Below are 59,026 nucleotides of genomic sequence, written 5' to 3' on the forward strand. Positions count from 1 at the left end.
TTTTCATAACAGAAACTGTGATGACGACATTTCAGTTATATACAATGTGCATAACAAAAAGACATTCAATGAGAAATGTTACTCATTCTGTTGGTCTAACCTGATTATATATGCAAGAAATACTTGATTATATTTAATAGAAGCACTTTGTAAACACTGTTAAAAAATTGCTACATTAAGCTTATAAATATTAATAATTTCCAATAGTTATTGTTCACTCTAATGCAGAAAGTTCAGTGTGTGCTTCAGGACAAAAATGAATGTTTAATACAAGAAGTTGCAATACAAATGGCATATTAAGGTAGCCACTATTTTTATCTGTAAACAGTGAAAAAATAATTGAAAAGAAAGACAAAGAGTGCATTGTGTATGTGGAAGATTTAGGAATCATTAACCGAATTCCTACAAAGAAATCTGCATATAATACGAGAACATGATTTTTGGTACCCTAAGTTTGTTGATAGCTTTTTAAGTAACACTCAACAGAGATAAGCCGATCAGGCTTTTATTGGCCAATATCAATTTCCAATTTTCTTTGAGGCCTGACCTGCTGATTCCATTTGTTGTTTTTCCCCAACAATTATAACACATGAAAGCAAAAAAAAAAAAAAAAAAACTTGCTCCTGATTCTTTCATAGAGGTAGTAGTTTTAGACTGAAGATGGCAGAAGTTCTAAATTTTTTGGTATGTGTTGCACATGAAAAATAAAATCAGTTTTTTCAGTATCTGACCTGCCGACCAACAATCAGAGACAATCTAGGAAAATTCGGCTGGTTTCGACCAATTTATTGCTGCATCACTAATATTGATAAATCACATTTAAGGTGGCTTTGGTTCTGTGTGGATAAACAAGATAAAGCAGTGTTTCTTATTTCCGATACAACCTGTAATGGGGTCCACTGACACAAAGAGCATAAAAGGTGACTTACATTAACTCACTAGACTGCCCACCTTTATATTAGCATAGAAGCTAATCTAACAATGTCTGTCTTGACCTGGTTGTCTTGTATCTACAGCATAGACCACAAGTAGGAACAAATAGAGGTTGCCCCTCAAACTTCACTAGATGGGTCCTCAGACTGAAGTAGCTCTGATTGTATTTATCATTGCAAAGTGCGCCACAGCAATATAATTAAGAGATAATATTTATGTTTAACTTACAATAACAGTATGGGTGCACAATGAAATGAGAATTCCGCTGGCATTTTAATTTTAGTAGGTGAAATCTGCCATTTTCAGCAAAATATATATATATATATATTACTGCAGTGCTTTCTAGTGGTTTTTGAGGGAATGACACAAGACATGACACAAATTCCTTGTTTGTATGTACGAACTTGGCAATAAAGCTGATTCTGATTCTGAGATAGACGTAAACAAATACACTACATTGCCAAACGTATTGGTAACGTACAATGTTACAATCACTTCCATGGCTGCAGGTGTATAAAGTCTAGTGTGCAGAAACTTGACTGTCCTGCACGGAGTCCTGACCTCAACCATCTTGAACATCTTTGGGATGGATTACAGCAGAGGCTGCATTTCTGATTTTCTCATCTAACTATGAACACACTCCTAAACCTTGTGGAGGCTGTTTATAGAATAGTTAAAGTTGCTACTGCTGGGAAAGGGGGTCCATCAACAAAATGGACCTTAAAGATTAGGAATGGTTCATGTACATGTAGTAGGTGGCAAATACTTTGGCAATATAGTGTATGTTAGTTAAAGGAACTCTTAATAAGCTTCTTGATGACCTTTTTGTGAAAAAAACCAATACTGCAGTGTCTTTCATAAAATGCTAAACAACCTTTTAATCAGGTGGAGTGAGATGACATTATTGACAGTTTTGTCTAAATTTTAAAGTCCTTTTTATTTTTTATTTCCTATTTTATTTTATAAGAAAGAGGAGAAGGAGGGTGACAGTACAGACAAATGATGTTTAAATAGATAATGGATCAGAGGATGGATGGACAGATGGATAGGCAGACAGACGATGAATGGGAGCATCATGCTGTGGGGTTGACAGATTGAGGATAGACAGATGGATGGATAAAACCTTTAAGGGTGGAATAGGAAATAAAAGCTCAAAATGCATTTTTTTTCATTCTCTTTTTTCTTGTTCCATGCTTATTCTAACCTGAAACATCCCTCCATATTTTTTCAGATTTTCCAGCCTGTGTAGGATCCTGGTATTACCAATCACAATAAATACAAGTTGACTATGAACATGCTTAAAAAGTCCTATTAAAACAAAGTTGTGTCTTTATTCAGAGCCTTATGAAGCAAATGATGCAGAACATGTTTGTGCTTGTTTAAAACTTTACCCTCACTTCATGTTCTCACTTCATATTTAATTTCCCTTTGGAATTAATAAAGTATTTTTGAATTTGAATTGAACTGAATGTTCAGCATATCTGCCTATAGTCTGATGGCTTTAAAGAAAGGTTGACTTTAAAGGACATATATAACCATGATTTACAGCCAGGAAATGTATGAATTATTAAAGTATATAACAATAAATTACAACCAGCGTTTCCAAATATTTTTTAAAGGACATACATACATTTAAAAAGTAATTTTCTTATTCAAAGATCTCCTGGAGTTTGCCTACTGGGCAAACAGGTCGGCAGATGATGCAGTCAGCTTGGGACTACACTTTATCCTGCAACACCTCGACCACCCAGGGATCTTCCCCAGGATGCTGTTTGTGGACTTCAGCTCAGCCTTCAACACTACCAACCCAGACATCCTCCACCAGAGCCACCCAGCTCAATGCCCCAGCCTCCACCTGTCAGTGGATCACCAGCTTCCTGAAGGACCAGCAGCAGCAAGTGAGGCTGGGGAGCATCTTCTCCCACACAGCAAATGCTGTACTTCCGGAGGCAGCTCAAGAAGTACAACCTTCCACAGGAGCTGCTGGTCATCTTCTACACTGCCATCATTCAAATTGTCCTGTCTTCGTCCATCTTAGTGTGGTTTGACTCATCCACAAAACAGGACAGGTCCAGACTGCAACAAACAATCAGGTCTGCAGAGAGAATCATCAGAGCTGAACTTCCCTCTATTCAGGACTTATACAGGTCTAAGTTCAGGAAAAAGGGCAGATAAAATCTCTGCAGACCCCACACACCCAGCACACAAGGTGTTTAGACTGTTACCTTCAGGTCAGCACTACAGACCTCTGTCTGCTAAAACCAGTCGCCACAGAGATAGTTTCTTCCCCCAGGCTTTTTCACTGATGAACACCTGACAGTCCAGTGCAACACCATGCATAGTTGGACTGATCTTACATTATATTCTTTTGTAAAGTCAATTGTGTATATATGTACATTTAAAAAGATATTCTTTATTTCCACTATTATATATACCAAATAAAATCCTCACTGAGAGCCTGTGTGTACAAACCTGGCAATAAAGTTGATTCTGAAGTGCAGGAAGCCACAATTATATACAGATGACATTGTGTTTGTAAGGGCGATGTCTGGAAATCTCTCATGGCATCATCACAGATTGTTTTCCTGACAAATAGACCTTTTAACATAAATATGTTGACTGGATTGGTTGCTTATTGACAACACAGAAAGTAGATGTATTGTGGAGAAAAGTGAGACTTGCACAATGACCGCATGGGTCCCTGATTTAAAATATTCTGGTGACAAAGTTGTTTGGAGAGCGCTGACACCTATTTGCATCAGAATAACAATGCTGGTCAAAATGGTAGCAGAAATGGTAATATCTAACCTGACTGCAATCATAATTTTACTGTTTTGATTTACAGTTTTTGTAACAAGCAGTGTTTGCCTACCGGTAAAACACAGACAGACAGGCTTCACCGCAGAGTTATTTTATATCCCAGGTTGGTAAGTCTCCAAGCTTCTGCACACAGACAACATTTCTCTTGAGTTCCTCATCCTCAAAGGATAAATCATAATATAAATCATCACTAAGGAACTCAAATATGAGTTTATCAATTTTGTCTTTGCTACCCATTGTGGCATGCATGATGCCACAGTCCAGACGTCCAAACGTTATTTCATTACTCTTCTGCTACTTTGAGCTCTGTCCTTTTGTTTTGTGCTCACTTTTTATCTTTCAGCATTTGTTTTACATATTTCTTGAATTATGACATGGCAATGAAGATTATTACTGTAAGCTAAAGCCTGTACAACAATAAAAAAGAAAAGTCCTAAAATTGATTATATATGCCCTTTAAATAGCGTTGATACAATTGGCCAAACTTGGTTCGACCGTAATCTGTACTATATTTGGTGAAAATTGTTAAACATTTATTTAAAACTCAGCGTGTCAGAAAACTTGTAGCTGAAATTAATCCTGGGTCACTATAAGGCAAACACGATTTTTGAAACTTTGACAAAAATGAAAAATACCCCTTTTGGTTGCTAGGAAGGTTAGAATACAGAAACTGAGAAAATAATCAGTGAAACTGCTAATAGTCAAACCATCTTTGAACACATGAAGTAAAATAAAAACGATAATTATGTGCATACGGAACATAAAAAATATTAAGGGACTTCCCTAACATGTCCCCTGACAAAAACCAAGAAAAAGCACCAGATAAACAGCTTATTTGACAAAATATTATTTGAAAGCACAATCTTCTATATGATAAAAGCATGTAAAAGTGTGAATATCATTTAAATACAAGTACAATTTCAGTAAATTGCTTTGTTTTACAGCAGTAAGGCTTAAAACAGTAATATATTAATCTAACCATGTAGATCACTTTCAAACATCAGTTACATGCAGTAACATGTATAAAATCATAACATATATTGCTACAGCACATTTTAGCCTGGTTATGGTATGCAGCTCCATGTGCCAATTCAAACCATGTATGCTTGTAGTTTCAAGTGTATTTAAAACATACTGCTGTGAAGTACTAGAAAGCACCTGGAACATATCTGTTGGACTGGAGGAGAGCTATAAACTCTTGTTTCCTTTTTATCTGTCCCATCAGTTTGATGCTCATGGCGAGCAAAATAATCTGAGAAAAGAAGCAGATGTAAGAAAAAATGGATTAGATCCAAGCAATTACTTGTTAAACCCTACAGACCATGGTAGACGTTTGATGGTATATATAAATGTGCTAAAGCAAAGGCTTACCCAAAACACTCCACTCCCAAACTGTATAGCCATCACCAAGGAAAAGGCCAACTTCAGCTCAGAGAGATAAATCGGTAGGCAAGGCTATGGGATGAAACAGCACAACGACATAAAGGCTCAAAGCAGCAGAAGTAAACAAGATATTGATCTGGGTGTTGTTAATGTTGTTTTCCACTGTGTCCAATTACACCTACTGAAGTTCACTTGCTGGCTTTATTAGCTACACCTGATCGAGTGTTTGTCACAGTCCACTCAAAAATCAGTTTAGAGTGGAGGATTTTTGGGTAAAGCACATATTTTTTGGTAGCAGAGGTCAGAAGGAAATTGCCGGTTTGTTCCACTTTTTAATCAACTGTAGCTTGAGTGTTAAGGCAAACATATGTAGAAGAGGAAAACAGGAAACTATGTGTCATTATTACCAGCCATTCTTTCATAGGTTTGGTGTGGAGTTTTTTGCATAGGAGCTTAGTCCACTCATTTTGGCTATAGAAACCAATTAAAACATATGTCAGCACCCTTCTCTTAATGGGAGGGGTGATCGCCTGTGGTATTGTAAAAGTTTATTATGAGTAAAAGCACTCTTGCGTGCCTAAAAAAAAAATCTCTCTGGTCTAATGTGGGATAAATTCAGGCACAATTTGGCAATATCAGAAGCATAGATACACCCTGTCCTCTATCAACATATTAAGCTTGTTGTAGTGCTGACATATGTATCATTCTGTAGCCACAGTATTCACAATGGTGAAATAAATGGTTTCTGTCTCTGGTTCGGTTGAAGTTTGCCTTGATTCCTGTGTTTATTTTTGATTTCAGGTCAATTATTCTGTTATCTAGAAAAGCATTTCATTAACTTCCTGTTTTATTTTATTGAGGTTTCCCCATCAGTTAAAACTACTTCCTATTTTGTGGTCTTAACACTTGGTTCCAGTATCTAATCAACATACCTGTAGTGAATTTATAATCATCATCCCCAGTACTTAAATTCAGCTCCACAATTCATTTGTAATTTTGCCAGATTTTGCTCATCCCTGTGTCATGCTTGCATTAATCTTGAACTTGCAGCCCCATTTGTTATGTTAAAACATTAGATTTTTCTTACTCCTTTCAAAGAACAGACATTGCTTTGCTATAAGGATTTAAATGTTAGCATTGCTGAGACAATACCACACACTTACAGACCGATAAAGCTGTCTATTACACAGTGTTGGTGTTTTACCTCTCGATAAACATATTGGTTCTTCGGAGCCCCGAGAGTGGCACTGCCCCGTAGTCGAACCTGGTTGAAAGTGAAAGGATGAAACTTAAAATATTTTTTCAAATCTTCCTTTCATTGTTTTAATCATCATTCATGAATTGTACATCAACAACTCTGCATTTCTAATCTGCAGCCGTATTGTTTACATCTTAAGCTGTATCATAGTGTATCTTTCTGGTTCCTTGTTTTTTTTTTTTTAACACTGTACAGTTCCTGCTGATGGATGGCTGGAGATACAGTCAGAATATATCTGGATCAACAACTGGTCATCCAAAAGCCTATACTTAAAAAATATTTGGTTTTTAGAGCAGTACTATTAAATAAATCTGAAATTTTCCATAATGGTACGTAGTAAACTCTCTTTGACAAAAAGCTGTAGTATTGAGTACTGAATTTATTTTTTCTAACCTGAATCTGTCTGTCTTCATTTTTAATATTAGAACACTACATCATACATATGGTCAATTTCTATTGACTATAACCTGTTTTTATGCATGACATTCACACTAGGCGTTTTTACCAAATTAAGGCTGCATTTTGATTAAAGTTGAATATGATGAGTTGAATATGATGACCAAAATATATATATATATATAAAAAAAAGCTTGATTATGTTGCTGACAATAAAAGATGTGGGGAATACTCACACATTTTCCTGGATAGTGACAGTTACAGGAGGCGGGGATGGATGCACCCCAGTCCTTGTACCCTTCAATGAGACCGCAGCATTCCAGCTAGAAGTGACACAAACAGGATTAGATTGGAACATAAAACTATGATACCTAATTCACAATTTAAGAGAACTAAAAACTCACTTTCTGAGGTCTCCAAATTAGCAAAGATATAAGCTTGTGAATTTAGGAATATATTGCGGTTAAATGAGAATGTTGGTGAGTGGCTTTTCTGCAGTGGTGCAGTAGGTTCTTGTGACCACTTGGTGGTGTTATCAAAACTATGAGAAGCTTGGCTACCCTAACTTGTTTTGATAATGTTGCCATTTCTTCCCATTAGAAGGAAAGATGTTTCTGTTCTTTCCTTTTATACATTTTTATTTTATTTTTGCAACTTCAATGATGCACATTTTATTTAAAATAACCCTCTTTTAAACAGGAGACAATGGTTACTGTTGAAACGTTCCTAGATCCCGTGATTGCCTGAAACATTAAGTAAAATGTACAAAAATGCTTCAGGCTGATTTATTTTATAATTGTTTAAGGGAGGGTTATAATTGTGCCATTAGTTATCTTGTTAAAAACAGTTATTTTCTTTCCTCATTGACAAATTGTACTCATAAAAGATAGAGCTTTTTATTGTTCCATGTGCTTTACCGCGGGCATCAAGCTAGTCTTCATTTTATTAATTTAGATCCAAGGTTGACTGATATAAAAAAAAAAAAAAAAAAATGTATTATTGAATTATATAGGCTTAGGTTTACTTCCTCTTGGATATTATGTAGCAACGTCCTGTTGGCTTTGTTTGTCCCAGTGAGCGGCATCATAGACAGCAGCTTGGACTCTTCCCGGACGATACGTTTCTAAAGACAGACAAAGTGCTCTGAAGAAAATGTCTTTACATATGCAAACAGGTGGGATTTAAACCGCATACCTCATAAACGTCTTGGTAACTTAGAGCCGTTCTGATAATTATGGTTTGACTCGCCGCTGCCATCCCGGCCGCATACTGCACACAGACACACAAACAGTGAAGTAAAATCCTTATTCCTAACATACAGAAACACACAGAGAGGTTTAAAGTTTGGTTTTACCAGAATCAAGCACCATCTCTTTCCTTTGTAGGCTCCAAACACACCGAGCACAGACAGCAGCAGGCAGCCAACTTCAATCACGTACATCATTGCTACAGAAATACTGGGCACCATCTTAAGGGAAGATCACAGTGTTACTTGGTGCTTTGCAAAAGTATTCCTACTGCACAAACGCAATCACATTTAGTCACACGGCAACCACAAACGTCAGTGTATGTAAAGAAAAATGATGCATGGTTTTTGAATGTTTGCAAATAATTATTGCCTTGCTAGAAACTGGACCTCAAAGTCAGTTCAAGGTTTGTCTTTAGCCCCATCTATCTTCCTAAGAACTCTGACCAGCTTTCCTGTTCCTGCTAAAGAAAAGCCAGCCCACAGGATGATGCTTCAATCACCATGTTTTATGGTGGGGATAGAGTGTTCAGGGTCATGGGTTATTTTAAATAAGGTTTTGCATGTTGACTAAAAAGTGACCAGAACACATTTGTTTCACATTTGCTTTTGGCAAACTCCAAATGGGACTTTCTATGGTTTTCTTTTAGCAATTGCTTTCTTTTTGCCACACGTTTTACTGTTTTACATTTTTATCTCTCTACTTCCCTGTTATGTCCTACTTTGGGTTAGTCTATTAGATGAAACATTCCTGAAGGTGGTGATATCAATGCCTAATATGTGATTTTCACAGGTGCAGTACTATATAAAACAATAACAAACAAATCAAAGGTCACTTCAGAACCTAACTTTTGAAAAGAACTCAAGGTCTTGCTCACAAATAGCTGCACGAACACATTATTCCAGGGCAGACAAAATTAAAATCTTGTTGCCATGTTGCATTCAGGTGATATCTGTGCAAAGGGTTTATTAATAATTCCTCAGCTGACTTCTTAGAAACATGTTTTCAATTCCCAAAAAAATCACCCTGTTTAAAAACTACATTCATCCAATAAATTTTTTTTTTTGAAAAACATCAAAATTCAATCTTACCTTGCCAGTTTGTATAAGATCCCTATGCCAAATCACAGTCATTCTCAACATGAAGAAACACAAAGCCTAGAGAAAAATAAAAATAAATAAAAAGAATTGGAATTTTAGGTATTCTTTTAGTTTTTAGCTCAGACACTTGAAATTACATATTATATCTTATAATGTAAAACATCAAAGGCTATGCATTTCTTAACCCACTCCTGTCACATCTTAAAGGAGCAGTGACTTATTCAAGAAGAAAAGAAAAGCATTAATAACCTATAATCTATCAACAAATATTGACCAGCTTACATTTAACTCATGTGACAAGCATCATCCTTTGCAAATGTGTCACTAATAGATATTACAGGAGTATTTATGGTAGAAAAAAAAATGTTAATTGATACATTTTAAGAAGACACCAAAAAGGCCTGTTCGGTTAAAGTCCATTCAGACCCGCTGGAATGTACCTACCATATGTACAGCGTTAGCGAATATAAACGGCCTTTTCAGGCTCGTTTTATCCGCCACCACGACCACTGAGCTCTTCTGCATGCTCGCAGCTGACTCTTCCAGGCTTTAAAACGGTAAGGAGAAAACAAACCAAGAGAGCGGAGCTTGCGGTGGAGGCTGTAAGGGCATCTGTCGTCTGCATCCGCACAGGACGTCACGGTGATGTGCTGGATGCTGGCTCCGTGCTGCCTTCAGGTTACGTCCGGAAATGTAGGAAATAAGTAGCTTCAGAGTAATGAACAACCTGGTTATTATAAAAGAGCATTAACAGGGCCGTAACTAGAATTATAGAAATATTAGGCAACTGAAATCCACTCTTAAATGCTTTAAAGCTTTAGAATTGATTTAATCCTATAAAAACATAATTTATCTAATCTTTAGTTGGAATAGTTTATATTTCTGGAGGCAAATCCTCAAAAACATTTAGGGCTAATCTGGACGTTTTTCAACAAAATCATATACTTAATCTGACTTTGATGAATTGCACAATTCTCCTTTGATACCTTTATCAGTTATGGTTGTGTCTTTTACTTTAAAATCTGCAACGCCATCAGGGTTTTTACATTCAAGCCAAGAAACCAAGCTTCCACTGGTATATGAGTCATAATCCACGATCCCTTTGTATTCTGTAAGTATGGTCCAGTATTTTCTTTCTTTTCCTAGAAATCTCAAAGAAATGCTGCAATTAACAAGAGTTTGCATAGTATATCTAATATCTCAGATCTATGCAAGATCCAATGGGTGCTTTCAAATAACTGCAACCATGTCATTCTCTATACCAATCTTGTTACATTTTAAGCATTTTGTGTTGAAATGCATGTTTTTGTCACGGTGTGACATTTTGGACTTTGTTTTATGGTTTCTTGTGATGGTTTATTTTGTCTAGATGTTTCTATTATGTTTATTAGTTTGTTTTGCTCCCTCTACCGCCTCCTGGTGTTTTGTTGTTTTCCTCCCTCATTAAGTTTCCTTATGGTTGTTTCCTTATTACTTTGTATGGTTCTATTATTATGATTAGTCTCAGTATTATGGTTCTTTGTTCTCCTGGATTCTTTAGCTCCTCTTTTAGTATCTCTGTGTTTATTTATGTTTTTTTTTTTTTTTTTTTCACCTTGCACTCTTCTTGTTTTTCTAGTCTGTTTTTTGTTCCTCCTCGTCTTTGTTCCCTTTCTGTGTTTTTATTCTGTTCTGTCTAGCTTAGTTCTTTATGTTTAGTTTCTAGTGTTCCAGTTCTGCTTCCTGTTAGGTCAGCTTGAGTTACTGTTTACTTTTATTATAGTCAGGGTTTCTTTATGGTCTCCTTTTGCTTAGGCCTTATGTTCTTGTTATTCTTCTGTTCCTTCCAGTTCATCTGTTTCCTTTACCTCTTGGTTATTTTGGATTTCTCATGTTTTGGTTATGTTATCTTAGTCTATTGTTCTGCTTAGGTCTATGTTTCTCTTTATTGTTTATTGTTTCCACATGTCCCTTCTGCCTCCTTGCCACACATGTTGCCTGTTTCTTGATTACCCGCCTTTGTTCTCGTTCTGTATATCAGTTAGTTTGGTTCTTGTGTTCAAGGCTGGTTTGTTGCGTCACCTTCCCTGCGCCAAGTTCCTTTCGTTTCTTGTGCTCTGTTAGACCTGGACTCCTAAACTCTCTGTTTTCATCCTGCCTGCCTACCTGTGAGTTTAGCCTTTGTTTTGATTTAAATAAATCATCGTTCTGCCTCGCCATGCCGACTCCTCGCCTGCATCTGCACTTTGGTCCACAACAAAAATCTCAACATATGACACTTTGGGGATTGCTAGTTAAGAACAGATAAGTTAGTTCAATCTATTTAAATAGCACCAATTCACAGAAAATGTTATTAAATGGCACGTTGCCTGACAAACAGGTCCAACTCATGTCTGATTATACATTCCAATTAATATCATATATTAATTCAGATTTAACTTAGATTTATAGTCCAATTAAATCCGAAAGATATCACAATAATTATATGTATGGCAGTTAGTAAAAAGTTGTTCAGGAAGCCCAATAGATTGAAATAATAGCAATCCCTCTTCTATCCCGAGTAAGCATGTGGGAACAGTGGAGAGGTACCACTCCTTTTTAACAGGAAGTGGCCTACAGCAGAACAAGGCTATCCGCAACTACTGACTGGGGTTGAAAGGGCAAGAACAAGCAACAGAAAAAACTCAGTGGCACTGAGTCAGGGTTACTTTACATGATAAAGCAAAAGAAAGAGACACGAAGGTATTAGTAGCAATAGCTCCGTCAAAGGCTCCATCCAGGAAAAAACAACAGTTAAACACAGACCCACTCAGCTAAAAATACTTTCTACTGAACAAAAAAACATTACACAAGAGAGCACCGTTATAACGGCAAATTTTGCATAAATGCTGAGTTGTAAGAGTAAACAAAAAATTGAGAAAAAGTGGTCAGGGAGTATTACAGAGATGACTCGTGATAACCTCAGACACGTATAACTATGAGCTTAATCAAAGAGGAAAGTTTTCAGCCTAGTCTTGAAATTACAGGCAAAAACTGGAAGCTGGTTGCACAGGAAAAGAGCCTCATCCCTGAAATATCTGCTCCTATACTCAAACTCTTCCCAGGGAGAGATAGTTAATGAGAGTATGGTGCCCATTACTATTACTGGAAATTAAACAAGTAATCGTATTGACTGCATAAAATGCTGGGTAGTGTAATTAAAAACATTTACAATCATTGTAGAAGTTGGTTAGAAAAGCTTTTCTTTGTACTTTGTGCTGTGCAAAGGTTCCACTTCCTTTTTATTTGTAACATGGTTTTGAGAAACTGTTCTAAAATCTTTTAAAGGATCTGTCACAGTTTTTCTTCATTTTAATCCTGCTGATCCGGTTTGTTGAGCTACACAATCTATGAAACAGACAAGATCAAAAATGATGTCTACAATCAACTGATAAACCTGAGTCATGTCCACTTACTTTTATACTTACTCACACACTGGGCTTCTGTAGAAGAGCCTTAGCATCTTATTAAAAAAAGCTAAAGAAACAAGCTTGCTTCTTTTTAACTTTGAGGGCAATAAGCAAAATGATTTGATAATGAGTTAGAGTTTTACTAATTTTAACAAGCAAATTTAAAATGTAACTGATTTTCTCATGTCTGTTAACTCTTAAACCTAAATAATTTCTACTCTTCTAATATTGATTTAACATCTAACCTAATAGAATATGTGCACATTTCTATTGATTAAAAGTGAGAAGTGATATTCAATTTTACCTCTGCCCATTTTTCTCTTCTACATCAATGCAATAGTTAGGATTAACTTTGACAAAACAAGAACAAAACAAACAAAACTATATTACTTGAAATCAGCACTTAAAAATGGAGAATAAGAGGAATAACCTGTCTAATCATTTGTGTTATCCTCTGAGCGTTATAGAATTACAATTGTAATAACAAAATAACATTTTTAAAATGAGAACCATATCTATTCAGTTGAACACATTGGCTCACAAGTTAGCTGTGAAGCAAGTTGTAGTAAAAGCTAGTACTCTACATTAATGCCACAATCTTTTAAGGATGAGGAGGTTAAGAAAGTTCGCTGCCAACTGACTGCATTTCCCATAGTGCAACATTAGCTATGAGGCTGGGCTACGCACAAAGAACAGGTGGGGCAAGTTTCTATTGTTACAAAGGGTGATGTGAAGAGGGCAGGACTCAGGTGAGGAAGAACAGGAAAAACGGATGGGAGAGACCTGGTGGAAGAAACCATGAGTGAATGTGTGTTTATGTGTGTAAGAAAAAGCAGGAAGTACCTGGGACTGCTATAAGAGACACATCTTCTATCACCTACTAACAGGAAGACTGTTTTTTTGTCATTACTGGAGCTTGTTCACAAGGACATAAAGGATGGGATGGATTTTCATGTTGTTTTTTGCCGTGGGCAGTAAAGTGGGTCAACACCTGAGTAGGAGCTGAAAGGAGAAGCTGAACTGAGACAGTTTTGTCCCTCTGAAAGAGCACAAGAGAGGAAGGAAATACTAAACTTTCTGGGAATACAAGAGAGAAAGAATACAGAACTGGAAAGAAAATACTGTCTTTTTGGAAAACTAATAGAAACAGTTGAATTCTGGTGCTTTTACTAAATTCAGCACAAAATCTAATCTGGTGATTAATATTCTGCTTAACTGTTGTTGCTTGGAACAATTTCAAGTTGTTTTGTATTATTATTTTGGGCTCATTTTTATGCCTTGATTCAACCACAAAGATAATCCATCACCTTTCAGCTTCAGTGATCAAACATTCCAAGTGATCTACAGTGCAGATAAAGGAGAGAGCATTTCCTCTATTCACACGGAAAAAGACACAAACATACTCCACTGTACTTCCACCATGCAGGCACCGACACCTGAGCACGATGACACTTTTGATTTCCTTTTTAAGATCATCCTTATTGGGGACACCAACGTGGGGAAGACCTGCGTGCTCCAGAATTTCAAGTCAGGGGTTTTCTCTGAGAAACAGCAGAATACTATTGGGGTGGATTTTACAGTGAGGACTGTGGATATTGAAGGAAAGAAAGTAAAGGTACGTTTTCCACATAGTGTTTCTTTTAGACATGAGGCAGACATTAAATTAAGAATTATAAATCTGAAAATTATATAGGCAGGAGACTAAACAGTTGTGAAGTATTACATTTGTTAGATATATGTGAGCTATAATGGAAAGTATAGATTTTATTTCAGTGGCATTTTGTTACTTTGTTAAAAAATTCAATTGAAAGTCATGTAACTACTTCCATATTCATTGCTTTTGGGCCCCAACATGTGAGAGCCCCTCTTTTAAAGGGAGTATCCTCAGTGACAGTACAGTAAGTGGCAGTGGCAGTTTGACTTGGCCCAGAACAGGTCTGTTGGGCTGCTGGTATGGAGAACCTGCCAATCAGGTTCCTCCCTTTGCGCTTCTGTGATGGTAAAAATAGATCTCGGACTGTACAGTTATTGCACTAGAAAAGGAAGTTGTTACTTTTTGAGACTTCCATTGCTTCTGCATGCACTGGCCTTGCAAACACCAAATCATACTGTTGAAGTTTTTTTAAAAGTTTGTTAATGTTAATCAGAATTTGTTTGTGATAGACCTGAGCAAAGTAACAGAGAATTGTGAGGTGGAAGAAAAATGATACACAGTTTTCAGATCTCACAACCTTTCCTATCAATGCTGATGAAAGACATCCACACAGCACAATGCTGCCACCAGTGTTTCCCTATGGCAATATTGTGTTCAGGATGATGTGGCCAGCATCTTGTATGAGGGCCAGAAACTTAAATTTTGGTCTCATATGAGGAGAGCAACTTTCTTTTCATGTTCTCTGTGTCACCACCATAGCTGGCAGCGAACATTGTACAGGATTCTGTTCAGAATTTCAAAGTAAAAGAGGCTAAATACAAATCCACACCCCTCATTTTAGAGATTTATGTGTAAAAAGATTGGAAAACCATGCATCATGTTGCTTCCACGTCCCATTATGCCCTATTTTGTGTGGCCTATCACATACAATTAATTAAAAAACATAACGTGTAAAGAGAATGAATACTTTCGCAAGGCACTGTATTAATATTAGCAAAGCAGCTGTAGACGAGACATTCTGTGATGAAAATCTTTGGCATTTTGATCTTATCAGTTCTGAGAAGACATTTCACGAACATGCTTTAAAAAACATTTTCTTTTAACAGTTGACAGCTATATTTTGTCTACCAATTATGTGCCAAAGCATTTGGAATATGGTAGATCACAGCAAATTTTGTTTTTGCTTCTACAAATTCCAACACCTTAAGGCTGTCATGTCTGTTTCTTGAATGAGGCTACATCTATGAACCTGTTTTTGCAGCAGGCAAAAACGGTTTTAGCAGTTGCACAACAGAAATGAGTTAATGAGTTTTTATTTCACTGCTAAAATACTTCTTAGTCCTGTCTCTACTTTCAGAAGACAACTGGAAACGACATCCACACATAAAATACAATTTAATCAACTTACATCCAAATTAGTCATTACGTGAGAAAATGTCTAAAGTTTATGTTCAGTCAAATTTTGTTTTCCATTTCTTGATAAAATATGAAAGAAAACTTGCTTTAAATTAATTATTTGCTTGTCCCATTAACTAGCTTAATTTTGTGATGTAGTCAAAGGGATGGACGTTTGAGTCTTGGCTGGTTGCTACAACGCTAAAGGTCTCTTAGATCCTTGGGGAGTACTCTAGAGATATAAGGACTTGGGATTCCCCACGGGGAACCAGAGGTTTTCTGCTGTCAGCCATGTCTGTGTCTGTTGCTAAAGCCCTATGCAATTTATATAATCTCTACATAAAATCATCCACTTAAATGTCCAGTTCTAAGGGATAAATTTAACATCAGTGCTCAAACTCAAAGCAACAACCCCAGTATTGTCATTTATGCCTCTAATGTCCAAATATTTTCTCAGTATGAGAACATTACTCTCATTATATATTCTAAGGAATGAAGCACAAGCTTTCAGTTGAAGTTTATAGAAGTTTTATACATAGAGCATAATCAATAAATCTCACGATTTTCACCAGTTCCTAAATCAGGCAACTCTAACCCCAGATTACCAAAAACATGTAACATATTGTACTGGAACTCTATTTATGTAACACTAACTGTAGAAGTACTGAATTAAAAGACGATCCCATGAATCTGTATCATGTAAATCTATTTTTAGTGGCAATAAACGGAAGTAATCTGTATGGTTTATATGGTTTTCAGTGTTTCAACAACATATCTTTAGTTTTTAGTGTTTTGGAGCACTTGTAAATGGGCAGTCCTTTTAAGCTCCTACCACAGCATGTGCCTCACCCCATATCAGGCCGCCCAGGCTTGTGGCTTGACTTGGGTCCGGGTTGGGTTTGGGTTTATTTGTGTTTTACACCGTACAACCGTAGCACTTTCATAAGAATCAACACCTACTTATTTTTGGTTACGCTTAAGTTACTTTAATAAGAGAGAGGCAAAATCAAAAATTAAATCATTACGTCTCCCTTTCTTTGTTATCATCCATCGATCAGTACTACTTGTTGAACAAACTCACAAAAGTAATAATGTTCTTAACTGGTTGCCATGACAAAAAAAAAACCAAAAAAACATAAGAAACACTTTACCAGTAGCAACATTTTGCTGAAAAGAAAGCATTGCCTTTTGTCTAAACATCACAAAAATTGTTTAAAAAGTTTAAATTGAAAAGACGTGTACATGAGGACATCTATTGATCTCTACATGATAAAATTGATTAAATGTTTTTAGGGTGAAATGGGTTAATCAAGACTGTCTTTCAATCTTTTGGTTTCAGCTAAATTTTGAGAGGACATCTCGGCTAAAAAAGTCTGAATAATGAATAAAATTTCAGGAATACGTTTTGGGCCAAAGAAAGAAAACACCACAAAACAATCTCTACGGACAGCTACAGCCTGGAATGTTGAAGCAATGATTTACGCAAATTTCTAAATGGTAATTTTCTAACTTCCCGCAGCAGCAAGCTGTGTTAATGCTATCCTATCTATATATACAAACAAAAAAGCAAACATTCAGGTTCAGGTGTATTTTCTGCTACCTGTTCCCCTTCTTTGGGATTAAGTTTCTGTCCTTATGTCCTCACAGCAGCAATGGCGCCCCCAACATCATGCATTGAGGGAATTGTGAAAATTGTTTGTTTAAAGTCATTGTTGAATTCTTTCCTACTTGACATTCTGTTAATGCAAAGCACCAGAGGAATTACTTATCAAACATTTTCTTTTGTAGAAGTGGTTCCATGTATCATGTATTTACTCTTGTATTCAGACCTTGTAGGAATCATAGGATTTTCTTTCTTTTTTTTTTTTATTTTCGATTACATAAAACATTTTAAAGAGTGTGAACTTAAATTTGGACACGTTTCTGTGTGGTACAGATGCAGGTGTGGGACACAGCAGGTCAGGAGAGGTTTCGCACCATCACGCAGAGCTACTATCGCAGTGCTCATGGTGCCATGATCGCCTATGACATCACACGAGGCTGCACCTTTGACTCGGTGGAGCATTGGATCAAGGAGGTAGAGTTGTATGGAGCTGCCAATGTACTCTTGGTGCTAATAGGTGAGTTAGATTTGGACTTCTGTAATGCATAAAGACAATATGTATGCATAGAGCACTCCATAAGTATGGCAAATCCATTAAATAAATAGTTTTATTGCAGAAGCATAAATTCATATTTAGAAAGTATTAGTTTTTAACTATTTCAACCATGCAACAGTTACTATAAAATAAATGTAACTACACTGCTCAAAAAAATAAAGGGAACACTCAAATAACACATCCTAGATCTGAATGAATCAAATATTCTCATTGAATATTTTGTTCTATTCAAAGTTGAATATGCTGACAACAAAATCACACAAAAATCATCAATGGAAATCAAATTTATTAACCAATGGAGGCCTGGATTTGGAGTCACACACAAAATTAAAGTGGAAAAACACACTACAGGCTGATCCAACTTTGATGTAATGTCCTTAAAACAAGTCAAAATGAGGCTCAGTATTGTGTGTGGCCTCCATGTGTCTGTATGACCTCCCTACAACGCCTGGGCATGCTCCTGATGAGACAGCGGATAGTCTCCTGAGGGATCTCCTCCCAGACCTGGACTAAAGCATCCGCCAACTTCTGGACAGTCTGTGGTGCAACGTGACGATGGTGGATGGAGCGAGACATGATGTCCCAGATGTGTTCAATTGGATTCAGGTCTGGGGAACGGGCGGGCCAGTCCATAGCTTCAATGTCTTCATCTTGCAGGAACTGCTGACACCCTCCAGCCACATGAGGTCTAGCATTGTCCTGCATTAGGAGGAACCCAGGGCCAACCGCACCAGCATATGGTCTCACAAGGGGTCTGAGGATCTCATCTTGGTACCTCATGGCAGTCAGGCTACCTCTGGTGAGCACATGGAGGGCCGTGCAACCCTCCAAAGAAATGCCACCCCACACCATTACTGACCCACTGCCAAACCGATCATGCTGAAGGATGTTGCAGGCAGCAGATCGCTCTCCACGGCGTCTCCAGACTCTGTCATGTCTGTCATGTGTGCTCAGTGTGAAACTGCTTTTATCTGTGAAGAGCACAGGGCGCCAGTGGCGAATTTGCCAATCCTAGTGTTCTCTGGCTAATGCCAACCATCCTGTACGGTGTTGGGCTGTGAGCACAACCCCCATTTGTGGACATTGGGCCCTCATACCATCCTCATGGAGTCGGTTTCTAACCATTTGTACAGACACATTCACATTTGTGGCCTGTTGGAGGTCATCTTGCAGGGCTCTGACAGTGCTCCTCCTGTTCCTCCTTGCACAAAGGTGGAGGTAGCGATCCTGCTGCTGGGTTGTTGCCCTCCTACGGCCTCCTCCACGTCTCCTGGTGTACTGGCCTGTCTCCTAGTAGCGCCTCCAGGCTCTGGACACTACGCTGACAGACACAGCAAACCTTCTTGCCACAGCTCGCATTGATGTGCCATCCTGGATGAGCTGCACTACCTGAGCCACTTGTGTGGGTTGTAGAGTCCGTCTCATGCTATCACGAGTGTGAAAGCACCACCAACATTCAAAAGTGACCAAAACATCAGCCAGAAAGCTTAGGTACTGAGAAGTGGTCTGTGGTCCCCACCTGCAGAACCACTCCTTTATTGAGTGTCTTGCTAATCGCCAAAGATTTCCCCCTGTTGTCTATTTCATTTGAACAATAGCTGTGAAATTAATTGTCAATCAGTGTTGCTTCCTAAGTGGACAGTTTGATTTCACAGGAGTTTGATTTACTTGGAGTTATATTGTGTTGTTTAAGTGTTCCCTTTATTTTTTTGAGCAGTGTATTTATACTTTACCTTTTTAGGAACTTTTCAGCAATTAATTAAGATCTATGACGTTTTGTTTACTTGGGTAAAAATACACCATGACACCAATGCCCATCTTTCTTTCTCTGTTTTCTCTAAAAACAGAGGCAAGAGAACTTGGTTGTAAAGGGAAGCCAATAAGAAAAGACAGGCGCTCGTTGTCTAACCTTATCGATATCTAAAAGTAAAATGTTAACTGCAACAGTCACAAACAAGTCTGGATTTCCTTTAAGATCTAAATTTTGTCCTAAGTGGAGTAGATCATTCCAGTCTTGGAAAAACAAATAAAACCAACAAACGTGTTACTCCTGCGGATGTGTTTGTGTCTTTTACATATTAATTTTCCCTGCTGACTGAAATAAGTGTAAATTGTAAACTTTATGAATACTTCAAAAACCTGTATGTATGCCTCTTCTTCAAGTTTTGCATACACACTTGTCAAGCTTATGTCAACAGGATTCTGTGTGCTGCAATAGCACATCCTAATGACTTCATGACTGTATCCACTTAGGCAATAAATGTGACCTGGAGGAGGAACGGGAGGTCCCGTTTGAGAAAGCTTGCAGTCTGGCTAAAGAAAGAGGTATACTAGTTGCTTTGGAAACATCTGCAAAGGTAATGCATATAAACACCGCTTAGACTTTGTACTATTGGTTGAAATGTTTTGATTTGAAGCTTTTCCTCTTTTACAGGAAAGTCAGAATGTGGAAGAAGCCTTCTTGATGATGGCCAGGGAGCTGCTGTATCGTAATGGCCTTTATGTCCAGCAGGGTGACGTTGAGAGAGACGGCATGCCTCGGATTCTCCTCAGGGAGAACTCTCGACCAATCGACGTCAGCATAGGCGCCTACATTCCACCAGAGAAAGAGAAGAAGTCATGTTGCTGATGCAGAGAAAGTGTGACTGAAGATACCGAACAACTTGAAGGACATTTTATGTATCAGGACTGTTGAGGAATAAAAGAAAGCATAATGTGGAGCTGAGGCATGGGGAACTGAGAATCTGCTACAAAGCAGATATTAAAGAGTTGGTGAAGAAATATTAATTGTATCTGATCTAAGAGGAATGCTGATGGGGCATCTTGACAAGCAAGATCAGTGACCAGTGTTCAGAGGGAGCTGTAGTCCAACAACCTTTTTTCATAACAACAGTGATGAAAGTGATTCATGATGCCACACTATCTAATTATTACAATTTTAAATTCAAATGTTATAAATTTACATCTTAGGAGCACTTACTGGCCTCAGCCATGTTGTCTTTAACACAATAAAAGCAGTGTGCTAAGCGTTTAGGGTTTCTTTAAAGGGCAATTTTGTTAGAATGATGTTGTAATGCTTTTACAACTTCTGTATTTTACCCATGTGCTGTCTCTATGACAGGTTTTGATCTTCTCTTCCTACACTGTGGATCTAAAACAACTTGCCATACACAAAAACACTGTGAACTATATATGTATCCGAATTTATTTCATGACACAGCTGCACAAATAATAATGCCAATAATAATAATAATGATGTTTTTTTTTTTTTTTCGAGTAGCCCAGCCTGTTCTGAACTTAAAATGAGGCAGGACAAAGTCTGACCTCTGAGGACAATGGATCATTTGACGTTTCCAACCCATTTCTAATAGAAACGTGAGGCCTACTGAAGTGACATTGTCTGAACACTAGATGGTGCTGTGCTGCAACACATGATTATAAATAGACCACCTTATTGTCATTTTCTGGAAAAGACAAACTGTACTATTACAGTATGGTTATTACACAAAAAAGATGTTATTAGTTGTTGAAACAATCATTGTGTGTGCATCATCCGGCCTCAAAACAGATATTGTGTCTTGTTGAAGCGCTCCAACCTCTCAAAATATTTGCTATATTTTGTTAAGTTTCATTCACACACCCCAACCACCCCCCACCTCGTTACCTTACGCCATGAAATTGTCATGCATCAGTATGGGCTGGAAAAAAATATGTGCTCTATACAGCAAGCAATTAATGATTCATATCGGGCTTGGCTATAAAATCATTTATTTTCTTGCTTTTGATTAATGTACTTGCTAAAAATGGAAAAATTCATTTTTTGAAAATTATCCTTTCCCGGAAGTAGGGTAAGTATTTGAATTAAGAGTCCAAATGACACAAAAATTATAGTAGACTTAATGTTTCTGTAGTCATTCCTGCTCAATATCAGACCACTTTAATAAATGTTCTACTGGTCAGTCTCAGTAGGGCTTAAGACAAGTTCTCAGCAATGTCCTCGTAGAAGAAGTTGAGTCAATGTCTGCTTCCTGTCATTTCTTGTGTTTGTACAGTACGCTCCAATTAAATGTGTCTACCTACACATTGTGTTATAAATCATTCCTGTTTCTTAGTAAAACAAATAATCAGAAAAAAATAGACCCATGTTTATTTCCAAAAAACAGACATTAATGTGGAAAAGACCAAATGGTAACAAACACACCAAAAAAAAGGTACATATCCTGATCCCAAAGTTAGTGTAATTGAAAAAAGAGCCCACCTTCCAATTGTTTGGCAAGAATGTCAGGGTTTTGCAATTAAATTTCCTGAATTGAGAATGTTCTTAGAGAAGATAAATAGAAAATTAAGTCTTCTTGTCCATCACTTCAAAAACATAGCAACATGACAATGAAACAAATAAAGGTTAAAGAAAAAGTTAAAGAAAAGTTTTCCTTTACTTAAACAGGATGGGAATTGTTGGTTTTGAATGGCTTTACCCCAATATTGTACTTCACATTACATTTTCTTAAACATTTAATCACTGAATCTATCTTTATTAGTCTATGTTGACCTCTGACCTGCATGTCGATTGTCATGTGTAAATTTATCTCAAAGTCTAACCACACCAAATTCATTCTAGCTCAGCCTGATGATCTCAAATGCATTGTGCTCCTTCTCCTTTATGGGCTGGGGCAGAAGCTGTCCTTGTCCCTCGCCCATCTCCCCCATTACCTCCTGTGCTTCATTCTCTGACCCTTCTTGTGCTCCCTGCTCTGTTTCATTCTCCTCCATATATTTATCCACAGGACATTCCCCGTTATAGGTTTTGACGTAGTCTTCCACTCGCCAGCCCCTGAACTCCTGCGGCTCTGAGCAGATCAGGCCAGTGTACGAGACACTGGGGTGGTGCTTGAGCCAGTAGACTAAGTAGTGGATGTTGTAGTCGCAGATCCATGGGTTGTTGTCCAGCATTAGCCTCCGTAGGAAGTACAGGTCTTCCAGTACGCTGTACTGGAAGTACTGAAGGCTGTTGTTGGACAGATCGAGCTCACGGAGGTGCAGCAGGCCTGCAAAAGCAGCTGGGAGAGGAAATATGCAATGAAAGTTAGCTTAATTCACAAAGAACCAAAAATAGTTTCATTAAAAGCTAACTATCACCAACACTCAAATATTTAACTTTAGCAACATCTTGCATCAAAATGTGTAGCAGTAGTAGTGCACCTTGGAAAAGATAAATTTACTATCAGCTGCCCATGCACTCAGCAAATGTTTTAATGTGGTGCAAAGAGGCATTTTACACTGGTGCACTGGTTGCTACAATTGATGTCAAGTGGTGTCAGATGATTTTGTCTCTTTAAAAGTGGAAAGACAGTCAGCATAAGGAGATGTTACATGTAAGCAGAAATGAACTCTTAGGATGAAGTTTGTGTTCAGTAAAATTGCCATCGTACATGCTGGTTTGGGGGCCCTAAGCAGCTCCTTTGTTGGGCTTTTCTGGTGAAGCTCAGAACTTTGAGTTAATGCTTGTTTGTGTCAAACGCTACCAGTCAAGATAGTTTTGAGAATCTGATGGTTTTTGGAGGCTTCCCTAGAGAGGTGTTTCAGATAAGTTTCACTGGAGCATGGCTTTGTGGCAGACTTGAGACTAACTGAAAGATCATTCTTATCTCATGACTTATTTGGGACGTCTTCAGAGAAACTCCAAATAAAGTAGGGGAAGTAGCTAGAGAGAGTGACATCTAAAAGGCCATTTATGCTTAACGTTAAACATGCAGACCCATATGGACATGACCTTTTGTTCATCTTCTGCTTTGGTTTTGTGTGTATTTCAGTCCACCATCAGGGAGCTTGTGGGTAAAATGTGAAAAATGGAGCAATAACTCAAGTAATGGGGGCAGTGTGCTATAGTATAGCTCATTTAAGATCACTGAAAGGAACAAAAGGCTATTTTCCATTACTTGTAGAAATTATTCTAGATTGAACAGTGCATGAAATGGCCAGAGCTCTGTGACCAATGTCAAAAGTAATACTTCCTGAAGGATTACAAGTAAGTTGTGCTTCCCTGACTAGTCACAATAAACACTAAGCACATGAAAAAGACCAGCTGACATGAACAGAATAACAGACAGTGACTTTAAGTAGGGCTAATGAATGCTTTGAGAGCTACCAGTCTTGTCACTGGTTTATTTCTCTAAACTTGCACTCATGAGAGCATGCGCAAGTGTTTAGAGTGGGAGTAATGGGATGAAACTGTTTCTTGCTGTCCACCAGCCTCCGGCCCTACTTTTATCTTTACAGAGCGGAAGACAGGAAGAGGAGGAGGCGAGAACAAAATGGGAGGAGAGGACTGAACAATTTTGCCACAAAGTTGTGGCAAAATTAAAAACATCACTGAAATTGCAAGAAGAGTATAAGGAAAGCAAACACTTTTATTTGTGCTAAGGTGTGAGATATTTTGGGTTTGTTCATTCATTTGGGTTTACAGCACAGACAAACAAAGGTGTTGCAGAGAGAGAAAGAAGGATGAGGGGTGTCCTCCACCTCTTTATTTTATCTCATGACTCATGGGACTGGTGCTCCCAAATCAGTTACTGTTTTGGTTGTTGGAGCCACCATGACCGGAGGAAAACTTTCCTGGTGTTTTCCCAGAGGGTAAAATTACCAGTTCTTATCACATAATGTTCTCCCAGTCATTAGCAACTACATTTTCCAAAATGCCAACATTACTCTCTCTCTGAACTCCTACATTTTGTCTGTGACAGATCTTGCAGTGAGACCTAATCTTAGTTTGGTAAACTGTTTTCATGTGTGAGAGCTCTTAACTGCCATGTTTTATCCAGAAAAAAGTAAAACAAAGCTAAAACTGATTGTTTTCTCTTTAAACCAAAACTTCCCAGTGCCATGTTTTGCCAAAGAAAACTTTGGATGAATATCAGGGCACTCACTTGTAACAATCCAAAAGCCATTGTGCTGGATTTTCACTCATCCTTTTTCCCCAATCATTTGGTCATCCTCCACAAGAAAGCATAAATAAACAACTTCTTAAAAATTCACTCCAAATGTGAACACGATTAGCAGGTTTTGGAAGGATTGCAACCATATGTCTCAGAGTCTTACAAGCCCTTAGAATTATATGGAGCTTCTTTTTTTGGTTAACAAATAGTTTTAATTAGACTGGGGCAAGCCACCATAGATTGTGGACATGTGTCAATGGATAATAAGGAAAATGGCAGACTTTTGCAGGAGGATTTCTCTCCTGGGCAGGAGGATTTGAAGCAGGATATCATTAGCTTCTTTATGTACAGCGCTTTGAGTGCCTTGATGGATTTCATAATTTAACAAGACTAAACCCTTAATTTTCTACTACAAACAAGGCTTAGGATATTGTTTTGGGACTTGAGGAACCAAGCAATCAAAATTTAAATCTAAATTAGAAATTAGACCACAACTGCCATAGTCTGTAAACTCTTCTATTTTTTTACTTGTTCATCATGTTTTGATCTTTCTTCCAATCCTTTGAACATTTGTTCTAGAGTTTGATTGCTTTATCTACATTTATTTGGTCATTATCTCTCTCAGTCTATTTAGTTCTTGGGCTTATTTTGCCTAGTTCCAAGTCTTGATGAGCAACTTTAGTATCTACTGGGTTTAACTTATTTAGTTTTAGCATTTTGAATAAGTCCGGGTTATAATATTTGCCTACACGTCATTTAATTTGGTTCTTTTATTTTTACAACCCTATTTGCAATCCCTATTTCTTTGAAGCTATGGTTAGCATCATAGAAAGCCTCTAAATCTCCAAATAACCAAACTTCTTCATATTTTAGAGAGCTTGTTTCCAAAAAGAGCACTTCACTAAGACTTTTCGTTTACTTCAAATTATTGATCTGAAAAGTCTCTTAATTAACCGACTGTTCATACCAGACAGACACTTCTAAAACAGCACTACATCTGTTCCAGCTGTTTTGTATGAGGGGTCAAAGTAACAAAAATTAACTTGAAATGAATTGAAGGTGTGAAATGCTGAACATGGTAAAATTGAGTGCTGTAAAAACCAACATGATTAAAATTGCCACTGCAAAATTAGAATCCGGGAATTTGGAGGTTATTAAAATGATAACATGGCAAATATTAATGTTATAAATTTTAAGGTTGCGCGTCTTCATTCACTGCTTTGATTTGAGCGCCTCCACTTTTACCACTCTAGTTTTATCATTTATCGCATTCACAGTGTAATTTTCGTTACTTCTGTTAGATCGAAATACAGCAGCAGCCCCGGCGCGACAGCAGAGTACTTGTAGTCCATAGCCATTTGCATGCATTTTTAATAGTACGGCAGTGATTTGCTGGAAGTTCTTTGAGTGGCATACAGCGCTCTCAAAAATTGCCAACATGAGTGGGATGCTGTAGGATTATTTTCAGGCTATGTTTGGTGACTATCTGTCAAAGGAAACAAATCAACCAAATTAAGGACTTAACTCAAATAATCACTGATGCACACCATAGGTTTGTGGTTTAGGCAGTAGCCTATTATTCAAAAGAGTCCAGTATACAAACAAAAGTATATCTTTCTAAAGATTTATTTCAAGGAAAAAGACAATGAAAAATGTGGGTTCCACCGTTCCACCCAGTAGTTAAACCCAGTGGTAGGTTCAACATGGGAATCAGGCACCTTCTCCGAAACAGGGAGGGAACACTGCTCAGCCAGCTGACAGCCGTCAAAGCGAGCTGGCGCTGAGAAACGCAGAACCTATTTTTTTTTCAATTAAATGGAATCTTAATAAACCAAGTAGATATTTGGGTTTAATAAACCTACATTCTCGCCTAAAAAAATTTATTTCAGGTCACAGAAAGCATATTATTCACATATTCACGATTTTTGCCACCATCGTCTGCCATTGCTGCCCAAGCTCGACCAATCCGCTTTGACTTGCAATGAATCATGGGAAATTGTGTTTCATTCACTACAAAACACCGCTGCCGCGCCGGGGCTGCTGCCATATTTCTACTGGAAGTAACAAAAATTACACTGTGAACGTGCTGAATGTTAAAACTGAAGTGGTAAAAATGGAGGCGCTAAAATCAAGGCATTGAATGAAAACAGGCAACGTTAAATTTGATAACCTTAAAATTTATGACATTAATATTTACCATGTTATCATTTTAATGACCTCCAAATTCACAGATTCTAATTTTCACAGAGGTGATATTAATCATGTTTTGTTTTTTTACTGCACTCAATTATACCATGTTCAGTATTTCACACCTTCAATTGATTACAAGCTATTTTTTGTTACTTTGACCCCTCATAATTTTGTAGACGAGTGTCATCTTGTCAGCTCTCCTGTGGCGCTCATGACTGATGTGTTACCTGTGTCTATGTGTTGCAGGTTGTTGCTGCTAAGGTTGAGCAGCTTGAGTTCTTTGGACAGCAGGAATTGTTTGGGCCTGAGATGCTTGACGATGTTATTGGACATGTCCAAACCCACCATTTCCAACGGCAATTCCGGCGGAATATGATTCAGACCTGTGAAGGGAAACAACAAAAGAAATGTTGCAGGAGAAAAGGTGTAGATAAGTGTGTAAAAAGTCAAACTTCACATTTGCAAAAAGATTTACATTGATAGTGCAAATGGAACCATAGATTCCTGTTGATAGATTTATAGCTCCAAAACAGATGCGCAAAACACATGAGGTCGGAACAGAGCATAAAAGAAGAGTTGGAAACTCAATCAGTCTGGATCTTATATGTTTTCAAGATGTTTTGTGGGTTGTGTGTGACCTTTTTATGCATTCAAGATGGATCATGTACAACATTGCTGGACCTGTTTTTTCCCTCATTGCTCCAGCTTCACATACTCACATGTGTTTCTGAAAGCTTGCAATGCCCCATTTTAATTTTGCAAATGCTTTATCTTCCTTGTATTGTTAGAAGTGTTAGAATCTAAATTATATAGGGTAATTACAAAGCTACAAATAAAAAGGTGAACATTTAACATGCTCTGACAATAAATGTCATGTTGTAAAGATAACTGCATATGTGCTTGAATACTTTTTGCCAAAAATGACATTTTAATGGTTTATGAATTTTCTTTGTGGCTCCTACAGACAACAGGCTTCATTGACCTGTCAGTAGGAGAAGAAACATGAACAGTGTTAAAACTGGACGTAACATATGCTGCAGCAATCAAGATGATTTGTTTAGAACTAAGAAGGTGGCCTAAACTTTTATTTCATGATTTATCTCTGAAGCAAAATGGTTGCAGATGAGAGAAAAGATACAATGCATTGCAGAGGTATTGAACATGAACATTTTGTCTCTTTACAAGCACCAGCTACAAAATGTATCATTTGGGACTGTATATGATAGACCAACAAAAAGTAGTGGCATGTGTGGCATTTGTATCCAACTTGAGTCAATATACTTTGTAGAAACTCCTTTCACTGCAATCACAACGGCAGGCTTTTTTAGGTCTTTACTTTGGCTGGGTCATTCGAACACGTTTATGTTAGAGTATGGAATTATAGCTCAGGCTGTATGTTTAGGGTCGTTGTCCTGCTGGAAAGTTAACATTATGCCACAGTCAGTAGTATATTGTAGCCTACAACAGATTTTCGGACGCATAACCTCTAACCAGCTTCACTGGTCTTCCTGAAAAAAAAAAAAAAAAACATTCCTGCCGCATGATTCTGCCACCACCATTGTGGTTTTGAGGACCATTGGATCATTTTGGTTCAGTTTTTTGTGTTCTGTCAGATGAAATCCAAATAAAACACACTGATGTTTATGCTTGAAATGCTGCAAAATGTGAAAAGGTTTAAGGGGCATGAGTTCTTTAGCAAAGTTTTGTGCATATTATTGTTGTTCAATTTTGATCTACATTTTATTTGAATAAAAAATATTGAAATCTCTTTTGCATGGTGTTATTTATGGAGATTTCGTCTTCATATTAACTTACACAGAGTTTATACTTTGCTAAAAGGAATGCTTATGGACACCTTAATAGAGCAGATGTTGCAGTCTTTATTTATCCGCTTTATTACAACAGATGTTGCAGCCAGTTATTTTAAACCTGTTACAACAAATCACTTCTAGTTTAACAGAGAAGAATCACACGCACAAAGCAAGGCACCCATATATTCAGCCTGAGGAACCCTACAGTCAGGAAATGAACTGATTATTCTTCTCTGGTGCTGATAGATGTGCAGCTGGCAAACACATGAACAATGATGGGAACAGACTTCGAAGACTGAGTGGCTTCATGTTACAAGTTATCGATCCAGCTTAGAGAGAATACTTCCCCTGAGAGGTCCAATGAGAATCCCAGCCTCCGTTTAGGTGTACATTTGTCTCCAGCTTTGTCTAAACTTTCAAAAAAAAAAGCTGGCATTCAATTCCAAAATTGCATTCCCAGGCTCTGTTCACAGACTGTAACCTTAAGCCAAAACCTACATTTTTCTGTCTAACACCGTGAAACACTAATACATCTGTAGTCCCCTGTGTTTTGGAATATTCTTCAACATGTTGCATCATGAAGGAACACAAGACTAAAGTTTGAATACTAATTCAGGAAAATTAGGCCCATCAGCTATTACAATACTTCAACTCTTAAGTTGCACGACTTAAACTGATCTGTCCGATAATCTTTAATGCGGCAAATGTTTCGGTTTTAAAGTGTTAAGCTCAAAGCTTTTGACATCTGTTAAAAGAATCCCTCACCGTGTTAAACACAGCTGAATGAATGAATGACCACATAAGAGGGGAAGAGAGATAACATGTAAGGAGAAGTAATTGTCAGTCATTCAAAACCGGGCCCGGACTCTGTTAAAGTTGTTACTCCGCAGAATATCTGTTCTGCTTTTGGCACCAAAAAGAAAAAGACTTCTTGGATGAAAAAAACATGTACATTTTTTTTTTGTGAAAATGTTTCAGCCTGTGAAAGCTCATTTGTAATATTAGCTTGTGTGTTATATTTATACGTAAATGTAAGAAAACATGATTTAAAAAACTCATTTTAGCAATAGGAGCTTGGTTAAAAGTGGAGCTTCCACTCTGAGGATAGCATGTTACAAAAATCAAGCATGATATCTGAATGTATCCAGGGTTGTGCAAACATACGGCACATAAACCTTTAAAAGGTTTGTTTTCTGCCACACACGCAAAAACATTTTGGACTCAGGTCAAAAATGCAGTCCTGGTCTCATTTGACTAAAACTTACTTATTATGGTTGACTTTTTTTACTAATTAGTTGACTTTTGTGAGCTATTAGTAACAGTCAGTCAGTCAGTCATTTTCTACCGCTTATTCCATAGTGGGTGAGCTATTAGTAACAGTGGATGTTATTTAGGGTTTATCTGTCATGATTCAGTTTGTGAAATACCCAAATGCAGAGACTGACTGTGGTAAAACACAACAATGCGGAGAACCTACAGGGAACAATTGCAGAGAGATCAGGTCATGGAGCACAGGCAGTGTGGCGGGTAGAGTAACTAAGAGAGTAACGGGCAGTCTAATGGAAGAATACAGCAATTAATAATGAAAAAACCATGAGCTGAAATTCTGAGGGAGGGGTGGAAAATGACAAAGTAATCAGAAGAGCTAATCAGTGGACATGTGGACCAACTGTGGCAGAATGAAGGCAGGGAGACTGAGGAAGACTAATTAACACAGATAGAGCTAAACTGAGAGAATAAACTAGAATACACAGAGAACAGAGCTGTCAGGATCTGGGTTTGTGTTTGTGTTTTTGTGCTTGCTACATGTGCTTATTCTCAGGTGGTGCTGGAGCTCTCAGGTGTGCTGGGTGACAGGTGCGACTTATTCCACTGATTGCCAGGAGGAGTACTTAAGCAGGAGGCTGCCAGCACTTCAATGTGAGAGTGTTTTGCCACAGTGGTACAAAATCTAGCTACACCCCAAGTTATGCTGCGTACTTTGACCTCGTTTAACTTTGTTTTTTGCTCCTCTGAAGATTTTGAAAGCCTAAGCTTTGGATCTACGTATGTCACTGAGTTTTCTGGACTATGTTTCTGAAAGTTACTCTGGATGATCAAGCCTGTCTTCTTTCTGAGGATTCCTATCCTGTGATCTACCTTCGTTTGGATTCGCATCAAGCTGGCAACTGCCTGTCCTCTTCGTCTCCTGAGCCAAGCCATAAGCGTACCCTGTCCACCCTCCAACGTAAGCCACCGTACATCGAACTTGTTTATTGTAACCTGAGCTCCACACAGAACAGCAACAAGTGAACTCTCTACAGATCTACCTGCTTAAGACCTGGTCCTGACTCTCATTCCCCCTGGCGACCTGACCATCATAACTCAGTAAGCTGATCTCAGTATCAAGATAACTATTTGCTCTTAGTTTCGTTTTTTTTCTTCCGTCACCGTACTCATCCATTCTCTTCACTTCTCTCCTTACAGTGAGATATTTCGTCCATTCTGTTCCTGACTACATCTTCAATAAACAATCTCTATTTTACTTCCTCCTCCTTCGTGTTCTCTGTATGTGGGTCCGAGCTATTTCAGACATAATGACAAGAACACCAGAAATAAGTAAGAAACTAAACCTAAATGAAAGAAATAATACGGCATGACTTTTCTGACATTAAAAAACACAAATGAATGATCTACATACAGCAGGACTATGTAGAACATTAACAAAATGATACACTCAATAAAAGAGAACTGGGTGTCTGTTACCTTAACTTAAGTCTAACATGTAGCTTCTACTTAATAAAATTGTGTTTGAACATATTTAAAACATGTAATTTTAGCTTAAAATTCAACAATGTAAAATTTACTAGGATAATCTGTTAAAACAACTTAATTCTATTGGGTTAAGATTAAATATAATTTCTGCTTACACCTCCGAAACAGTAGGTGAGAGTAATGTATATTGTTGACTGCTTTCTCAAAAGCCACTTGAGCTTTTACGGCCACCTGATCAGAATCCAGTTTTAAGAAATGTTCATAGGTGTTTTTTCTAAACAGCCGTAATGCAGAGACTGTTGGATGCTGAAGTTTTAGCCTGCATGCTGTATAGCGTTGATGTGTTACTCTTGTTGTTTATGTGTTAGTTTTTTTTAGTTTTTCTTTTTTAGACCATTCTGCAGAGAAACCATGAGTGAGGAAGGTAGTTAGCATGAAGAGTTTTTGTGTTCATACTGTTTTTTTAAGAATAAAATAAATTGCCACCAAATGGTGTGTTTCTGCTGAACAGCAGAAATCCATATTTTTGTCAGCAGTTAATGAAGAGCTTGTTCTCAAGTGTGTTTGAAATTTAGTACAAAGTGTACACTGTACTATTCTTTAAAAGCAGCTGAAACTATCCTATTAAAGTAACTCATAAGGATAACATAGACATTTAAACAGCTTGAGGACATTATGTTATCTCATAACTTTTACACTTACACATCTACTTGGATTGAACCTTGGTAATTATGTTACAGTAACACAAATGCCTCATGTTCAGCCAACATAATTACATTTAGGTCAGTAAACAAAATTGTTTCTTGCTAAAAGAATGCATTTTATTTATGTGAAAATTATTTCCATAATTTCCAATCAACAACTTTTTTTGTTATGTAAAAAACACAAACACAAATCAAAATCAAGAAATAGACATCTGTGGTTGTGACATCAGAGTAATGTGAGTACAAATGCATGTCGCACTTTGTGAAACAAAACTGTAAAAAAAACAAATCGCACTACTTTGTGTTTATCTTACACAACCTAAAATTGATATTGACATTTTTGTAATGTGCCATGGAAAAGTTCAAGAAAAGTTCAAGGCACTGAATAAATCAGTACTTGCATGATGTATTAGTGATGGAAACTATTGCAATGACATTTATATCTCAAAGGAATGTCAAAATGTACAGGATCATATGGAGGAAAGTGAAACTCTCTAGCATGAATCCTAACCTCGTTTTCCTCCCCCATGCATGATAAAAGGTTTTTAAGTGGATTTATTATTGCATTTACAAAATGTTAGACACGCTAAGGAAGCAGTAGGTGTTGTAACACATTTCATGCTATCCAGCTGGAAAAGGAAGTCATTATTTTTACAGCGCTGAGATGAACCTTCATGATTCTTCAGTGTACCTGAAAGGGGATTTTTCGGGTTTGGATATAGGAATCCCTACGTTCGCTATTCACTTTAGCTAAAATTTTTTAAGCTCACATTCTAAATCTTTAGCTTATTTTCACAGGACAAAATGCAGAAAAATATTAACATGTTATTCTACACATTCATTATTAGGGAAAAATCACCTAGGATTTTCACAAGGACAACTTTTTATTGCCTGTTTCTCTTCAAAATGGGAAAGACAAGGTAAGACACAAGAACACAGCATTCAAGTAAGACAGATGTGTGTTGATCTTCACAAATCAGAAAATGGGTAGAAGAAACTAACTACTTGCCTTAACTTGTTTGAAATACAGTCCAATCTAGTCAAAACTACATTTAACACAATACTGCCTGAATTCATTCCCTGCTATTTTTGTGTATTTACTGTAAAACAGATTCTACATTAAGTAGAAATTGGTCATCTGAATATAGCTAATGAAAAATCTGAAGTTAGATATTTAGTAAGGAAATTAACAAATTGAGGCATACTTAGGCAGAATTAAGTAACTTTTTTTCAAATATGATTGATGTATAGAATATTCATTAACGGACATTAGTGGTACATATATGCCATCCGGACTGTATGGTGGTTTGAGGTGAATTTGTGAGAAACATTTTCAAAAGGATTAAAATAGCCAAGACAGACTTTTTGGGGTCACGAAGCCACCAAATCAGCCTTTAAAAGCATTGTAAACCAAGTTTTGTGGAGGCCTCCAAGGAAAAGACTTTTTAGTGCTGCCATCACAAATGTTAACATGTGACGTTTGGTAAACTATACTCAGACATTGCGCTTTGGTCATTTTAAACAAAAATAAACCATGTAGACTACAAAGACTCCAGTTGGGCTTGGTTTTAAAACAAAGGGTGAACATGTGGAAAAGCACCTCACGTCCAATGTGAAAGAAAATTGGTTCTGATTGGATCTTAAAAAACATAACTTATAACTGCAGAAATGGCTCATCAGAGACAAAATCAACTTTCTTTAATGACCATCTCAGTCCTCAGACCTAATTATAGACAATCTGTGTAGTAAGCTGAGGAGAAGACATCATAAAACATGACCTTTTAAAAGTTTGGATTTTTCTTTTTATTCAGTTTGTGGTACTGCAAAAAAAAAAAGAGTTTCTTTAATGGTTTTTGCACTTCTTTACATGGATGCCAAAGATTGTGGAGGACGCAGTTGCCTAGTGTCAGGATGTAACATTTTGGACTTTGTTTTTGGTTTCGTTTACTTTTAGCTAGATGTTTCTTGTTTGTGTTTTGTATTCATGTTATTTGTGGTTTTCTGACAGTTTTGGTTTTCTTCTGCCCCAGTGTGTTCTCCTCTCACTCCTAGTTCCGTTCGCGTTGCTTTCCTGTTCATTTTCTTACAATGGTTTCATTATTATTATTATTTATAGTTCTCTGGTTCCCTTGCCCTCTCTTATTTATTATTTTCTTTTCTGTTACTCCTCTCGTCATTGGTTTTCCTCTTTTAGTTATTTATTACTCGGTTTTAGTTCCCTTTATTCTCCAGTCCCTCCTTTATAGGTTAGCTTTAGTTATTGTTTACTTTTATTCTAGTCCTCGTTTCCTCTGCTTCATTCTCAGTTTGTTCTATCAGTGTTGGTTTAGGTTTGTTTACTTTTGTAGTCAGGGTTTCCTTATGGTTTCTGTTTTGCTAAGTTCTTAGGTTGTTGTGTTCCCTCCAGTTTCTCAGTTTCCTTCAGTTCATGTTTATTCTTGATCCTAATGCTTTAATTTATCTTGATCTATAGTTTCATTTAGGTCTGCTCACTGTCTTGTCTTTTAGTCCCTTTCCTCATGCTTTAGTTTTATGAGGTTCACCTGTTCCTTCTGCCTCCCTGCCTCTTGTCACATCTGTTCCCTGTTCCTTTGATTACCTGCCCTTTGTATTCCCTTTGTATATTAGTTAGTCTGGTTTATGTGTTCTTTGCTGGTTCCTCATTCACACTCGCTACCCTCGTCCATGCCATGTTCCTGCAGTGTCTGTACATTTTTGGATTCCGGCTCTGGGTTTGTACCTGCGGTGATTTATTACGTTCTTACTCTTCAAATAAAGTTGAGCATTTATTTAAGATGCTGTTTCCAAGCTCTGGTCTGCACTTTGGTCCACCCCAAAACCCTACCGTGACACCTAGAAGCATAATCCAACTGAATTTAGTGGTAAATATGTATTTTGACCTGAATAAATAAATCAATGATATAAGAGAAAAAAGCTTTATCTGACTTGTGTTTCTTTGTTGGACATGTACAGTTTAGACATAAGACAATATTGTGTAGACTGTATAATACTATCGCATACAGTCTCCAAGTCCTTTGTTTGAGAAAGTTTGCCTTAAATACACCCCTTATTTACTCTAACCACAGAATTTAAGTCTACAGTGAGAACCATGTGAAATCAACTGTGGTTTACCTCAAAGGAACAGCCTCCAAACCAGAAGGGAGACAGGAAGACAGAAATGGAACTAAAATACAGTTTTAAAATAGAGAGATCTGTGTCCCTTGGCTTTTACTTGGGTTTTCTATTAATCCCCTGCTTCTTGACGGTTAAAAATAAAAACTTTTCGGGGAAAATTGGTTTGAATTAACTTTCACATGGGCCTCTTACCAGCTTCAAGGCATGAAACCAAGCGTTTATTAAGTTATGACTGTAAACAATTATATTTTATGTATCAGGGGGTTTCTATTGTTTAAAGTGCTTTGAATAAGATGTCAGAAAAAGTGGGTGGAGTTTTCTGAGTGGGCAATAATAAAGTAACACAGTGAGGCCCCTCCCAGATTTGTTGCTGCCTGCTGCAGGTCATTAGGCTAAAAGAAGGCTATACAAATTTTCTCTTACTTACAAAAAGGCAAATTCAGCTTTTTTGAAATATATCCTGTAAAAAACATGGACAGCCATGTTCCCAAAACTAAGGAACCACCATAATGACTGCTGAGGCATTCATCATTTCTCATACTGTGAGACTCTAATGCCCTTCTTTGCCTATTACTAAGTACTAAAATTACATTCACTTAAATCTGAACTAGACAAGGGTAGCAATATTTATGGAGGCACAGATAAAATTAGACTGAGATGTTGCTCAGTCTACATGAGATCATGGTGCTTCTTATAACCATGACATGGGGTTTTGATAAATACTTTGTTATTAGGTGAAATAAAAAAAAAACATGACAAGACGTACCTCATATAATGCTAATTTTTCAATGTTATATCATATCATGACACACTAAAATTATCTGTGGGAGTAGAGGTTGGAAATAAGACAAGCAATGCAAGGAAATGTATGTATATAATTAGTTTCTGATGTAACCTGCATTAGTGACAGAGGACCATGAAAAAAATGTTGGAGTGCAATTTACAGGATCAAAATATACAAGTCATTTTAGTCCTTTTTTGGAAAGAAAGGAAGTCATGAATGTAATGCATAGCAACTACAGTATGTTATGAAAAATCTGGATATTTCTCTGCTTTAATATAATGCGGCAGGATTGAAATGGAAGCAGGATGGAGACTTATTACCGGGTATCAAAGAAAGAACAAGGTGGTGAGATCGATGGTATAATGATGCTGTGAGGAAAACAGAGGATCTTTGCAGTGGGTAAGATAAAGAGGTGATTCAGAAGCCTCACTGTGGAGAATAAAATAATTAGGAAAGTATGTGAATAGCTTCCCCGAGCATGTACACAACACAGATGATGCATTGTGTGGTTTTGGCCTGTGAAGATTTGATCTCCCTGAAGGGTATAAACTCTCCTTTTATAGATAAATATGGAATCAGAGACAGAGTCTAACAGTTTTCAGTTGAATTTAATTATACATCTGCACATGTTCAGAAATTATCTCAGCCCCTGTTACAATTAATGGGTGTCCTAAAGTGTAAATGTGTCATCGTTTTACCACGCTTCTTGACCCACATGCAGAAACCTTCAGGAATCAAATGAAGTTTTAAGAGATTTATTCAGAAGGGATATGACATGAATGAGGAATTCAGGGCGGCTCCGGCGGAACGTCCTCTGAGGAGGGAAAGCAGAACGGTGAGTATTATTTCAGAGTGAGGAGGGGACGTTTGAGTGATGAAGGCTTACTGTTGCTGGCAGGAAGGGAGTCCGGGAGGGGTGGTCAGTTCTTGGATGGAAGGTCCATGTTTCCAAAAGGTAAGCAGTTCGTTGGAGGGCGGACAGGTTTGGCAGCTCAGCGTCTAGAACCCGGTGATGGTAAGCCTGCAATCCAAATGGGGAACTTCAGAAGGAGAGTGAGAACAGGTTGCACAGGAACCACCAGAAGGATCAAGGAAGGCACCTTAAAAAGGAACAGACCTAGGTCACAAGAAGATCTCAGAGAGCTTGTTAACCAAGACCAGGATACAGGGCTTGAGGTACCACAAATGACGACACTCAAGCGTCAAATGCTTAGCAACCCTCTCCTTAAGAAGCTGCCATAACGAGCCTAACGACTCACGGGTGTGAGAGGCAGCGCGCAGCTCCACCCTCCAACTGAACCTGCTGAAAAAAAAAACAAAGTGGAACGGATACACAGTCAGATCCTGACATTGCCCCTCCCTCAACCTCCCTCAGAGGTAGACGAACCTCATTGGGAAGCCTCAAAATCCCGGATGAGGGATTTGTTGAGAATGAAGGACCCAGGGATCCAGGAGCGTTCTTCCGGGCCATACCCCTTTCAGTCGACCATATACTGCCATCCCCGGCCGCGGCGACGGGACCCTAGGATACGTCGGACAGCATAGGCAGGGTGCCCTTCCACGTCCCGGGCGGGCGGTGGGGGCTTGGAAGGAGGGCACAGAGTGCTGGAACGGACATGTTTTACATGGGAGACATGGAATGTGGAGTGAATATGTTGGTGTGGCGGGAGCCGGAGGCGGACTTCGGTGGGACTGAGTACTGTTTCAATGACGTAGGGACCAATGAATCTGGGGGAGAGCTTGCCGGACGCTGGTTTCAGCGGAATGTGACGGGTGGAGAGCCATACCTGTTGTCCAGGGGAGTAATGGGGGGCTTGAACTCTTCTCCGGTCGGCTAGGCGGCAATTAGTGGCTGCGGAGCAATGAAGCGTTGCGGTGGTAAGTTGCCAAAAGCGCTTGCAGCATCTGATGTAATGTGGAACCGAGGTGACTGAGGCATTATTCTCATCAGCTGTAAACAGAAGGGGCTGGTACCCCAGTGAGGCTTGAAAGGGGTGAACCCAGTAGTAGCTGACACATGTGAGGTATGAGCGTACTCAATCCAAGGAAGGTGGGTACTCCAATCCCAGGGAGCTGATGAAGTCACACAACTAAGAGCGGCCTCGAGCTCCTGGTTCATTTGGTCCGTCTGACCATTGGATTGGGGGTGGAAACCAGAGGAGAGACTGACAGAGGCATTCAAGGCTGAGCAAAACTGTTTCCATATCTGGGCAGTGAACTGCGGTCCCCGGTCGGAGACAATGTCCTGTGGAATGCCGTGGAGACCGAAAACATGTGTAATGAGGATCTGGGCAGTTTGAAGCGCTGTGGGCAGTTTTCTGAGGGCGACAAGATGGCAGGCTTTAGAAAAACGATCAATAATCGTAACAATGGTGGTCATACCTCTTGACTTTGGCAGGCCGGTCACAAAGTCTAGGGCGATGTGGGACCAGGGCCTCTTGGGGATAGGAAGGGGTTGTAATAACCCTGATGGAGGCTGAGTCCCAGTCTTGTTTCTGGCACAGATGGAACAAGCAAGTATGAATGCCCTGACATCATGGTGAAGAGATGGCCACCAGAATCGGCAGGTAACGAGGGCAATGGTGCGGCTTACTCCTGGGTGGCAGGTAAATTTGGCGGTATGGAACCAATGAATAAGTTTAGCACGATAGAGGATGGAACGTAGGTACAATTAGGTGGTCCCGTACCGGGGTCAGGTTCTGATTACAGGGCCTGTTTGACCCAATCTTCAACCTCCCATGTTAGGCTTCCAACAATGCAGTGAGGCGGTAGGATGGGTTCAGCCGGTTCGAGGAGTATAACCGGGACAAGGAGTCTGGTTTGGTTTTTTTTTTTTTTAAGATGTTTTTGGCACTAGTGGCCTTTATTTTTGTATTTTTCTTTGACAGTAGGCAGACAGGAAAGAGGGGTAGAGAGAGGGGGAGACATTCGGCAAATGTCGCCAGGTCCGGGACTCAAACCCGGGACAGCCGCTTCGAGGACTAGCCTCTGCACATGGTTGCGCGCTTTCGCCCCTACACCATCAGCACCCCGCCCAGGTTTGGTATTTTCTGAACCTGGGTGATAAGTTATGTTGAAATTGAAACGTGAGAAGAACAATGACCACCTAGACTGCCTGGAGTTAAGACATTTGGCTGATTGCAGATATGAAAGGTTTTTATGGTCGGTAAAGATCTGTACTGGGGTTTCTGACCCCTCAAGTAAGTGGCACCATTCCTCCAAGGTTAACTTTATAGCCAATAACTCCCGATCCCCCACGTCATAATTGCGTTCAGTGGGAATAAGACGATGGGAAAAAAAGGCACAGGGGTGAAGCTTGTGGTCAGGACTGGAGCGCTGCAAAAGTACTGCCCCCACTCCAGAGTCTGAAGCATCAACTTCTAAAAAGAACTGTTTGGATGGCTGAAGCTGGGTCAAAATGGGGGGCCGTGGAATAATGTGTCTTGAGCTCAAGAAAGGCTGCTTGAGCTGCGGGGGTCCAGGAGTAGGCGGGTTTGGTGGACGTTAGGGCGGTCAAAGGTGCGGCAACCTGACTAATTTCTTATAAACCTCTGGTAGAAGTTGGCAAATCCCAGAAAACGTTGTAGCTGCTTACGGTTCTCCAGAACCGGCCAATTTACAACTGCCTTGATTCTTTCGGGTTCAGCTCTCACCTGTCCGTCCTCGAAGATGTAGCCCAGGAAAGGCACCGACTTGAGGTGGAAGCCACACTTCTCTGCCTTCACGTACAGTCTGTTCTCTAAGAGACGTTGGAGAACTAGACAGACGTGTGTACGATATTCATGTAAAGTCTTAGAAAAAGTCTAAATATCATCCAAATAAACAAAAACTAAAATATCCAGGAAGTCACGAAGAACGTCGTTTACTAATGCCTGAAACACAGCAGGCGCATTAGGGAGCCCAAAAGGCATTACAAGATACTCAAAATGGCCGAGTGGAGTGCAGAAGGCAGTTTTCCACTCGTCCCCTTGTCTGATACGAACAAGATGATATGCATTCCAGAGGTCAAGTTTGGTAAAAATGGTAGATCCCTGTACTGGCTCGAAACCAGATGAAATTAAGGGAAGTGGATATTTATTTTTTATGGTGATGTTATTCAAGCCTCTGAAGTCAATACAAGGTCGGAGTGAACCGTCTTTTTTTGAAAAAAAGAAAAACCCTGTTCCTAAGGGTGACGAGGAGGGACGAATGATTCCTGCAGCCAATGACTCGTTTATGTATTTTGCCATGGCCTCCCACTCAGGCTTGGAGAGATTGTATAGCCAACTGGAGAGTAGCGGGGTCCCAGGGAGCAGTTCGATAGCACAGTCGTAGGGTCCATGGGGAGGAAGTGAAAGTGCCCGACTCTTGCTGAATACCCCCTTCAAATCTAGGTATTCTTCTGGAACTCCAGCCAGATCGGAAGAGTCTACCCCTTCTCATTTATAGGCTGGGTACATTGAGGGACTGCAGACTGGAGGCAGGAAGAGAGACTAGGAGAGGACCAGAAGTCAGAGAGTGTGATCCAATTAATTTGAGGACTGTGTCTCTGCAGCCAACTGAAACCTAGGACGACGGGGGTAGCCAGGGTGGAAAAGATGTTGAACTCAATTCTTTCACGGTGATTTCCAGAAATGATGATCTCCAGTGGAACGGTACGATGGGTTATGGGAGGAAGAGACTGACCCCCAGAGCTGACACCTTGATAGGAGAGGGGAGAGGAACAGTTTTAATGCCATGAGAAAAAACAAACGCTGAATCCATAATGTGTTGTTCACACCCAGAGTCAATGAGAGCAGAGATATTAACAGTCCTTTCGTTTATCCTGATGGTGGCAGGGATTGTAGGACGGGATTTCTCACCTGACTGATTTTGGTCTGCCGGGGCTCCCGTAACTACCGGCGGACCAGATCTTTTGGCCGCACGGGACAGTTGGCAATAAAGTGTCCCTTACTGCTGCACTATAAACAATCTTTTTGATCAAATCTTTTCTGCCGTTCTTCAGGGGTTAAGCGGGTACGTCCCAACTGCATGGGTTCCGGTCCAGTTGACTATGGTGATCCCCCACTGAGAGGGTTACGAGGAAAAGGGTTAAGATTTTCAGAGCCAGGTAATGGGAGGGAACCCCTTCTGTTCTTGTCTCCACTCCTCTCCCTCAGACGGTTATCCAGTTTAATTGCCAGGATGATTAAATCATCCAGTGACTCAGGGTCATCTCTTAATATCAATACATCTTTCAAGGTTTCATTTAGAGAGTGAATAAAAGCCCCTTTAAGAGCGCTAGGATTCCAGCCAGAACCTGCAACCAGAGTACAAAACTCAATAGAAAACTCTGAGACAGACTGTTGCCCTTGTTTCAACTTCCAGATTTTTCTGGAAATTTCATCTTCACCCCATTGATGGTCAAAAGCGAGCTTCAGTTCACTAACAAACTCCTGAAACGAACAACCAAAATGGGGATATTTATGAAAACGAGACTCAGCCCACTTCAAAGCCTTTCCTCTGGACAAACCTATCATATAAGCAATTTTGGCATCATCTCTGGGGAAGGAGTGAGGAGAGCGGTTGAAAACAAGTGTGCACTGTAAGAGGAAAGCTCCGCACCTACCTACCTCTCCTGAAAACAACTCAGGAATAGGTGGAGTGACGTCACGAATGGTCGGAGGAGACGGCATGGGCGGATCCAGAGCACTAGGTGGCGCTGTGGAAGGAGGAGTAGCAGAGGGGTTAGCTTGCAGGTTGTTTAGCATAGCAGCAATCTGTTCCATGTTGAGAGTAATCTGGTTGTGTTGTTCAACTAAAGTCCAGAGGACGTTTTCATGAGCGAGCAATTGGGATTTCTGCTCATCTAATGTGGACCTGAAAGTTACTGCTGGATCAGCCTGGCCTGAGAGTTCTGTCATTGTTTTACCAAGCTTCTTGACCCACATGCAGAAACTTTCAGGAGACAAATTAAGTTTTAAGAGATTTATTCAGAAGGGATATGACATGAATGAGGAATTCAGGGCGGGTCCGGCGGAACGTCCTCTGAGGGGGGAAAGCAGAACGGTGAGTATTGTTTCAGAGTGAGGAGGGGAAGATTGAGTGATGAAGGCTTACTGTTGTTGGCAGGAATGGAGTCCGGGAGGGGTGGTCAGTTCTTGGATGGAAGGTCCGTGTTTCCAAAAGGTAAGCAGTTTGTTGGAGGGCGGACAGGTTTGGCAGCTCAGCGTCTAGAATCCGGTGATGGTAAGCCTGCGATCCAAACGGGGAACTTCAGAAGGAGAGTGAGAACAGGTTGCACAGGAACCACCAGAAGGATCCAGGAAGGCACCTTAAAAAGGAACAGAGCAAGGTCACAATAAGATCTCAGAGAGCTTGTGAAGCAAGACCAGGATACAGGGCTTGAGGTACCACAAAGGACGACACTCAGGTGTCGAATGCTCAGCAACCCTCTCCTTAAGAAGCTGCCATAACGAGCCTAACGACTCACAGGTGTGAGAGGCAGCACGCAGCTCCACCCTCCAACTGAACCCGCTGAAAAAAAAAACAAAGTAGAAGGGACACACAGACAAATCTTGACAAAATGCTGAATTTTGGACTTTTTTGGCAGCTTTTACAAATCTCATCCAAATGCAAAAAACATTGTAACAGTATATTAAATACTTAAACTAAACCCTTTTTTAAATCCGTTTTTGTTTTACCAAAACATTTAGGGAAAAGGAAAACAATGACATCAGAGCTTACTTTGAGCATTCCCTCTACTAAGTTTTCTCAATTTAGGACTCTTTTCTATTAGTATCTACTTGGCTTGAATTGAGTTGGCTTTAATCAGTTTATAGGGTTTCACTTAGGTACTGGTACTTAGAACCAGCTCCATTTATAGCATCCAATGGCTGAGGTTCTAAACGAGCCGAGTCAAGCTGAACATGCAACGTCGAAAGACAGCTGGTCGCTGATTAGTTAGAGGGTAGTATCATTGGTAAAGTCACAAGATTGACTCCTTTACAGAAAGCGAACCCAAGATTTTTTTTAAATGCAGTAGTGCCTGAGCGTATTCCGAGCTTAAGGGAAAATAGCGACACTGAAATCAACACTGTGGTGCAAAGATGAGGTGCAGACATTTTTGTGCTTGGTGGCTGATGAAAAAATGGTGGTTGCATACAAATCATGTCACGTTACTTTTTGGGTCACCTTGCTATGATAGCCCCACCCACCCTGAGGTGGTGCTCCCCTATAATGGAAAATGACTTGAACCGTGTAGCGTTGAATAAAGGTGAGTCGAATTCAGACGAGCAGGAACTATTGGAAAAGAGCCTTGTCAAAACTGAAAGCCAGTGATACAAATGGTTATTGATTTTTCTATGTCTGGGAAGATTTTTTCTAAATATGATGCCATGAAACAAACGTGCAGTGTATGTTTTTAATATGGGCGCTATGGCTTACCACCCTGAGCACCATTCAATCCAGGGCTAGCATGAGAGTAAAAAAAAATAAATTAACAAAAAGGTATGCCAGTTTTATGCAACTGGAGAGTATGAGGGATTGCTGCAAAGTCCACTGTCTCTACATGCTCATCCAGGAGGAGTGAATGCTACAAGTCTCTGACTCGATGCAATCTGCTGGGTTTCCTTAGACAGAAAAACTTTTTATCCAATTTGAATAAATAACTGAATCTGACTGCACTGTTCAATGGTTAGGATTAATTGGAATGTATGTACCTGACTTTTGTGAAGTGCCTTCAGACAACATGTGTTGTGAATTGGTGCTATGTAAATAAACTGAATTGAATTGAATTGAGAGTAATTACACTACGGTTAGAATCTAATTCATATATTCATATGTAGCTCTAAATAAAGGGCTTTTTCACCATTTTCTATAGAGCCTGGACAACATTTGACCATCTCCGTTTTAAAATATAAAATGCAATATTTATATGTACACACAAAAAAAGTATATTAAATTTCTTTGTCATTAGGACCACTTTGGATTGATAAAAGGACAAGAACCTCAATATATAGACTGGTCACACCTGGAATTCATTGCGACACCAAGGGGGGAGCAAGTCCAGTCCTACAGAGAGCTGCTACCCTGCAGGTTTTAGATGCATCCCTGCTCCAACAGACCTGAATCAAATGAATGTCTTGTTAGCAGGCCTCTGTGGAACTGAATGCCATGTTGAAGCCATTTGAAGTAGATGTGTTGGAGAAGGGATGCATCTAAAAGTTGCAGGAAAACTGTTCTACACTGAACACAGTTTATTTTACACACAGATTTGATTGATGAAACATTTCTTCTGTATTTGTTGTATAAACATGAACATTGGTTGTAGAAAGACATTTTTGGTTCTCATCCAAGAACCATCACTGTGTTGAAAAAGTTCACAATAGACAGGAAAGAGTGAAAGGCATAAGATAAATAACACAAACAAAGCTAAGACTGTTTTAGAACAAATCACTCTTACAGTTTGAAGTGTCATTAGTTGGGACATTTGTCATGATTCACCTGTGTTTGAGTTTTGAGTTATTGTTGGTTTCCCTGCTTATGTTCTCTTGTAGTGGTTATTTCAGTTCATTGATATTGGAATAGATTCATGGTTCATTCTTGTGTTTAGATATTTATTTTACTTCCCTGGATTCCTCTATGTTGAATATCTTTGTAGTTCTCCTGTTGTTTGTGTTCTTAAGTTCATCATATTGTTTATATATTTATTGTATTCCTGTACATTTAGAGTTTTGTTAGATTTCCTCCAGTATTGCTGTGTTCCTACTCATGTGTGTTAATTAGCCTCTCCCTTCAGTTGCTCTGCATTTCCCTACCACCAGCTGCTACATATTCCACCTGATTAGATAATTTAGTTATTTGGTCATTTTTCCTCCCTGCATCTGTATTAATACTCTGTACTGTTTTAATACTCCCTTGCTGCATGTCTGTAAACCTGCCTGTGTTCCATGTCTGCCGTCACCTGTAAGTCTACCATTTTATATTATTAAAAAACTAATCTACTCACCATGGGGCTCCCACATCCTTGTCTGCACATTGGTTCACCAACACACAAGCACTCCCTGACAACATTATTGCCACCATTAGATTGGCATATGTACATTTACGTATGTCAAGTGTATTGGGTGATGGGTACAAAAGTTTGTTGTTTTGTATGTTACTTTTCCGGTGACATCAGTTAATAATGTGGCCAACTGGGAATGAAAGCTCAATGCTTTATACACAATGTACAAGTGCCTTCAAGTGGTCAGATAGTAAGTAGTTAAATCAATCTGAAAGCAATTATTTAAAATGTTCCGCGTAGCGAGTAACTTAAACTTTATCAGTGCAGACAGAGTGCTGCATAGTGCGGCATGAGATGAACAAATGTTAATTCAGGGTTGTTACAGCAATATGTGAGCAGTTTTTAAATCAGTTCTTTTGCAGTGATAAAGAAATTCAGCAAATATGGGGTGTATAAGTTTCTCAACATTTCCCCCTCAACTAAGATAAATTATTAGCAGCCTTGCTTAATGACTCTGGTGATTAGATAGCATAGGTAGCATACATTATCAGTGGTGTAGAAAGATTTTGCTGGAGCGTAAGTTTCCTAAAGCAGGGAATCTTCCTATGCCATAGAGACACAACACAATAGTGTAACAAAGATTTGGGGAATATAAATATGCTGAAACTCAAAAGATGTGTTTATGTTGTAGTAAAAAAAAACTATATCTAAACACGTCAGCATTTTTGGTTCCACTGCTTAAGATTTGGGCAAGAACCAAGCAAAATACTGCTCATTATGGAAAGCGCATCTTCATAGAAAAAGACCCAGGTGATACAACATTTAAAAACAGCTTCTCCAAACAGTTTAAATCTTCCCCAAGTTAAATGTTATGCATATACCAATTCACCATCTGCTGCTGTGAACAGGGGATATTTTGAAAGTACAGAGATCAAATTGACCCGCAGCCATCTGCTTCATTCCCAAAGTGGCAAGCACTCCTATGAACCAAACTTAATAAAAGCAAACACATCTCTGCTGTCTGACTGTAGTCAAAACAGAAGACTGTGAATTTATCTTATGTGCTCAACTTCATTGGACAAACAAACATGACTCTACTAAAGTGTGCATATTTATGTGAGGTTCTGCTGAGGTTGTCCTATTTTATGTTTTGGTTTGCATATGACTAACATTCAAAAAGTACCCAGGTTTAATTCATTGAGCCCAGTTTTGTTTTAGCTGGGATTCATGCATGAACAAAATGTTATGCTTATGCCTGCCTTTTTTTTTTTAGCACACACCAACTTATCATGTGTACCCAAAGTAGCACAGACAAAGGACACCCAGAATTTATCTCACCTTTGTGTTTGCAGTCCAGTAGAAGTCTGGGATATTTGAGATGGCAAATGGACACAGCATCTGTCTTTACTATTGGACGCCCTATTTGGGGTTCTTTAACATCGTCTGGCCTGTTGTCTTCAGCGCACAGCAAATCCGCTTTTAGCTTTTTGAGCTTCTGGCCCTTCAGAGAGCGAGGCTCGGCACACCTGGCGTAGTTACCTAGGTTGCGATTGCTGGGCACCTGCAGGGTCGTGACCAGGCTGTCCAGTGAGCAGCGGCAAATCCAGGGGTTGTCGAAAATCCGGAGGTAGGTGAGGAGGGGTAGGGGGAGGAGGACCTCCTCTGACGCTGTTCTGATGCGGTTGTGTTGGAGGAGGAGGGTGGTGAGCTGAGAGAGACCACTAAATGCATCATCTTCTATCAATGAGATGGCATTTTGCTGAAGATCCAGGCTCTTCAACTGGGTGAACCGGTCGAACATGTTAGCCCTTAAAACCTGAAACAGGAAATGTCAATAATTGGTTATTGTGGAACTATATGTAGAGAAAATAAGCCAAACCCTTACACATCTGTGATGAGAATGATAGTTTAATTTGCACTGGATCGACAGGACCTTTTATTCATCATCAACTGTTTTAATGTGCTCTGCAAGTCCAGGTATTCAGTTACCAAGGTTTGTGTTAAATTAGCTTGTTGTTAGAAATATGTCTTTTGATGGTTTGCATGTTAGTTGAATGACTAAAATGATAAAACTTACATGGTCACAGACATTAAAATTACATTCAGCAATGGTGGGTCCATCAACAAACTGGACCTTAAACATCACGAATAGGATGTCATCAAAGTTCATGTACATGTAAAAGTAATATAGTGTATATCCATCAAATAATTTTCCACTCATTTATTTTCCTTTTGAGATGGACTTTACAGCAGCTCACTAAAAGTTCAAACTCAGTTGAAACTCAATTCATTTTTCAGAGATATTAAATGAATTGGGTTTTATATTTCAGTGTTTTTTAGTAACAATTTTTCTGAGAGTTGCAATGCTACTACATTGGTATCAATTATTGCTTTCATTCCTAATTAGTAACAATAAGTAGTACAAAATAATTTATCCTTCAATGGCTCTACAGCAAACCTAAGCAGTCACTTGAAATGTAATCTTATTTAACCTTAGTGCTTGGTTGAAAGAATAAAATAATATGTTTGAACAGCATGCTGATAGGTATAGATCATTACCTTCAGCAGTAGTGAATTCCCTCTAATCAATATTTAAACCAGCATTTTCTACCAAATTATTCCAGTTTAAAAAAAGCAAAAACACAAAACCTAGCCAAAGTTTTTGCCATGGCCTTCACTATTGATGGCAATGCTATTCTGAATACAAGAACAGTACTATGTTTTTGTATTACTGACATTTCTATGTTTTTTCTGTTCCATATCTTGTTCACATGTAATACATACTTGTAAACCAATTTTCTTCCGTTTTAATTGGTTTTATTGTGTTTATTGTGTATTCTTTTATTGTTCTTATGTCATATTTATAAATGTCTCTTCTATTTAATGTATGTTTATAGTTTATAGCCAGTCGGTTGTGGCAGATGGCCGTTCTCACTGAGACTGGTTCTGCTGGAGGTTTCTTCCTATTAAAAGGGAGTTTTTCCTCTCCGGTGTCGCTACATGCATGCCCAGTATGAGGGATTGCTGCAAAGTCAACGCCAGTGACTGTCTACTGTCTCTACATGCTCATCCAGGAGGAGTGAATGCTGCAAGTCACTGACTGGATGCAATCTGCTGGGTTTCCTTAGATAGAAAAACTTTTTATCCAATTTGAATAAATAACTGAATCTGACTGCACTGTTCAATGATTAGGATTAATTGCAATGTATGTACCTGACTTTTGTGAAGTGCCTTGAGACAACATGTGTTGTGAATTGGCGCTATATAAATAAACTAAACTGAAACTGAAACTTATGTGCTGCACTTTGTTTCAGCTGTGGTTGTTTTCAATGCACTTTATAAATAAATTTGGCATGGTATGGTATGATATGGAATGGTACGTGTTAATGCCCTTGTTTTAATATTATTGAATTTTTTTAATATTTTTGAAGTTTTTTTTGTTGTTTGGGATGTGATCAGTTAATGCACACATTAGAGTAGACAAACAACATTGATTGTGCAATTCTTAAATTACTGTCCTATATTACTTGCAGTAATTTACAAAGTTATGACCCACAACACAATGACAGAGTTCTATGAATTTTATGCCTTTAACAAACCAAAGAGTCATCATTTAGGTAAAACTACAGGTTTGCATTATGAGAAACTACAGTACTCTGCTTTTTTCCCCCACTACCTGTGAAACACACATTATTCACAAAATTGCGGAGAACATTCACTGCAATTCCTCATGAAGTTTTAAGATCCTAATCTAACTGAAAAGCATGTCTGATAAATCATCCATCTATTATCCTTGAAGCTGTTTTTGCCTCTGTTTTTCTATTGTTTAGGTAATTTTGAGCTCAATTTTCCTTTAGAGGTGACCTATTATACTTCCTTTTAAACATTTGGGATAGGTCTATGGGCTACAAAAAACATGTTCATTACATTTTTCGCACAAAATCAATCTCAGATAATGAGATTTCACCTCCTCAGTTACCCCTTTTTTTAGCTCCTTTCAGAATGAGCTGTTTTAGGGCTCTGTCACTTTTATGCAAATTAGCTGTATCTGGCCACGGCCAGCACTTAGTAATCGTGAAAATGAAGCTGAACGTATAAGACACAACAATAAGTACTTACATTTCTGTCATCTGCAGATTTTTCACAGTAGGCACTGAATTTTTCTTCTGTCTAAGCCATTCTGCAAATCCTGACGTGTACTGATGTGAGTTCTCAAAGCAGTCCGTGGTGAAGTGATTCTCGCAAACTAGTATTGTCTTCGGTAATGTGACTGGAACATTGCCCTCAAAAATAAAATGAAGCCAGAATCTCTGTTATCCGACAGTGGGATAATGTGCATGGACACAAGTGGGTCTTTCCAGCCAACAACAGAATATTTGCCTTTGAGGGTAGCCATAAGGTAAAACCAGCCGCCGAGATGTGATCCTCTACTGAAAATCAAGTGGGTGGAGCTCCGTTTCAGTTGCTAGTCAGGGGCAAACAGTGTGTTTTCTTGAAAAAATAAAACATTCATTCATAGCCAAAACAAGGCTGAATGTTTTGGGTTTTTTTTTTCGTTTGGACTGTTTGTAGAAGCATTAGAGAAGTATAAAAACAATCACAAATTGAATTTTGCATAATAGGTCTCCTTCAACCAAAATTGAAGGTAATTCTCATCACCCAGGTGATTATTGTTGGGATATTTTAGGTTTTATTGTTAAATATATTAACATATATTTGTTTTATCATTGATTTGTGTAATCCTGCTTGTGTAAATATGTTCCAGTCAGGTTTTTCTCACAGTAAATTTTTCACAATTGAAGCTGAAAACTGGCTCTACATACCTGAATCTTATTTCTTGCCAGCAGAAGGTGGTGAATGTCTTTGGGCCAGTTCTGCCTCACAAATGTCAGCTGCCTATCCTGGCAGTCTAGATACTTCTCTCCTGACTCCATGTACTCTTTGCATTCCTGAGTTTGACGCCTCATAACACCGGCCCTTCCTCTGCCTCGCACACGGCCCCAGCTGCCCCTCTCTGTGGCTTTCGACCAGGGGCCTCGCCGAGGTTCAGCTGACCGAAGGAGCAGTAAGAGAAGGATGATGGTGAGGAGACGCATGATGGGGAAGGACAGAAGGGTTCTCTGTGACTGGTTCGATGTATTGGAGATTTTGAAGGGACACAGGAGGCCAGTCAAAGCTGTACATATTGAGACAGACACAGTGGTGAAGAAGAGGAGAATGTAACTGAAAAGGTAAAATATTATTACAGTTGCATTTGTACCTGTTTGAATCAAAAGAGCTCACACAATGACACACTTAAACAAATCAATGGATTCTTTACAGAACATGAGCATATTGTTAACGGAGGCCAAAAAAATATAGTGTTTTAATAAGAATGCAAATTCATAAGCTAAGAGACAAAGTTTTACAATAAATGATGCAGTAAAAGCATCTGACAATGAAATATTTCAAACGTTAACCCCAGTATAATGACAAACTTACATTTGAACAATTTTAGTAATGAAATGAAATACATCCTGTTATTACTGAATTTAGGATGCCTTGAACGTGATTTTTCTGGATATTTTGAGAGAGACGATAATGATTAAAACCTTGTTTTTACATATATGAAGGAAATTACACTGTTTCATTTCTTGCCAAGTGAGGTATGACGAGATGAGAGTCACATTTAATCTGCCCTAAATACTTTTTTTCCACATGTCCTGTCTTGGCACTTCAGGCATACCATATTAAAGAAGATGGTTGCCTACATGAGCCAGGGCAGATTTACCCACAAAAAGGATATCTCAAGATGCAATCATAACTGAATGATTGACTTTATTAAATCAAGACTGAATTCAGCATCAAAGCTGGCAAAGTTGGCATGAATGCATGTAAGCATGTCTAAAGTGCATTAAAGATAGAGTTGTGGCTGGGGTGTGTGAGACCCCACTGCTTGCTTAGAGCAGAGTCTCCCCCAACCCAACCCGAAAAACCTTAACTGTCTGTAATGTATTAGAACTGAGGTGCAGGATGGGGCCAAAAAGATTGAAGGATTTGGGTCAAGATTACACTGCATGGACCTCCCCCCATACATGCAAGGTCCATCATTCTACACCTCAAGACCCTTTTGATTTGTGGTATTGCACATGTTAGGGAGGAGGGGATGGGCACCAAGTTGCTGGCACAAGTCACCCTGGGGGGCAGGCTCCCCAACTGGTCCCTGCTAGTCCTTCCCATGCCTACAACAGTACAGCATTGATTGAGGCCAGGGACCCTCTGGAGATCCCCAAAGATGTGCTCTATTTACACTACTTTAGCCTCTCGATTTTAAAGACTGATATAGGAGAAGAAAATTATCTGTCTTTTTATATTGCAAATTAAGCTTATACAGCAAAAATGTTGGAGGTGTTTCTATGTAATTTTCAAAGGTGAAAAGACAAGGCCCCTTAAGGGTGGCCCGAACACAGACACACATGCTTGGGTTGACTCAGTCCAACTTTACCAAAGCCACAGTCCTCCTACTGTCTCACTCAGTGGAACAAGACTGTCAATGCAGATGGTTTGGTTCCATTGAGAATAACAGACTGGATATGTAAGTTACACAAAAACAGCTGAGAATGTGTCAGATTGCACTTTTCCATTTCACTGAGGATTGCCCATCTGTTCAACTGCATCAATCACCTCAGAGGTTGCAGACTTCAACGTTAAACTTCTTTTTATCATAACATGCAACAATTCCTCTAAATCCAACAACTTTATTTTAGTCTCCATAAGGTGATTATTTCTAGTTTTCATTCTGCTTATTTATAAGATGTACCCCTATGCTGCTGTGAGTTTGACTATAATAAAGCTTATATGACATAATATAAAACAAATTGAAACTTTTGATAGTACAACCTTCAGACTAGACAGAATAAAAGTGTGCAGTCAAGACTTCGGGTTAAATCCTGGTTTAAGTAACCGACTCTCAGTCAGTGACCTCTGCTCTCGTGGTAGAGCATAGTATTTATTGTTAGTGAGAAGTCGATGGGAAAATGATTTGTCAAAGCATTCAAGCCAAATGTAAAAGAAAAAAAATCACCGGCCTCACATTGGCGTGTCCCCGAAGGCCCTTGTAAAAACATTAAATTCTTGTTCCACTGACACCTCTTATACTTGTAATTGTAGACTTGTTTGGTGATTTATGAGGCGCATATAGCCATCTTTAGGCCAGATTTCAAAATGAGAAACTGGTGTTATGGATGGGTCACAACCCTAGAACCAAAGAGCTGAAGCACTCATCAGCCTGTTTTCTATGAAAGAGTTAAAACATTTTTGATGCTTTTTCAAACATTTTCATTTGGAATCAGAAAAATAATCTTCTAAATGTGGATTAAAAGGGACTTGCCAAAAACCTACTTCCAGCTTACATCATTTATTTTGGAAGTTTTATGTCCAACATGGTAAGGATAACTTTTACCATCCCTATTCTGTGTAGAGATCTAAAACCTAGATATGCTATACTTTGTAATCTAAACAAATGTATTCTCATGTGCATTCTACAATATTTAATGTATATCTCTGCTTTGATGGTAAAACAATTTTGACGCACTCACTGATGATTTAATACATCCCAGCTACATGAGTAGCAAACCAGCCCATAGCATGACATGTCCTACTTAAAACTGTACATCGGGCGCTTTGCTTTTTACTCATCTTTACCAAAGCATCCAATAGATGTAGAGAGGGCACTGTGTAGTGGTGTAAAGGAACTGTTCAGTCTTTTATAGTGTGCAAAAGTAGCCACTTTGCTCATTCAAGGTCATGGTGGTAACGCATCCAGGAGGAAAATATAAACATTCTTGCCTTCTTGTTTGTTTACAGACCAGAAGGAATTCATAGTTTTGCCAATGAGTTCTAGGTCTTCCCCGAGGTGTGTTTCCATTGGGGTGGGCTGGGAAAACCTTTAAAGGAAGGTATCCAGGACACATCCTATTCAGATGGACCAGTAACTCGAAACCCACGCTTCCCTCTTTCACAGAACAGACTAGAGCAGCACTATTAGTCCTGCAGAAAAAAACTCTCATCCATCTATTAATTTCTCATTACATCTTACTGTTTCTCCCATCATGCAACGCTGTTTAATGACAATGATGATTTTGAAAAGGAAGAAAACGCAGTTTTAAGCAATGTTTTAAGGAGAAAAGAAAAAAAAAGATTTTAGACATTTACATATATAAGATTTTCTGCACTAAAATAAGAGAATATTATTCCACAATTACCACTAATTCTCTCCTCTTAATGCAAGACAAATATTCCTCAACAATATCAGAATGTTGCATAACCTGCCATATGTTCTGTTTAATTTCCTGCCATTTTTTTTCTTCACATCCTTAACATTATTGAACTGTAACTAAAAAATTAGGGCTGTGGTTGGTCCTTTTCTACAGCTGCTGAGGAGGAAAAGTCCATCTCTTTTCTGAGGACCATAGCCACAGTCTGTCTACAGTATCCTGTGCCCATAATAAATCTACACAGTCCAAACCAATCCCTGTGGTTCACCATGACCTTGTGGCTATGCCAAATCTTAGTCTATACCATCTTAGTCTAGTATTAAATCCCACCCAAGATACCAAATGATCAGCTTATGCCAACCCAAAGCGTGCTCAGTTTGAAAATGGTCTCCCTTATCGTAAACATTTACCAGAAACCCTCACGGTTGTGATGAGGTATTTGCTCAGGGACTGTTTTTGTTGTCAATGCCAACTCCCCTGAGCATGAGTGACGTTTGGTCTGGACCTAAAATGTGGTAGCAACGTGTCTCTCAACTTGGATGAGGTAAAAATAAAACTGTGGGAAGATTGAAAAGTCTTTGTAGAACAGACCAAAAGGCTGGAAAAGGAAAAGCTTCTGTGTATCACGTTTAATTCTTAACAACAGCTTATTATTGTACTGGAGTCAAATTCCTTGTTTGTCTGTACATACTTGGCAATAAAGCTGATTCTTAATCTGATTCTTATTCTGATTATTTATGTAGACTCTTGTGGAGACAGGTATGTTGCTGGGAAAGTGAACAATGAACACAAAGTTGAGAAAACTGAAATGTTAACATAAAAGGTGCTTAGTGTGTTACGTTTTTGGTTGTCTTAGTGAGCCAAAATGAGTAATTTTCATCACCAGACTAAAGGATACAGTACAATTTGTACTCTAACACCATCACATACTACAACAGGCAGTGAGTGATATGGTTTTCCAGATTTCTCTGCATTAAGCGCCATCCATCTTTCCATCAACTCTGACCAATTTCCCTGTACTTGCTAAAGGAAAGAGTCCCCACAACATGATGCTGGCACCACTATGTCATACATTGGGGATGTTGTTTGCAGGGTGATATGCAGTATTAGGTTTTTTTTCCACATATATTGTACATTGTAAATTGTAAATTTGTATATTCTGTAATGCAGAATATTGCATTGTACATTGTATATTGTACATTGTAAATTGTAAATTTGTATATTCTGTAATGCAAAAACAGAACAAAAGAGCAAAGTGTACCGGAGTCAAATTCGTTGTTTGTATGCACGAACTTGGCAATAAAGCTGATTCTGATTCTGATAAAAAAATTTCTATGTAGGCCTTAATTTAACATTTTTTTCTTATCTGACCAGAGCAGTTTTTTGCAAGTTTGCTTTTATTTCTACCAAATGTTTATTTCTTGTTTTGCAGCATCTTTGCACCATTGTTCCCAAATACTCTAGTTAGTTGCCATTGTTTTATATTGTTTCTTTTGAAAGGCTTATATACAGATTTGTAAAAAAAAATATATATATATATGGTTGCTATTCAAAGGAAACCTTTAAAGAAACTGTTAGGGTTGCTAGTTAATCCTTATCTACAAGGCATACTCCTTAGCAAGATTGATATTGAGAACCCAAATTAACATACAAAATAAAATTCAATAAAGATTCAAGCAATGGTTATTGAAAGGTTTTTAACAGCTAATTTTCTAGTTTCCTCTATCTGGTAGCTGTGCTGCAGTGCTATTGCTAGTTTGTCAGTCAGCAGAAACATGAAGTGGATTTTGAGTTTCAGCCATTTTATTTTTTTATATTGATTACAATGACTGTATGGGAACTAACCGATTGCCTTTGATTGAAGTACAGTGCAGGTAAGAGATTATAATCAAAATTTTGTTAGCATGTAAAGATTTTGGTTCCACAAGGTGTGAAGTTCAGATCTACACTGATATTCTGTCCTCTGCTTTTCATATTACATGATCTAGCCAAGACATACATGATGTTACTTTTTTGTGCACATACCAAGTTACAGGCCAAGAAATTCAAAGAGGCTCCAACCATGATTTCCAAGTAAAGGGAAGTTGCTTGTGGGAACTGTGAAGCTTTTATATGTAGAAGTTCTCCGACATGCAAAAAAGAGAAAAGTTTCTTGCCTCGATCAAAGATGCACGCACATCAAATCTGCCAGTTATTCACTCAAACTATTAATTGTAGAAATGCAGACAGATAATTGGAAAGCAACACAAAATTGTCAGAAGTCAAGTAAGTACATCTGCCAGAAAGCCTGCAGGCAAGATCAGCTTCCTTTAATATTTATGGGGGAAACATCCCCCATGTGTGTGCATGCACACTGTGTTGCAAAAATATTATACCTTAATTACTTTAGCATATTATGGATCATCACAATAACAAACTTCTATGTATTTTGAGATTTTATGTCATAGGAAAATGATCTAATCTTTTATCTAAACCATTCCATTGTAACTCTGCCTGTATGTTTAAAGTTGTTTTCCAACTGGAAGACAAACATCCACCCAAGTCACAAATCTTTTGCTGCCTGTAATTTTTCCTTGTTTAGCTCAGTCTATCTTCACATCAACTCTTAATAGGTTTCCTCTCCCTGCTGAAGAAAGACATTCCAATAGCATGATGCTGCCACCACCATGTTTCACTGTGTGGATGGTGTGTCTCATCTGATCAGAGCACCTTCTTCCGCATGTTTGTGGATTGTTTCTGTGCCCCATACATGATTCATTTCTGACACCCCCTTGCCTAACATTTCAGTTTAGACAGACAGCCAGGTCTTGGTAGGTTTGCTGTTGCGCCATACTATTTCCTGCTTTAAACTTCTTAACATTTTCACCTCTGTCCTGCCTGGTGTGTTTCTTGAGCTTTGTGATGTTGTTTGAGCCTTCACAGAACAGCTGCGTTTATACTGAGATCAAACCATACAAAGGTGGACTCTATTTTGCTGCACTGGATTTAATTTAGGGGTATCAGAACAAACAGGGCCAAACCCAAATGCAACAGTTCCCAGTTTTTTCTTTTACAAAACATTCTCCCATTTCACTTATATGCACTACTTTCTGTTCATCTTGTTTGTGGTTGAATGGGGTATGGATACATTTTCAAGGCAGTGGATGTTAAAGACAAGCAATTTTAACAAGTAGACAGGAAGAAGTGAACACATAAAATATAACATTTTGGGAAACAAATTTGTATTTCTGGTTGAGACGGTAGAGACAAAACATGTTCTGTGTATTAAGGGCTTGCAGGAGAGTGGGCTGTTACATCCCTGAGAGTCTAATTGAAACCAGAAAAGTTCACCTCCTCAACAAAGAAAAAAAGCTTGGAAACCAAAAATGACACTTGGGTTTTCAGGCGAGGTTCAGCAGGGTCGAGCATGCAAAAACAAACAGTGCAGGATGGACTTGTCTGGTGAAAACATGCCAAAGTGCTTGGCTCTGCATGAACTCAGATTTCCATTTTTCTGGCACCCACAAGCTTCAAATCCTACCTCATGGATATCAGTGTAGATTGTTAGTAATGTGCATGTATTGGTCAGTCATTTAAACACTTTAAAACATATTTATCACTATCATTCCACCAAAAATCCAAACCTTCATTCAAGCTGCCTCAACAGAGTCTAGGAGATAAAGAAGGCTGTGATGAGATGTCAACCAGACAAAATGTCTTCCCCACCACACAGCTATGTCGACTGCTTTGGATCAATGAAAGACATCTACGTGGTAAACACAAACTAAAAAGTCTTCTAAACAAAGCTGAAACAGCTGAAAACCCAGTGAAAGGGGATCCTGTTTTTTACAATCACAGTAAAGTTGCAAGTTAAGCAAGTTTGACCCCCCCCCCCTGTTCTTTGGTGCAGAATTCCAAAGTGAAACCACATGGTGCTCCAGTTCTATGCTGCATGAGCTTGGGATTTATCTAAAAAATTACAAGGCAGCATGTATCTCTACAGTGTGCTGCAAATGCATATGACCATGCTGTAAAATATTGAGCAGTGTTGGATGGTTGTTCACAGCTTTATCCAAATGCTAAAATTCAAAAACACATGGCTAAATGCTTTTATTATAATTATTTTATTTTCGTAACAGCATAGTACACATACAATGAACATAAGTCGTCTGGAGAGCGCTCCCATCCAGAAATGCTTGACAGTATGAAAGGTTTCCAAGTGGAAAAATTGTATCAATGACAAATGAAGTTCTTGGCTCTATCCGTCATGGCAGTGGAAATGGACTACCTTCAAGTTGGGTAACAAAATAAACAAGCTTGGCAAATCTATTACAAATTTAAATGTGAGAAGGAAACTTAGGTCAGAAGTTTGTCTAGTAGGATGGGAAGATGGGAAAACGTGTCTTTTATATGTACATTTGGGTTTGCTAATGTTTTTCCAAAAGACTTGAAAGCAATAGCTGATACTGAAATTTCTACTTACATGCATGCATTGTTCACACATTATAGAACATTTAACTCCTACCACAAAACATTTGCTAACATTTCTTCACTATAATAAGTTAAGATAAAAATATATTGCTGTGGCTTCTTTGTGTTATTTGAGGCATGTTACTCAACACAAGCTGTATTCTGTGCAGCTGACAGTTTTTTTTTTATCATGCATGTTGAATCATCACTGAGCAACAATTTTAAGATTAGCAGCCTTCAGCCTTTCAGCTGTATAACCTCTACAGCACACACTCCAGATGCATTTTTGTGGAGCATTAAAGTTTCAGTCCTACCCGTGCAGGGTGAGAATCTGGCCCGGGTTCGTCTATTAGAACCTGCAGATCTCCGGTTGGTCCCGTGTCCCAGACTCCTAATCCTGTCATGAGTGCTGCATCAAAGCCAAGAATATCGGCCTGGGCTGCCGAAGGAACTTGGAATGAGGGACAAAGAGTAGCTCCCTCTCTCTCTTCCTTTTCACCCACTCTGCTGGATCACACTGTGAGCAGTAGAGTAAAATAGGTCCTCATAGAAGCCACGAGGCTGTGTCTCATTTAACATTACACACACACACACACACACACACACACACACACACACACACTCCTAACCCACATGTGGGAGGGCTACAACCCTTTATTGGTCCCCTCTGTTTAACCGATGAACTCGCTGCGGGATGTGTTGCTAACTGACCTGACTGAGGAAAAGACAAATAAAGACAGAGCAGCAAAATTCAATCACACAAACACCCTTCTGCCTACCTGTCTATCTGCTTTTTGTGCTGGAAATCTGCTGGAAATCTTCATATACTTGCTAAACGTCGACCCAGTTAGTTTCCCAATAACTGATAATGAACTAAACCCAAGATAAGATCTGACTGTATGGACACAGGCAACACTTGGGGTTAAATGAGGTTTAAAATGCACCATCCACTACATGATGCATAGTGGTGGCAGCATCATGCTCTGGGGATGCTTTAGATGAAAAAATAAGAAACAGTGGAGATTAGTTTCAGTCTTAATGTGCAAAGATGGTAGAGACATACATTAAACTGTTAAAACTATTCATTTTCCTTTCAGTTCACTCTTGTGTTCTACTTTGTGTTTGTTAGTCACATGAAATCCCAAAAAATTACTTTTTTGGTTGTAATGTGAAAAAAGCGAAAATGTGTAAGGGGTTTGAAGACTACTGCTAGTTTAACAAAGCAATGTACCTAATGTTACTTAATATGGTTAGAATAGGCATTAATGATAAAA

The 59,026-nt window shown here is 38.7% G+C and overlaps 3 protein-coding genes and 1 long non-coding RNA gene across 4 annotated transcripts; 1 reads left to right on the plus strand and 3 right to left on the minus strand.

Moving 5' to 3' along the window:
• Positions 1–2,737: 2,737 nt before the first annotated feature.
• LOC124882974 (tetraspanin-8-like) lies at positions 2,738–9,784 on the minus strand. The gene is made up of 9 exons (XM_047389721.1): positions 9,582–9,784; positions 9,129–9,194; positions 8,145–8,258; positions 7,985–8,059; positions 7,815–7,913; positions 7,027–7,113; positions 6,341–6,400; positions 5,125–5,208; positions 2,738–5,005 (listed from the first exon to the last, which is right to left on the minus strand). The coding sequence occupies exons 1-9, from the start codon at positions 9,660–9,662 to the stop codon at positions 4,901–4,903; spliced, it is 771 nt and encodes a 256-aa protein (XP_047245677.1). The 5' UTR covers positions 9,663–9,784; the 3' UTR covers positions 2,738–4,900.
• Positions 9,785–13,360: 3,576 nt separating this feature from the next.
• LOC124883220 (ras-related protein Rab-19-like) lies at positions 13,361–21,854 on the plus strand. Its single transcript, XM_047390211.1, has 4 exons — positions 13,361–14,180; positions 17,551–17,734; positions 20,027–20,130; positions 20,208–21,854. The coding sequence occupies exons 1-4, from the start codon at positions 13,986–13,988 to the stop codon at positions 20,400–20,402; spliced, it is 678 nt and encodes a 225-aa protein (XP_047246167.1). The 5' UTR covers positions 13,361–13,985; the 3' UTR covers positions 20,403–21,854.
• A 49-nt stretch (positions 21,855–21,903) lies between these two features.
• Positions 21,904–58,298, minus strand: lrrc17 (leucine rich repeat containing 17). The gene is made up of 5 exons (XM_047390210.1): positions 58,067–58,298; positions 49,872–50,224; positions 46,387–46,864; positions 27,123–27,278; positions 21,904–22,830 (listed from the first exon to the last, which is right to left on the minus strand). Exons 2-5 carry the CDS (start codon positions 50,142–50,144, stop codon positions 22,388–22,390), a joined length of 1,350 nt encoding a protein of 449 aa, XP_047246166.1. The 5' UTR covers positions 50,145–50,224; positions 58,067–58,298; the 3' UTR covers positions 21,904–22,387.
• On the minus strand, positions 36,574–41,024 carry LOC124883221. The gene is made up of 3 exons (XR_007042120.1): positions 37,471–41,024; positions 36,970–37,386; positions 36,574–36,897 (listed from the first exon to the last, which is right to left on the minus strand). It is a non-coding gene; the product is annotated as an uncharacterized LOC124883221 (long non-coding RNA).
• Positions 58,299–59,026: the final 728 nt, after the last annotated feature.

The sequence above is a fragment of the Girardinichthys multiradiatus genome, chromosome 17, assembly GCF_021462225.1.
Source record: "Girardinichthys multiradiatus isolate DD_20200921_A chromosome 17, DD_fGirMul_XY1, whole genome shotgun sequence".
In the NCBI taxonomy this organism is placed as follows: domain Eukaryota; kingdom Metazoa; phylum Chordata; class Actinopteri; order Cyprinodontiformes; family Goodeidae; genus Girardinichthys; species Girardinichthys multiradiatus.

What these genes read in the sequence shown, in the direction of transcription:
- LOC124882974 (XM_047389721.1), bottom strand. Translation starts at nt 9,662, where the DNA reads ATGCAGAAGAGCTCAGTGGTCGTGGTGGCGGATAAAACGAGCCTGAAA. An exon ending in ATCTTATACAAACTGGCAAG is followed by an intron (nt 8,259 to 9,128) that starts GTAAGATTGAAT and finishes TCTTCCCTTAAG; the next exon opens with ATGGTGCCCAGTATTTCTGT. An exon ending in ACCAATATGTTTATCGAGAG is followed by an intron (nt 5,209 to 6,340) that starts GTAAAACACCAA and finishes TTCATCCCATAG; the next exon opens with CCTTGCCTACCGATTTATCT.
- LOC124883220 (XM_047390211.1), top strand. Translation starts at nt 13,986, where the DNA reads ATGCAGGCACCGACACCTGAGCACGATGACACTTTTGATTTCCTTTTT. An exon ending in TTGAAGGAAAGAAAGTAAAG is followed by an intron (nt 14,181 to 17,550) that starts GTACGTTTTCCA and finishes TGTGTGGTACAG; the next exon opens with ATGCAGGTGTGGGACACAGC. An exon ending in CTTTGGAAACATCTGCAAAG is followed by an intron (nt 20,131 to 20,207) that starts GTAATGCATATA and finishes CCTCTTTTACAG; the next exon opens with GAAAGTCAGAATGTGGAAGA.
- lrrc17 (XM_047390210.1), bottom strand. Translation starts at nt 50,144, where the DNA reads ATGCGTCTCCTCACCATCATCCTTCTCTTACTGCTCCTTCGGTCAGCT. An exon ending in ACTGGACTGCAAACACAAAG is followed by an intron (nt 27,279 to 46,386) that starts GTGAGATAAATT and finishes TTCCCTTCACAG; the next exon opens with GTCTGAATCATATTCCGCCG. An exon ending in CCTGCAACACATAGACACAG is followed by an intron (nt 22,831 to 27,122) that starts GTAACACATCAG and finishes TTCCTCTCCCAG; the next exon opens with CTGCTTTTGCAGGCCTGCTG.